The 61,757-nt window shown below is 32.2% G+C and overlaps 4 protein-coding genes across 4 annotated transcripts; 2 read left to right on the plus strand and 2 right to left on the minus strand.

Annotated features, from left to right (window-relative positions):
* Nucleotides 1-688: 688 nt before the first annotated feature.
* On the plus strand, nt 689-6,726 carry LOC105803928 (nicotinate phosphoribosyltransferase 2). The gene is made up of 15 exons (XM_052624423.1): nt 689-1,179; nt 1,511-1,658; nt 1,769-1,888; nt 2,006-2,140; nt 2,222-2,283; nt 2,504-2,579; nt 3,374-3,475; nt 3,922-4,038; nt 4,146-4,204; nt 4,756-4,930; nt 5,050-5,184; nt 5,287-5,385; nt 5,881-5,989; nt 6,228-6,340; nt 6,458-6,726. Exons 1-15 carry the CDS (start codon nt 1,028-1,030, stop codon nt 6,533-6,535), a joined length of 1,680 nt encoding a protein of 559 aa, XP_052480383.1. The 5' UTR covers nt 689-1,027; the 3' UTR covers nt 6,536-6,726.
* Nucleotides 6,727-10,691: 3,965 nt separating this feature from the next.
* On the minus strand, nt 10,692-22,147 carry LOC105803927 (DNA polymerase alpha catalytic subunit). Its single transcript, XM_012636371.2, has 30 exons — nt 20,957-22,147; nt 20,627-20,797; nt 20,428-20,511; nt 20,229-20,303; nt 19,936-20,000; nt 19,029-19,119; nt 18,735-18,923; nt 18,055-18,218; nt 17,822-17,936; nt 17,198-17,377; nt 16,992-17,105; nt 16,442-16,561; nt 16,043-16,363; nt 15,812-15,904; nt 14,988-15,106; nt 14,446-14,518; nt 14,272-14,328; nt 14,069-14,161; nt 13,522-13,644; nt 13,346-13,443; nt 13,183-13,228; nt 12,852-12,965; nt 12,649-12,732; nt 12,315-12,518; nt 12,146-12,222; nt 11,677-11,893; nt 11,510-11,563; nt 11,291-11,410; nt 11,122-11,196; nt 10,692-11,021 (listed from the first exon to the last, which is right to left on the minus strand). The coding sequence occupies exons 1-30, from the start codon at nt 22,067-22,069 to the stop codon at nt 10,875-10,877; spliced, it is 4,596 nt and encodes a 1,531-aa protein (XP_012491825.1). The 5' UTR covers nt 22,070-22,147; the 3' UTR covers nt 10,692-10,874.
* A 12,234-nt stretch (nt 22,148-34,381) lies between these two features.
* Nucleotides 34,382-37,320, plus strand: LOC105803925 (probable serine/threonine-protein kinase At1g01540). The gene is made up of 7 exons (XM_012636369.2): nt 34,382-35,227; nt 35,317-35,421; nt 35,514-35,636; nt 35,732-35,902; nt 35,982-36,111; nt 36,250-36,459; nt 36,966-37,320. The coding sequence occupies exons 1-7, from the start codon at nt 34,617-34,619 to the stop codon at nt 37,092-37,094; spliced, it is 1,479 nt and encodes a 492-aa protein (XP_012491823.1). The 5' UTR covers nt 34,382-34,616; the 3' UTR covers nt 37,095-37,320.
* Nucleotides 37,321-37,915: 595 nt separating this feature from the next.
* LOC105803926 (PI-PLC X domain-containing protein At5g67130) lies at nt 37,916-41,607 on the minus strand. The gene is made up of 9 exons (XM_012636370.2): nt 41,439-41,607; nt 41,267-41,356; nt 41,044-41,175; nt 40,787-40,924; nt 39,928-40,026; nt 39,523-39,826; nt 39,138-39,361; nt 38,946-39,032; nt 37,916-38,280 (listed from the first exon to the last, which is right to left on the minus strand). Exons 1-9 carry the CDS (start codon nt 41,442-41,444, stop codon nt 38,089-38,091), a joined length of 1,272 nt encoding a protein of 423 aa, XP_012491824.1. The 5' UTR covers nt 41,445-41,607; the 3' UTR covers nt 37,916-38,088.
* Nucleotides 41,608-61,757: the final 20,150 nt, after the last annotated feature.

A 61,757-nucleotide genomic window follows, 5' to 3' on the forward strand; every position in this document is an offset into this window, starting at 1 on the left:
ATTTTATATTTACGAAGATTACAAGGACTTATGACATATTTTAACCTAGTATAAAAATATGAATATTTTAATTATATAAATATGAGTATTTATTTAAATCATGCTTAGCTTCATGCCTTATGACTCTAATGTGTTAATATGTATGTACTCTAGTATATGTAACATATGTAATTTAATTAAGTTTTAATTAAGCATTATCTATTATTAAGTTTATATATAACATTGATTATTACAAAATATTTTCTTACTATAAAATAAATTTCAATTATTAAAAGGAAATTACACTATAATATTTTATAACAAGTATATTTATGTTGGGTTTATTTTACAAAGAACAATATAAAATATAAATTTATAAATATAAAACAAACTCAATTAAACAATAAAAAGATAAGAAAATCTCAGAGGTATATTTGCTTTATTAAAAATAGCTTTTATGAAATATTTTTAAAAATCAGTAAATATTTTACATAAATACATCCGAATGTATTAATTTTCTTAAAAAATAAATCATTTTTTAAAAATTATTTTTTAAATTATTTTAAGTCAAACAAACCAAGAATAAAATTTAAGGAAATGACAAAGTGGAATCAAAATCAGAATATATATAATAAAAAACAAGTGAATAAAAGGAAAAAGTGTCGGATGAAAAACAGTGATTTTTTATACGGTCCACAAAAAGGCAGTGACGGTTCAAAACCATGAGGGAGGACCTAATTCCGGTTTGTACACGTCATGATTCTTTGAAGGTTGACTGCGCTAAGCCAACCCCCCTTAACACTCTCCGTGTTGCTATTTTCCAGTTTTGGATGGAATTCAATTTGAACTCCTAATTTCATTTTTCTAATTTTCCTTCTGAAGTACGAAAAAAAAAGAGTACGAAATACGCTTCAATTTCGACGATCTCTCCAAATTTCTTTCTTGTTTTCCTGATCCATACGCTATGTTTTCCTCCACTATATAAAAGCAGACGGGTTTTGAACTGGGAAGTGAGAAGTTGGTAATAATAGGCCAGGAACGATTGAAAATGGAAGCGAAAACGAACGGACCGAGTGTGAATGCGGGTCGGGTTATGGACGGGCCGACGAATCCGATGGTCACTCCTCTTTTAACCGATCTTTATCAGTTCACCATGGCTTACGCTTATTGGAAAGCTGGCAAACACAACGACCGAGCCGTGTAACTTTCAAATTTTTCCCTTTTATACCTTTAATTTCATTCCGTTATGAATAATTTTTATGTTTCTCTTTCATATCTAATCCGTTGTTTGGCTACTACGAAAATCGGATTGAAAATAGAGTTTTGATGATTCGTAGTTACTGTTTTCAGTAGAGTTCTTTTTCCTTCGAACTTTACTTTTTTTGAAGTTCAAGAAAGTTAGTTATTTAACTAATAATCATTTGGTTACCTGTTAGTTTAAGAAATGAAAAATGAGAAATTACAAGTGTTTCCCAGTGTGAAAGATTGAATATTTCGAGCTTCGGATTAGCGTTTTATAATATGCTTTCAGGTTCGATCTATATTTTCGAAAGAATCCATTTGGTGGTGAATTTACAGTGTTTGCTGGTTTGGAAGAATGCATAAAGCTCATTGCTAATTTCAAGTTAACCGAGGAAGAGATTTCCTTCATCTGTGAAACCTTGCCTGGTTCATGTGAGGTAAGCTAACTACTTCGCAGATGATTCAAGTTATGATATTCTGGGTTCTGTTTGTTTTACTGTGCTTGTAATTGGATGTTTAACTTATTCATTGTTTCTGCAAACAACAGGAAGGCTTTGTCAAGTATCTAAGAAATATTGACTGTTCTGATGTTGAAGTTTATGCTATTTCGGAGGGAACAGTTGTTTTCCCAAAGGTGCCCCTGCTTCGAGTTGAAGGACCAGTTGCTGTGAGTGCTATCAAACTTTTTTTTTTTGCCACATCTGTTTGTCTTGAATTTGGTTCTTTTTTTCAGCTCCTTTGTTTTCATCTTATTTTTTCTTGATTCGTGAATTTTTGTTTTTAGGTGGTTCAATTGTTGGAGACTCCAGTTCTGAATCTTGTAAATTTTGCGTCCTTGGTGGCTACAAATGCGGCTAGACACAGACTTGTTGCTGGAAAATCTAAAATGTTGCTTGAGTTCGGGCTTCGACGAGCTCAGGTTGATGAGTTTTTTCTTTTTTATTTTCTTATTGTAAATGTTAATAATTGAGTTTCATTCTGTTAGACATTTTAATTGCAGGGACCTGATGGCGCTATTTCAGCATCAAAGTATTGTTATATTGGAGGCTTTGATGCTACAAGGTGGTTTTCTAAAATATTCATATCCTGTTCGACACTGCTTTTATGGCTTCCTATATCATGTTATTCAACTGGATGGAAATGCAGTTAATTTGTCCTCAGCTTTATCGTGAAGCTATTCAGACAATGCTTGTGGTTCTTCTCTATTCTTCACTAATGTAGATTCTTTATCTAAGCTAATGTTTGTATTGCTTGTTTCTGTTTTATGCTGTGTGTTGGCCAGCAATGTTGCTGCTGGGAGGTTATTCGGGATACCTCTTCGTGGGACACATTCCCATGCTTTTGTTAGCTCATTTATGGTCAGTAATTTTTTTCTGGAAACTTTCAAGCTCTATAGCAATTATCGTAAGACTTTATTATATATTTTCTGCATGTAATTCGGTTCATATCTATATGGTAGACTATAACCTTGTATGTTGCAGCAGTGTTCTTGGTCAGAAAGTATGTTTTGTTCCTGCTGAATCTCTCCCCTCATCTCTATATGTTCTCCTAAATCGGGAATCTTTGTATTTGACTGGATTTATTTTGAGGTCAAACTAGTTGAGTGATAGCAAGCCTGATTAAATTTTACCTTTTTCGTTGATCCTGTTTGTTTTTGTTTATCACATTAATGGCACACTAATAAATATAACGTAATACTTTCATAAACATGTACGACATGAATGAGGTGACTGCCAGATACTTGATTTCAGTGGAAAATATTACTTCAATCCATATATAACTGTTTTTATAGAAGTATTTAACTTTTAATTTGACAATTAGAGTTATTAGTTTCTTTTAACATGCTTGAGTTTAACTTTACTATTGGCTCTCTTTGTTTTATATCTAAAATGGCTTTTCATTGACACTTCATTTTCTTAGTGATTCTCATCTCTTAGTGAATTGGTTCATGCTCCATAAATTTTAACGTGTAGAAACAAGCTTGGATTTCACACTAGCCTTCAAAATTGCTTACTATTTTCTATCAGTTTTCTGTATGCTGTTCTATCAACCTTTTTCTTATGTTATTTTCATGCATTGGATATTATGGATGGCTTCCTGGAACTTTTTTGTTTCTTTGAATTTATTAGGTTATTCAAATTTTAATTTGCAGAGCCCTGATGAGATCCTAGAGAGATCACTGCATAGGTCTGATGGTTCAAGTACTTGTGAGGACTTTGTCAGTCTTGTTCAGTCATGGTTAAGCAAAATACAGGTGTTCTGCATTGGCCATTTTCATTGTTGTCAACAATTATTTAATTTTTTTTTGTCTAGAAATATACTTATGTCCAAATACATCAAACTGAAACCCACTGGTGCAACTTGTGCATGTTCATCAAACTCGGATATTAAAACTTGCATTTCTTCTCTTCCAAGAACCCCAATGGCCAAATGTTGCAATCTTAGATCCTAAAGATCACCATCACCCCATTTAAAAACGAAGTTTTACAATAGAAAGCTCAATGCATTATTGCAGGATTTTGTTCCATTTAGTTCTCAAAACCCATGTTAATCTAAATATATAGATTATGATATATAAGGAGTTTGGAAGAGAGAGACCAATGCTTTTTCCATCTATTCTCTTCTCTGCAATATTGCTACTAGTAGATTACTGAATGCTTCATCTACTTTTAACTTATTTAATTGGTGCATATTTTCTAGTGGGCAAAGGCACTTGGTAACACTGTTGGTGAGACCAATCAGAGTGAATTAGCAGCTTTCACCTCATATGCCTTGGCGTTTCCTAACAACTTCCTTGCTCTTGTAGATACATATGATGTAAGTACAACTTCCTTGAGTGTTAGCTTTAGAACAAGTTTGGGGAAGCCTATTTTATCATAACATATATCAGCACTAACGTTGCAGTTGTGGCATCCGTTTTATAGGTAATGAGGAGTGGAGTCCCCAACTTTTGTGCAGTTGCTTTGGCACTTAATGACTTGGGGTATGTCTCAAAGGCTTATAGATATGGCAGTTCATTTTCTTATAAGAACGGTTTGTTGCATGCTCAAAACTGGGTTAAAAGAATTTCTGTTGTTCCCTTTTGATTCTTTGTATGTACTTATATTCAATTCAGTAATTTGTTATCATCTTTCCAGTGGTTTTCAAAGGCGAATTTATGTTCACAAGCTGATTAATTGTATTAGTAACATTCTTAGTTTGAACTGAAAATGAATTAATGTATGATTAAGTCTTCATATTTCATATGGCTATACTTAAATTGAAATCGAAGGCATATGAAGAAAGGCATGAAGTAACACCTTTATGTGCCATGCATCAGCTGATACTGCCCCTGCTTCTGCCTTCTTTTCCATTTTATGCAAATCATTATCAAAGGGTTTTTTATTGGGCTTCTCCATTTATCACAGATCATATAGGTTATAGGTCTTCTTTTTGTTTACATAACATCTGACAGCATTACTGTGGATTTCATCTGTGCAAGTAAGTATTCAGTCGTGCTCAATTTCAGTGATAAGTTAAATATGTAAAATGCAGTTATAAATCAGTTGGCATTAGATTGGACTCTGGTGACCTAGCATACTTGTCTGGTGAAGCCCGAAAGATCTTTCAAATAATTGAAAAAGAATTTGGGCTGCCCAGTTTTGGAAAGACAAGCATTACTGCTAGTAATGATTTGAATGAGGAAACTCTTGACGCACTAAACAAGCAGGTTCTCAGTCTAACTAAAATTTCTTTGAATAATTTATTTGACTCTATCAGGTTGACAATGCCTCCTTGATTCATTCTTGAGCACATCTATTCATGAGAGATAACACTTTTTCTTCACAGGGTCATGAGGTGGATTGTTATGGAATAGGAACCTATTTGGTCACTTGCTATGCTCAAGCAGCTTTAGGTTGTGTTTTCAAGCTTGTTGAGATCAATAATCAGCCACGCATCAAACTTTCAGAGGATGTATCCAAGGTTTGACCTGGCAGCCAAGAAGTTTTAACAGCATGCTTCTTCATTATATAACACATTTCCTCTTTCTTTCTCTCATCTTTTTATTTACTTTTTAAATGCTAGGTCTCTATACCATGCAAAAAACGATGTTACAGGTTATATGGAAGGGAAGGATATTCGCTGGTGGATATAATGACAGGGGAAAATGAACCATGTCCAAAGGTAGTTCCCATTACTCTTGCTGTATAGACTCCAAAGTTTTTAGTTTTCAGTAATTAGCAACCAACATCATCTTCCTCTTTTTCCTTTTAAAAAAAATGCGGGGCATCATGAATGTGTATTTAAGAGCATCATAAATGCTTTAGATCTAATTTTAACTTGGCAACATAAGAATTCAGTCTAGAATGATACTATTATTTAATCTTTTAAACTTACATAAATGCTTAACTTTTTTGCATCTTTATATAGATACCAAAGTCTAGCACACCCACCAGTTCGTTTTGTACATGTAATCAATTATCTTATAGGTTACCCCCGTCCTAAAATCCGCTGGTTCATTTTGATTTTGATATACATTAACTTGGAATTTTTATAATTCCTCTGTTATGCACCAACAACTAATAGCAGCATACACGGCAACAATATATAGACTTAACTTCATAGATGCTACAATGGTAAGGCCGATAGGCCTCATGTTTACCCTCTTCAAATTCGTAGGTGGGAGAACGTATTCTATGTCGCCACCCTTTTAATGAATCCAAAAGAGCATATGTGGTACCACAGCGTGTGGAAGAGCTTCTGAAGTGTTACTGGCCTGGGAAGTCAGGTAAAAGCTCAGAATATATGTAAAACTAAATCAGCAGCTACCATAAAGGAGCAGAACTGATAACCTTATTTTACTTAAGTGGTCTTCTTTATTCCTTAGTAACTTTCAATTTTTTAAGCAGTGTCTTTAATCTCAACTTTTTAGTAACTTGCTGTTGAACAGAAGAAAGGCTCATCAGCAATTTGTGCATCTTTTTCCATTTTTCTGACACAAGCTTTTCTTTTGGCCCCTCCTGAAGGTAAAGTAAGAGAAGAGTTACCAGCTCTCAAGGATATTAGGGACCATTGCATCAAACAGCTTGAGCAAATGAGGCCTGATCACATTAGGAGATTAAACCCCACACCATACAAGGTATTGCAGCAGCCTAACCTCTTCTCCCCCCTCTCCCCAACAACAAAAAGAAACTATTCTTTTAGTTCTTGTTAAACTTGTTAACATAAAATAAATGGTATATTTATCCATAAACAGGTGAGTGTAAGTGCAAAACTGTATGATTTCATCCATTTTCTATGGCTGAATGAGGCACCTGTTGGGGAGCTGCAGTGAGAATCCGAGACAAAGGAAAAGAGGCGTTGAATAGTGTACAAATAATGATTTGAATGGAGTTTTGGAGGAACTTCTTAAACATAGATTTTCATGCATTGAATTATTGTCTTAAACCTTGATGACTAATAATAATCCGTTGTATTCTCACAATGCATAGTGAAATGAATCATTGCGTTTCTCTGCTTTGCAAATTCCGGCTGTCGTGTCAGCGCTTTAGTTGTGCCTCGATCAATTCTTTTCTATTTGGCTTTGCGATTTGGGTTACGTGAAGAGTGATATTTTATAGATTTATTCAATTTCTTTGACTTGTTATTGCTATTTTGAACATTCCTATCATTTTGGTGCCTATATGGCTTTTACATACGCCTTAAATTTATTTGAACATGCTTGTTCTTGTCCAATGAATGTGGATGGTCAACGTAAAGGTTATGGAGGGTTAATTTCTTTTTCAAAATTTAGAATAATTTTTCTCCATTTGACGTTTTATATGTTTGATTCTGATAATATATTCTTTAAAGGAAGAAAATTGATGCACTCATTGACCAGATTTTTTAATTGATTTATTTATTTATTTTGTGCCATTTTATCATGTGTTTAAGACCCAAATTTACTACATGTGCTTATGGCATTTGAGTTATTTTATCTTCGTTATTTATTCTGCAGTGTATGTGAATGTGCAGTGTTTTATTACACAAAATAATATTCTTTTTTGGTCTCGCCGTCAAGTAGTGAAGATAAGCCGCCTTTATAGATGCACTTGACGTATATTGGTGGGGAATGGGGATGTTGTTGTATGGGATATTGAGCATGACACGGTTTCATATTGGTGTGATACGGTTAGAGAAGCAATGTATGGACCTTTAAGGGTTTCTATTATTTGACGCCAGGGTTTACATTTGAGGATGGGTTATTGTATTGTTATGACAATGCAGCATGATTTTGATGTTCTCGAGGATTTAATTGGACTATGATATCATGAAAATACAAACGTGGATGGAAAACAATGTAAAAACCACTTCAAACGTAATAACGTGCTTGGTTCCCCCATAGCAATAATGGTGAAGATGGAAGTCGCTTCGTAAATCTTTAATTTTCCTAATTAACCAAAATTTTATTTTAATTTATTCTATACTTTTTAATTTTATCTTGTATACTTTATTACTTCAATTGTATATATTGATGATATTGTTGAGTTGGTGTTACAAATTAATCGACACAAATTAAAGATTGATTACAACACTATGATAAAACAATTGTAGTCTATTTAATATTCTTAATATGATATATTTATATGTTTAAATTTAATTTTTATCAAATTTTTTTCATTTTGATATCGTACATATTTCATGTATTATTATTAATCAATTTCAAACCATACATTTCATTGTTTTTAAACATATTTTATATTTTAAATTCAGAATTTTTACATATATATACATCTACATGTGATAGGATTTTGAATATAAAATAAACAATTTCGAAAATTTAAGCCGATTTTTTTTGTGGCAAGATAAAAAACTTCAATTACAAGCTAACAATAGTATCTAGGTTGGATAACATAACTCGTCTATTTGCAATTAATCATCAACCTACGAAGGGCAACATGATATATTCTCGAGCCTATAAAAAAAACATTTCATCAATCTAACTAAAATATCAACAACTAAATTCACCACTCTTAATACTTATTTAGAAAGTACTAGCATAATGAGATAAGTTGTCTCTTGGATAAAAATTGGAAGCAAGCAATTTTTTTTCCTTTTACTCTTCTTTTTATAAAAAGCAAGCAATTAATTATATAAAATAAATACATTATAATTTTTATGTTATATAATGATCTGATAAATATATATTTATTATCATAAATATACTTTAACTATTATATAACATAAAATAAGTTTAATATTTAATATAAATATATTATAAACTAAATATATAAAGAAAAGCTATATAATAATTTATTTCATTCATTATATAATAATTTAATAAATATATAATTTTTAGTATAAAATTTATATTAATTAATTATAAATAAGTCGATATGGTACTTATAAAATTAAATATGAATATAAATAACCAAATTTAATTATTTATTCATAAAATTATTATTTAACATAAATATAAATTTAGTATATATTTTATTTATTTAATATGCAATATGATTATTTATTTGACATATATAATTAAATTTAGGCTTAATTCACGATTTGGCCGTTAAAGTATACCCGCTTTTCTCATTTTGGTACTTAAATTTTTTGTCCCAATTTGATTCATAAAATACATGTAAATTCCCAATTTGGTACCTCAAGTATGCCTTTGATATATTTTTTAGTCCATTTTTATAAATGTTAAAAAAATTCTCATAGCCAATAAAAAGTGCCACGTGACGTCTTTATGTAAAAAAACAATTATTTTTATTAAATATTATACATTTAAAATCAAAATAAATATATAAAAAATCAGAAATATATATAATCTAGAAAAAAACATATAAATTATAAAAATATATATAAATAAAGTTTACAAAAATATGATAATTGAAAAGAATTTAGTTGAAATCAATAATTTTATTAAAATAATGTAAAAATTGTAAAAATTATAATAGAAATTAAAAAGATTTAAAAATATGTTTTATAAAATTCTAAAAAGTTATTTAAGTTTCAAGTTTTTTTTTTTTGCAATTACTTAAAATTTAAGTACTTTTTATAATATTTTTCAATTTTTATATATTATTTTGACTTTTTAAAATTTATAATTATATATTTTAGAATATTATAAAAAAAACTAGTTTTAAACTTTTTTTTTAGTTTTATATATTATATATAATTTTTTTTATATTTTTAATCAAGATAATATATATAATACTAAAAAGTAAAAAGGACACAGCGTTTTCTAATAGCTCCACGTGGCCAGTCAACGTCGATCAATGCTCAGTCACAATCGGTCAAAGTCAAGTGTTTTAATATTTAAATATTTAATATTATGTTTTCTATTTTTTAATTTAAATTTAATATTTTTATTTTAAATAAAATTAATTGCCTGGTGGTTTTTATTATTAGCTAAAACATGTCACGTGGCACTTTTTCGTTGGCTAAAGCTGCCTAATAGGTTTTTGTTAACGTTTATTACAAAATGGACCAAAGATAGAGGAAATTGATACTTTAGATACCCAATTAGAACAAAAAAAGTTTAAGTATCAATACCACTACAGTAATTAATTTCATTGTTGCCTCTGTATTTAATCTCACCGGATACAATCTCACCACCCATCCAAAAAAAGTCTTAAGGAGAGAAAAAATAAAATGTAATGTTAAAAAATTAATTCAAACATCAAATCGATCCAATATCAAGTTGTTCGTTTAACGATTTAATTAAAATATATTTTATTTTTATACATAGGTATCAATTTGAGAAAAAAGTTGTTTATATCAAAATTTAAACATCAATTTATAAGTTAAGCATAAAGAATTTAAATTTCAGTATAAATAAACGAGAAGTAAAAGCTTGAAAGAATTGAAGGGTGATTGGTTGCTTCAAAATTCTGAAAATTTAAATTAAAGATATATAAAATGAAAAGGAAAATAGAAATTACAACTGTGATCGAAGATTATCTTATAAAATAAAATAAAAAGTAAGAAAAGATATCAAGGAGTGGTGATCGAAAATTTCTTTAGAATAAAAACAAAAGACATTAACCAGAGGATGAAAAGACTCGGTACTAAATAGCTTTAGAAAAATAGCTAAAATAGTGGATTTCTTTTTCTTTTTTTTATTAGGTTTTCAAGAACTGATTAAACTATCAACTTGTTGAATTTAAATGATTAAATTATTAAAATTAGAAGTATATATTAAAACAAAGGAAACCATTTTAATTGTTGATTCAATCAATTTGATTAAATTAATTCATTCAACCTCTTATTCGAATCAATATCCCAACTAATTTTTAATCCAACCAGCCAACACAATCTAGTTTTAAAACAATTTTTTATTGCTTATTATAATTATATTTTATTTTATTTCAAAATATTCCCATAATTCTTGTATTTATTAAGATTTATATCAAGAATCAACTTAGATCAACCTAATAAAAATATACTTGCATATTTTACCATTTATATACAAAATGATTAAATAGCTCAAGCTTACATAAAACTCATTTATGGATTCAATAGTTAAATAAATTATTTATAAATATAATCTGAATAATATTAATTTTTCCAATCACTGGTTAAGACAAAATCTGATTATAGTGAATGTATGCTAACAATTAAAAACAAAAGGAAGGTAATTTGGTAGTGGCCACTACATGATAATTACAAGGCAGGAGAAAAAGAAAGATTCAAAACGTGACAATGAGGTCATTTATCTGCACCCAACCAAAGGCACATCGGTCTCTAATTCTTTTAACTGTGGATGCTGCCAAATCAACCACTGGCCGAACCTTAGCCAACTCTTTCTCTACTGCTATCCTCGCACTTGTATCCATCTACACCACCAACCAAAAAGCAAATCATTTAAATACCCTACCTACTGATTCCCCTAATTTGTTACAACGCAACAGATACTGTGAACCAAGAATGAACCACCTTTTCTATGCAGCGTGAGGTATCCAAGAGATAACAGAAATAAGCAAGTTGCTTGTATAGATCTGCTTCCGTGTACTAGAGATTTCAAGGAATCAATGTCAGCTTCTTTATAATAATAATAAGCTTGTTAAGGGAAAATACATATATGTATAAAAGATTGTCATGAAACCTTTCTCACTAGATGCCCATTACAGCGGGGGTAGTTTGGACAAACTGTTCCTTTCTCAGAATCACCAAACAGCCGCAGGTTGAGACTTCGTGTAGTGTGTTTGCAAGTTTCATCATCACACTGAAACCAAAGTTAAAACATTTTCTCAGATTTAATTGCTGCTAAACTCTGAAGTGTTTTACCTGTTGTACATACAAGATTTTGCAAGAGATCTATTACCGTCATTAAGCCTCTGTAGTACATTGAAATAAACCCATCCACTTGTCGTTTGACCTGGCACACAGGACAAAGCACACATATTTGATTTCCAAACATGTTAGGATGACCAGACAATCGATGTAAGCATGTCGTGTCAGAGCAAAGCAAGTAAAAAATTCAAGAAATACCTGGTTTGCTATCATCCCAGGAGACATTCTACCCATGTCACCTTCTTCTGGACATTGGGGGCAGCGCAACGTTCGCCAGAAATTGCTAGTAGATTCCTCTTGTTGCATTTTTTTTGGTTTCTCACCAATTGTATGAATGGAGCTGAATACAGCAGGACAGGTAAAAGTGGCTGAACAGCTCGGACACAACAATGTCAGTGGCTCACATCCCCGATATCTGCAACACAACCCAAGGCTTACATTATTTCATGGAAGAAATACATCCATTATGTCATTGAAGTAGATTCCGACAAGATTCTTTTTATACATAAACCTGGATTATGGTAAACTATATGAAAGTTATAATCAGAATCATTTGCGAAGGAATAATAAACATTATAGAATATTGCAAAATTTTGACAGAAGTAAAAACTATTAAAAAGTTCTTCGATATTACGAAGGAGAAAACAGCATAGAAGGAAATAGTTACCTCTCCTCATCATCTACGGCAAATAAGAGAGTATTAGCGGTGTCATTGCTGACAGCTACACTTGATTTACTTTGGAACTGGCAAAAAACAATAAGATACTAATATATCACTCCCGAACCCTGTGCAAAATAGAGCATTGAGGTCCTTCAAATTCAGGCATAGGGATCACCTTTGATGAGTCAAGTCCTAAACAATCAGCCAACCGCTCTGGGCTAGTCCCTTGTATTGAAGCACATAATCGAGATACAACTGGATGGATCTGCTGTGACAAGTAGTAATCAATGTCAATCATCCATTTCCCTTCATCTTTTTTCAACTCATCAGGATGCCTTGCACGGTAAGCTATCCCTGTTGAATTGCTTGAACTAGTCCCCTGTCCAAGACAGAACAAAAATGGGAAAAGAAAAATTGGATTAACAGATCGAGATGAAGTAAAATGGAGGTCTAAATGAAGCCTGCACCCAAAGTTCAGATATATTTCATGCAAAAACTGACGTACAAACCTGTTCACAGCAAATTATATATGGAATAGTATCACCAGCCGAGCAACCAGTAGAATAACCACTTTGCTTCATTCTGAGAGCCACCTATAAATTGATTCAAGTAAATATCCATTGAATGAATTAGATGCATGGTAAGGGAAATTATATTAAGATTAGATAGAGTCATAACACGTGCAAGGCCAGTTACTGTTTGTTGAACTCACCTGAACATGAGGTTGATTTTTGGCATCTGGGTAGGCTTCTGGTGGTTTAGTCAATGTCTTTGTAATAATGTACTTCTGAAGTTCTACTTGTCCGTTCCTCATTTCTTCTTGCACCTGTTACAAGTAAACAGGTCAATTCTATAATAGCAGTCGAAGCACACAACTTCACCTTGCAAAGAAGTTTAGACAAATGATGAGTGTAATAAACCATACACAGTAGCCCCTTGATGTATTCATGAATGATTCCTAGGAGCTAAGACATTCTGTCCGACACCAAATCCAACCAAAGAACAAAATAAAAACGGTACTAATATAAGCATTTTCTACTTACCTTCATGAGAGAGTTATGTATTGATTCAACGACATATTCACAAGACCTGTAAACATAGGCCCCAACAGTGACAAATGCTCAGTGAACAAGTTCTACTGGGATTTCCAAGTTGATATAAAAATCAATACAGCTTAAAATTAAAAACTAAGAGAATATCACATACCCTCCAGACAAGATTTGAGCAAGACAGAAGTCGCCCAATTCCTTTGATAGTAAGCTCCAGTCACGACGAACCATATCAAGACCTTTCCGCTCAATAACCTATAGCTAAAAGGTTATCTCTCCAATTCTTTTAAGACTCTGTAGGAAATGAAAATGTATTTGAGAAATCAACCGTACCTCATATGTCATCCCATCCTTGAATTGCACCTTCACAGCTGCATACTTTTTCTTCTTCAGAAGCAACATCCTCTTGTACAGACCATCAAGGTCAATTTCTAGGCACCTATATTTTTTGTTCACCTGGGAATAAAAAGACAAGTCATCTTGCATGAGGTACCTAAAAAAGAGTTTAGATTCAAAATGAAAATTTTATGGCACATTAAAGCCGGTTGTATAGTTTATAAATCTTCACTAAAGACCCCAAGGGAAATCCATACCTTTCAAATTAGGAAGTCAAATTCTAAGAAAAAGGACTACAGCAATACACCCTATACAGTAATAATTGGGAATTAATGGTGACTGTTTTCTTCTTTGTTAAAGGTTTGTCGTTTAAACAAACCCTTGCAGAAAGTCATATCAACCACATTCCTAGCTACAAACAATGTACTTGCATCACATTACAAGCACAGCACAGAAACATTGAAGCTTTTATGAATTTAATCATTTTTAGTACGCAAAAGGTAGCCTACACAAGTGAAAACAAATCACATCATCAGAGCCTTACCTCCTGGATGACTTTTCCTGCAATTGCTTTTGCTTTTGCAATATCATCCAATCCACTATAAACCATAATAGAATCTGTATCACCATAGATGACCTGCAATAAAAAATACTATCTTCAGGAGCATAATTCATTCAGTAACATAGACATGATATAGTCGCTATTCACAGCTTCTGAATATCAAGGCATAAGTCATAAGAGACTACCTCTAAATTTAAATTATTCTGAACAAGATCAACAGTACTTTGTAGAATCTCCCTTCCCTAGTCAACAGCAATATAACTTAGACCAAATCAAAAGAAAATGATCCGCATCAAACCAACATCTTTATACTTGAGACATCTCTGCATTTTTGTGTATGCTACATATTGCTCTCCTACCTGTTGTGTTATAAGCTCTGCAAGAGGTTTTGCGTAAAATCTCGAATTGGAAAATCCAAGGCATCCATACATACTGCACAGTAAACACTATCAGGTCATGTGCAAGAGGTGCCGTCTAAACTACAAATAAGAATTGTCAGTAAAATGTCACAAGCTGGATAGGAATTTTGAAATGGCCATCTATACGACAGGCTTTGGCAATCACTAAAAGTATTCAAAGAAATCAAGGACAGCACCAAGGAGGGGCCTTGGTCCCCCCAAAATGATAAAATTTTATTTTAATCCCTTTAAAATTCTGAAACTATAAGTTAATAAAATGATCAAATTCCACTTTGGCCCCCCAAAGATAATAAAATTTCAATTTAATCTTTAAAATTTAGGAAATAAGTTTACACAATGATAAAATTATCCTTTGCCCCCCCCCCCCAAAAAATAAATAAATAAATAAATTTCTGACTTCGTCCCTAAAGAAATTAAAAGACATGAAGCTTCAACCAAACGACCCCAAAACAATAGTAATAATAATTAAAATACACACAAACCTATTTGCAGTGAGCTTTAGTGCTTGCTGCTGAATATCAAGTTGCTGAACCTTGATACCAGATGCATTTTTCATCCATGACTTTACCATTCTCCTTCTCTGAACCAAATTTTTCAGCAACTACAGAAGGGTATGAAAAACAAATTATCTTTTAATATTTACATATGAAGAATTGGAACCTAACAGACAGTGTAAAGACACATCTTTGACGGAGCACTCTCATTTGAACATGCAGAACCATTCAAGACCCCCATAGCTCTTTAAAAGATGATCACGCATGCAGATTGCTCAAGTATCAATACACCATCCCAGATTTCTTTTATCATATATATTGATGACTCAAAATAATAACTAATAATCTGTGATTATAAATAGTTACTCATCTAATTGTCTTGCCAATAAAATTTCAAATCAAAACAAGTGATTATTTATTCAAATTCCTTCTCAGAGTTTATGTGTTGTCTTCTCAAGATACAACCCAAAACACTAGTCCATTTCTGAAGACCTCAAACATTTTAAAATCACTCTAAAAGAATAATAGATTCCTTAAATGTGGATGTTTCTATTGTACACTTTATAATAAACCATAAAATAAAAAAACATTAGTGCAATTAAAATATCTAAAGGGCAAAGGCAACAATCCTCATTAAACTTAGTGCACTTCTTCACACATCCTGACAGTTGGAGCGTCTACTTAAAGAAGAATTATATTGACAACTAAAAGACAAATAAATAGAATGAATAAAGTTCGAACAGAATTAGGCATATTCAGCTGTTCACAAGTAATCAGGAAAAATGGATTCAGAATGTTAGAGGCAATTATACCTCAGGTAGAACCCCAGCTGTTTTACTAGACGGCAAACGACGAATTAATCCATCAGGAAATCTTTCGACAGTTGTGAAGCATATATTGTATTCCTGTTGGACCAAATTAGCAGCTTGTACTAATTAAAAAAGTATATAACAGAAGTAACCACTACCTTGAACAAGAGGGAAAAGAAAGATAAAATTCAAATCTGATTGTGAATAGAAGAGGCATGATGTAGTTATTAGAACCTGAATAATGGAAGGGTAAAGGCTATTGAAATCCAGCAACAATACATATTTGTCATATAGTCCTCTTTTTGGCTCCAAAACCAGTCCACCTGCATAGGCAGGACCTTTTTTGCCTTTTCCACGTTCATTGTGAGTTTCCTCTTCAAAATTCATATCATTGTTATCCACCTCATCGCTATTTCCATTCTCAACACCATGATTAATTCTCCTTTTTGCAACTTTTGTTCCCTTCGTGTGAGATGAAAACTTGTCTGGGACAATGTACTTTTTTGCATGAAATGCATGCAACAAAAGATACTCTACTCTTTGTGCCCTAGCACCCTGAAAAGGAATGTGTGCTTTTATTAAGTCAATGAACAGATATTGAGATAAATGCACATAGAACCAAGCAGAACTCACCTGGAGGGTTTTTTCCCAGAGATTACCACTGATATTTGTCAGCTGGCGGGTAAGGGGAAGAACACTTAGATGAAACATTAGTTCCATAGATAACCATGCATCAGTCTCACCATATTCAATCTGAACACATCAAAAAAAATTTATTAGAAGCATGATAGCTCAGACCAGTAGCAAATTTCTAGTTACAGTTGTATAATTTGCCCTGTTCGACATTCCAAGTATTATTATCCTCAAGTTCAAACAGTAACGTCCACCATAATTTGTTGAAATGCACAAATACAGAACCTCTAAAAGCTCTTCGTCAGGAATTCAAGTCATTAATTCATTTACAACATAAACTGAACCAGTGCAAGAAAAACATCAAACAATCATCATGCAAGTTGGGTACTTGATATCAAATTACAGCTAAGATTTATATTTTTAATTACTTGTTTAACAATGATCTGTATAAATGTTATTAAAGTTTAGATGCCACCTAATTGAAATGTAATTAGACATTAAAAATAAAGAATTCAAATCAATACTACAAGTTATGGTTACCAGAACCTACAAGTTCCATGAGCAATTCAGATGTTTGGAACATTTGGGGAATATCTTGAGGAGTGATCTCCTTGCGGTCTTTGTTGAGCTGAGTCTTTGACAGTTGCGTCAAAGAATAGCTAACCTGAGAACCAAAATTGCATGTTTAATAAGCAAAGGTTTCCATCATCTAGGTTCACATATTGCATCAAGGGTGTAATGCACCAGTTTACATGCCTCTTTTAACAAGTCACGGGAACACAAATATGTATCACATAAAAGGCGACCAGCAATGCATGACATGATCCCAGGGCTGGCTCCAGACCCATAGATGGTGCTCCCTTTTGTTAACCTGGGCATCACAGAACGCTTCAGACGGCCAACTTTGGACCACATGCTGCTTGGCACTTTGCAAGCCTGCATAAGAGAAAATATTAGCACTATAGGGTTCATGGAAAATAATCATATGGGCATTTGATAGGTATAGAGGCAGATTGCATTTAAGGAATGGTAAGAGGAAAGTTAAAGTAACCTAAAGACAGTTATTGCCATCTAAAGATTTGATAATGAAGAAAAGTTGACGATTACATCAGGAAAATGAAATTTAACGGTAGGAAAATATTGAATGTTTTTAGGAGACTATTATGTGTATATAGACATTGATTAATAGTGATTCAATAGTCTTGCACCTACTAAATAGCATTTAGTTGTGATAAGACATTAATGAATGCCAACTTTTGCTTAAATATGCTCATGGGCAGCTGATTGAAGCCTGCCCGTGATCCTTTACCAGTGGCAGAGAATATGCAAAAGGTATCTATAAATTCCTTCTAGAGTAAAGCACTTTGTGGAGATTCCCACCTGGGCTCTATGCAGGAGAACATCCAAGTCAAAGCCAGATATATTATGCCCAACAAGAACATCACTGTCTAACTTGTATAACTCAATCACCAGCCGATTTAATAGAGCTCTTTCACTGCAATATTGTGTAAAAAGATACTTCAATAGCCCAATAACTATAATCATTCAAAGATATTATCACAATAGAGGCAACAGTCAAAAAGGTTTGATGGAAGACAGCATACACAACTTACCTGCTCTCAGAGACTAAAACATTTGATCCAGCTTTTGAGTTTCTATCTGTCACCTCTTTGGTAAACCCCATAGGAAAAATGCCTCCGTCAAGTTTGCGGACAACAGTAAAGTGGCTCAGTAAACCAGGTTTCTTCCATTCTGAAGCCAACATAGGAGTGTCTATCTGAAAGCCCAAACAGCATATAGTCCATTATTTTCTTAGGTCAACACAGCAACTTGTGTGATATCTAAGCCAGTATAGAACATGCTTAACTAATATTAATGAAGTTCGAGTATATCAACATGACATCTTTCTGCTACTTTGATTTAAGATGATTTCCTATAAAAAAGAATGTGCAGGTGTTTTCATAAATAGCTGAACCAGCCTAAAAGAAGATTAAAGTATACAAGCTATTAACTAAACACTGAAATGAATTACTGAAGCATTAAAGTGACTCAGCTAAGCTTCAAAGTTTAAAATGCGCTACTTCTCAGCTCCATATACCTCCATAATATGTAGGAAGGAATGCTTCATGTTATTTTTAAAGACCAGATCCCCCAGAATTAACATTTGAGGCAGCTTACCATACATGGGGGGCTAATTTAAATCAACCAAAACCTCTTAAAAAAATTCTTGACAAAATGTGCCTAGTTGACTATGTAGAACCATAACCAGAAAAAGCCTCAATAACACACAAACCTTAGCCCTGTGACAGCAAATAATGGATGCTGAGACTATTTCATTTACATTCTGCCTCTCATTGATGATAGTCTTCAAATTTATGGCTGAAACAACAATAGGAGGAATTTCCGTTGTTTTCTTAGATGAAGATGAAACCTTAATGTCTTTGGGAGAATCAACAATAATCTCATACTTGCACCAGCTGACCTGTCAGAATTTAACCAAACTGTTAACATAAGAACCGAAAACGTGCTTAAATTTGTAATTTTAGCTAAAACCACACCATTAGATGCTTAAGTTCAAGAATCTTACCCTCTGAGGAGCTGGACAAGCAGAAAATTTAGAAACTGACAGCCAAGAAGGCCCTTTCACCTTCCTTTTAACAAGGAAAAGCTCCAATGCACTGCAAGTGATAATACTAATCAGTAAGCTGTCCAATTTTTCAAGTAAAGAACCCATGGGTTATAGCATTGTCTAATCATGGAGAAATGCTTTGGTTAAAAAGAAACTCATCAAAGATGTGTTTTTAGGGAAAATAATTATTAAGTCAAATTGATTTAAAAAAAATAACTTTATAACATTGTCATTGCATTCCACAGAACAAATATTAAGATTATCACTAGCCAATCAATCAACTTCATATGAAATAACCATGTCAATCACCAAAAGCATGTTGATTCAACAGTTTCCCCATAAATAAAAAGGGCTTTCCAAAACTAAACACTAGAATAACATTAAACAGAAGGGAAATGCTTACAAAAGGTTCTGACAACTCATAAGACTGCATAAGAAGATTAGAATGAAATTTCTCCTCAAATGGAACCTCTAACAGACGGAAGCAATTATTTTTTTCCAAGAGGCTCATTGTATGAACCTCTAAAAATCCAGGTCAATGAACTTTACTCAGCATGGTACTAAACACAGACTGGCCAAGATTTATGTTGAAGATCCCATCATTGTCTGATTGAGAAGGACAGCCTCATGAATTTAAAGAACTGAAGTGCTTGGCTGAAAATGGGGGACAATAAAACAGGCAGATTACTTTGAAAAAGAGGACATATTTGACGCATCTGTGTCTGAACCAGCCATTGGGCCTTATCTCAAGTGATTACAGGATGGATGTGGTTGATCTAGGTGTTACCCTTAAATCTAAACAATCATATAGATATACAATCAAACAATTATTAAGATTTGAACATGCACATAAGACTAATTAAACCTGTTGTGAGTTCCAAGCAGAGCACAGAACTTTTCTCCCTTTAAATCTGATGGAAGTGGTGGATCCTGTTAAAAATGAGGACAAAGAGGTCATAATAGAGGATAGAGTAAGAAACTAGTTTATCTATTTGTGACAAAGGAATCATGGTGTGTGGACAAGTTTAAAAGAAGGCTTGTTAGTGTCTCTAAATTTACTTGAACTACAAAACAAAACATAGTTCACCAGCAAAATCCGTGAAAATAAACTCTAGACGAAACCATGTTATTGTTTTATATGCAGCTCTAGTGATATACCTTGAATGGGTAGTTAATTTTGAGGACATAATTCTCTCCAACAGGCACATCTGATCTCTCAAAAGCATATCGCCTCTGAAATTTGATCATCAATTCAATAGGCCAAGCAGAATAAGAACATGAGGAAATAGAAAAGATAGACAATATTAAGCAGGGCATAAACCAAATTCTAAAACTCAGATTGATTGAGTCTGCAAACCTTAACAGGCGCCATGGTAAAACCTGAAACATTAAGGTTTAATAAGTGGTTTGCAACTTCATTCTTCAACTCTGATGCCATATCCTTGAAGAAAAAAATAGAAGAGAAGCATCAAACGTTCTATCAGAATCCAAAAAGGTAAAAACAACAACAACCAAAAAACAAAGAGAGACAATGAAGACAAAGAAAATCAACTTACATGCAACTTCGATTGGAAACTAGAAAGTGAAATCTTTGATTCTTCTGCATCCTTCTCAAGTTTCACAATATCTTCATTGTGAAATATTGAACTGACCGGGATTGCATAAACACATCTCTGAATATTCTTTACAACCACACAACAACTTTGGTATCCACTCCGTACTTTGACCTAAATTCAATTCCCGTTTCAGACCACAAATGGCATTTCTCATATTAACATACAAACATAGAAAACGGAATTTAAACCCAAATTTAAAGCCACAACCAAACATGGCACCATAAAATTAATTCAAGAAAGCTATAGGTAAGTCAAGAAGAATACAATTACCTTGCCAAAGAGATAAAGAGTACCCATATTAGCACCATAAAACTCCTCGTGAGCATCAAGTATATAAAATGGCATCGAGCCATCCACATCAAGCTCAAACTCTGACTGCCCTTCACCAGTAAACCCATTGATACCTTCCACAGAGCCATTCACATTGCCATTCCCATCACCCTTCACTGCCTTCCATCCAGCCGTTGCACTCAAAGCCTCGTCCTTCTTCTCCTCTGAGATCTTCGCATTTAATTTAAGCACACTCCCCTCTTTCTCTTCTTTCTTCTCCTCCACAATCTCCACTTTCAATTCAACCTCAGGCTCCACTTTGTCAACCTCGATTTCACTAGATTCCACAACTGCTTCTTCATTGTTCGAAGGATACTTCTCAACAAGTTCATTCAATCCTTCAGAAACTAACTCACCTTCACTCTTAACAGAAGTTACCACCGAGGGAGCCACTTTGAAGGGCCTAACAGAAGTCAATTGACTGTTTTGGCCTCGTCTACGATGTTCCCTATCAGATTCATCAGGGGCAAACTGCTTGATCACATCATCAACAATACTTTCGCATTTTACCTTGTCAGTTTCTTTACCCTTCTTATTAAAGGCCGATGAAGTAAACATCGAAGAGACCCTCTGTTTCCCCATCATTGCCGCCGCCGCCGACAATGAAGCGCTACTTTTGCTTACTCTGCTACTATTATTGTTGTTATTTTCCTTCTTTTCCTTTTTCTCAACCTTTTTTTTCCTCGAGTATCTTCCGCCGTCGGACCCTTCATCATCGGACGACAGATAATGACTCGCCTGAGTCCAGTCAACTTCATTCCCGTCATCTCCATAGCCAAAGTCTCCATATTCATCGTCGTTCTCAATGAAATCTTCAGCCTCTTTTCGCCGCTTGTTCACGATCTCCTGGTAAGCATCTTCATCGCAGTTATCAAACACCGGTTCATCGAGCTTGACCAAGTAAGCAGGCACAGAGGCGTCAGAGCGACGCCCGCCCTGGCGTAAGGCTCTTAAGCGTTCTAGCGCTCCCGCACGCTTCTCCGCCTCCGCTCCTCGGCCACGGCGGCGACCTCCAGTGTCTGTAGGCTGATCAATCGGCCCATCAAAGTCCATTAATCTACTTGATTTTGTCTCCTTTTTATTTTTCTTTCGATGAAAGAGTTGCTGGATGCCTTTGATTTCGATGGGATTTTTTCCAGTGAAATTTGGAAATGAATTTGGGAATTTAACTATATATTATAATATTATAAATGGCGGGAAGATTTTAGGGTTTTGGCGCCACTTCCATTTGAGTTTGATGTCCTTTTGTTATAGGTCAAATTCTAAAGATGGTCCCTATACTTATCTAATTGTGTGAATTTAGTCCTTCTACTTTTATTTGCTTGATACTAATCCCTCTACTTTTCAAATAGTTTATTTTCAGTGCTTTTATTAACCTTTTTTTGTTGTCTTTATTTTAAAATTAGGTATGTATAACCACAAATCTAACTATTAATTTTTATAACTTTTATTAATTTAATTCCTAATTTTTTAATTATATCTTTACAAATTTCAAAGGATAATTCACAATGTTAAATATAATTACATGAAATTTTAAGATTGTATCACACAATAATCTAAAAATCAATATATATAAATTTATAAAATTATTAAAATTATAAAAAAACATTAAAATATATATATTGAATAAAGTACATCCATTTAGTTTTTTTTCTTCAAAGTAAAAAAAAATTACTCATTAACCAAAAAAAGTTATTTTTTTAGATCAAAAACTTTAAACCCATCCTATCTTCCTCAAGATAACTAATCATAATTCCTGTGAGAATGGAGCACATTTTATGGTCTAACGTTTATTTTTTTAAAGAGCACCCACGATAAGGGAATTAATCACTATTATCGACAGTGGATACCTTGATTATGACAATAAAAACCCAATTTGATTTCTAAAATAAATAAAGCTTTTGAAATTCCATTTTTTGGTGTTATTTGGACTATTTGCCTTCATTATTTGTAGTTGGTGCTCGTTTGCTCATTTCAATCTATTTGCCCAATTGGGGAGATATTTTGTCTTAATTATTGGAGTAAATGACTCCTAAAAGATAGATGCATGGATATGACTGATTGGACTGACTATACATCAAACAAAACCCAAGTAAAATAGATCCTAGATTCGTTTATAAATTTGTTCACTTGTGACATTTATAGTGTGACATACCTTAATCTTAAGTGGATGATGGACTATCCATGTGTGACTCGTGTACTTTGATGCAAGTAAAAGTCTGAGTTAAAATAGATAATGAACCAAAAGCTGGTGTGTTGAGTATACGATTTCTACAGTATGTAGCATCATTCACAATATTGAAATTCATAGTCCAACTAATGGGTAAATGATATTCTGTCATCGGCATTACATGATAGATGAAAAGTAAACATGGTTACAAGTCATTTGTCTTTGTGATAAATGACTTAATTACTAATTGATGGTAATTGACTTTTCATGAAGGAAGATGTAATGGTTAACATGAGATAAAATAGGATTATATTTGGCGAATAAATTTATCCTAAAGAGATTAAGGATATCCTATGAGGGAAATATATTGATGATAAGGTCATTGGATGAGAATTGGTTAAGAAGTTTTCGTAATGATATGTAATTAGGGAGAGCTCAATCACGACACTATAGTGGAATAATTTCATGTCTAAATAAGTTTATAATTAATAGGCAAAAAACTATAACTTAATTACAAATTATTTGAGCCCTAATAACATATGTTCAATCGATCCCTTTGCAACTCATTGAAACCAGAAATGATTTGCATGTAAAACCTAATGAATATAAATGAAGCTAGAGAAAGGTGTTGCATTCGTAAATGAATGTGTATTTTCACTGAGTATAGAAATGACCTAATAATTGATTTAAGTTTTTGAATTATTATTTAATTAATTATAATTAAAAATTAAAGTTCAAAAATGGAATTAAATTAATTAGTTATTATGAATCTATTGAACATGTAAATTAAATATATTTCATCATAGATTCTTTTACAATAATTTTGACATGACTTTAACAAAAATCAAATTGGGTTGAGAAAATTATTTAATTGAGAAATTATTTAATTTAATTTAATTTAATTAATAATATTTATTTTGGAAATATAAAACAAATATTAGGTTGGATTAAATTATAATGTTTTGGGTCAAAAGTCCAATAAGCACATATTATTTGACTCAATACGTGAGAGACCCAATTCCCTTACATGTGAAGGGCAAAAACCCTAGTGCTTTTATTTAGGCTGTGAGTGTGTTAGCTCTAGTTTTTTAATTATTTTGATATAACAAAAAGTATATTAATAGTTCCCTACTTAAATCTACAAAAATTGTTTATAAGTCATTAAAATTATTTTCAAAGTGTTGGACAAAATAAATTGTTAAAAAGCCTTGAATTAACTTATTTTTAACGAGTTTTTAAAATCTAAAAGACTTCTACTGATACTTAGGTGGACAAGTATCAGTAGAACTCAAGATGAAAAGAACTTGAAAAAGCTACAGAATTCTACCTGTAGAACTGAGATTCTATCCATACAACTCTGGGTTATACCGATACAACCCGGGCTTCTATCAGTATAATGCACTCCAGTGAGCAAGGTAGTTTTGGCCCGAGACTTCTATCGATACCCTGATCTATTCTACCAATACAACCAAAGTGCTACGGATACCTCAAGGACTTCTACCGAAACAAGTCAAGTCAATAGCCAAAGTTCAGCATCCCCTGCACTTCACCGATACTCTGATGGGTTCTACCAATACCAAATGAAACCCTTAAAGTTCTACCGGTACAAGAGAACTTGTATCGATAGAATGAGCCCAACGGTCATATTTTGGAAATACTTCTATCGATACAAGTTTCATTCTACCGATACGACGAAGCTACAGACTGCCTTTAATGCTTGTTTTTATGGCCACAACGACTCCATTTTGTTTCTAACCGCTACATAGGTCCACAAGGTTGTTAGAGGACTTAAATACAAGGTCAAGACACCCCAGTGAAGTTGTAACATCCCTAACTCGTATCCATTGTCGAAACAGGGTTACGGAGTATTACCGGAGTTTACAGATAAAATAAACAGACATTTCAAACATTTAATGTATTTCATGTAAATATTGGTAATAGTTCATATCGAACTCATATAATCTCGTAATAGAATTATGTTCGTTGAACCATTTAGAATATCGTTGGATACACAGGTAGTACACATGAAGTCTACTGAACTATAATTCGTCAACTCCTGTACATGTATGCTCATACGAGCATTGAATCGGTATGCTCTTACGAGCTGTAAACGGTAAGCTCCTTCGAGCTAAATAACAATAAGCTCATGCGAGCTAGGTATTGGTAACCCTAATGACATGTCATTTGTATCCTACGGATTCCTAAGGTTCAAACGGGGCTCGGTAATTTTTGAATATACAATCAGTATTCATTCATGGCAATTATACAATTCACAAACAAATAATTCAATTTAAAACATATAAATATACAATTTAATTACACGAACTTACCTCGACGAGTGTATGTAGATATGGAAGCGACTAATCTGATATTTTCTCTTTACCTCGATCTAACCCTGTACGAGGTCTGACAGGATCTATACAAATAAATTTAACTCATTTCAATATAATTCTCATTCAATTTAATCCAACATGGAATTTTGGAAAAATTACCATTTTGCCCTATATTTTTAATTCCTTTGTAATTTAGTCCCTAGGCTCAAAAAATGAAATTCATGCAATTTAATTCTTACCCAAGCCTAGCCGACTTTTATACAAATTAATAGCAGCCCATATATTTTACAAAATTCACAAACTTTACCATAAATTTATCACCTTTTTCAATTTAGCCTCTAATTGATAATTTTACCAAAAATCTCTTTACAAAATTTATTTATCTAACAACAGCCATTCATTTTCTATCATCAAACTTCAAAATTCAAGCATGTTCATCTATGGCAAAACCCTAATACTTTAACAGTTTTACAAATTAATCCCCAGGCTAGCTAGATTAAGCTACAACGATCCTAAAAACATAGAAATCATCAAAAACGGGACAAAAATTTATACCTAATCGAGCAAAATAAGCTTGCTGAAATTTCAAGCTTCCGTGGCTAGGTTTTCTCTTAAATTTCTGGTGGAAGATGATGATAATGGATGATAATAGTTTGTTTTATTTAATTTATCATTTATTACCTATTTACTAATTTAACCTTAAAAACTAATAAAAATTTCAATAATAACAAACCATACTTATCCACTAACAACCTTAATGACTAATTACTATATAAGGACCTCCACTTTAAAATTCTATAGCTATTTAATACCTTTAGCTATTAAAACACAACTTTTGCACTTTACATAATTTAGTTCTTTTATCAAATTAAGCATGTAAACAGTAAAATTTCTTAATTAAATTTTTATATGGTATTTCTGTCATACTGTAGACCATAAAATAATAATAAAATAAATTTTCTTTCAGATTTTTGGTCCAGAAACCATTGTTCTGATTTCACTGAAAACAGGTTGTTATAACTTTCCCCCTAAATAGATTTTTGTCCTAAAAAATCTTATTAGAAAAGAGGTTCGAATATTGCATTCTCATAGCTTCCTCGGGTTCCCAAGTAGCTTCTTCTATTCTATGTCGCTGCCAGAGAACTTTTACTAAGGCTATGTTTTTATTTCTCAACTCTTTCACCTCTTGTGCAGAATTCTGATCGATTCTTTATTGTATGTCATATCAGGCTGAATTTCAACATTCATCTGAGAGATAATATGTGAAGGGTCAGATTGATACCGCAGTAACATAGACACGTGGAAGACATTGTGGATTGGTGAATCAAACCTTTATTTGTAAAAACAAGATACATGAAAACATAGTCAAGAAACAGAGTCTTACCTTGCTTGGTGAAGAAAAACGAACCGAAGATTGAATTTTGTGACAATCCAATAGAAAAAATAATGAAGAAATTGGTGACATTTTTTATAGTTTTCGTAAAAATTGAGAGAGATTTTGGTGTTTGGGAGAAAGGAAAATCAGATTGAAGAGTTTGATTTGAGAGTAAATAGAGAGTTTTGGTGTTTGCAAAATTTTCAAATAACAAACAAGGAAGAGGGAAGAACAGTGGCTCATGCGTAAAAATTCTGCCAAATCCCAACTCTTTTAATTGTTGGTCAAATTATTTGTGGGCAACTCCCAACTTTGCCCCATTTTCAAATTAGTCCTTTTTAATTAAAAGCTTTTTCCTTGTTTCATTTTAAATTTTATTTTTTATTTTGAAAACCATTTTAAGGAAAATATTCCCTGGTTACTTAATTCTGAATTCTTGAACCTAATTTTAGATCTAATTTTTGAGAACTAATCTCTCCCCAAATCGACAAAACCCAGTTCACTAACCTGAAACTACAAGGTCGAATTTTGGGATGTGACAAAATGACTGAAAATGGAAATTAGATTATGAATTGAAAATGAAATGGTATTGACGAAATTTGATATATAGATTGCTAAGTGATTATGTTTTAAATGTTGGTGGTATTATGATTTGAGGTTGTATCTAACGTTTTCAATTTGAAATGTTGTTACATGTATAGATATATACTCAAGTGCTAAGGAAAGACAATTTGATAGCTTATTGAATAATTGTTATGTTTAATTGATCAAAATAAGTTTTAGTTTCTATATGAACTTACTAAGCATCGTATATGCTTACCTTGTTGTCTTCCTTTTTTTTTTTTTTTGTAGATCACCTTGTGGAACAAGTCAAGCTGGATCGACATTGAAACTTACACTATCCCATTTTTTAACCGGTAGCTTTTTGATCGTTTTAAGTCTGGAGTTGTGGCATGTATTTAGGTGTCTTGAAGTGTATGTATCTATATGTGAATATGTATACTTGTGTAAACTTGTTTTACCAGTATCTAGTATGTTTGAATTGAAGTTTAAATGTTACATTTGATATATGGTTCAAATGTATGATTTGACAATGGTTGGTGCCTATTTGAAATGGCATACTTTTTGTTGATATGTTTGAGAAATGTATGGTGTTTGAAATGACATCTTTTGATATGGTGTAGCATTGGTAATGCTTGGAGTTTTATAGCCAATTTGTTAGATGAAATGATATCGAATTGTGTAGGTTTGAATGGTGAGTAATGTGATGATTCACTTGTTAAGGATATGAACAATGATGCTTGAATTATTAGGCATGTTTGAATATGAATTTGGCATAGATAAGTTTGGTATTGGTTGGTTTGGAAGACATTTATATGTTGTAATAGTTGAACTCATTTTGAATTGGTAAATGACATGTTTTAGTAGGAAATGTATGTATTTGGCATGTTCTTGAGTGATCAAATGAAATGTTCTTTAATAGGTTTAGTTGTGAGTTTTGAAATAGGTACCAAATAATTCATTTCTACCAAATACAAAGTCTACGTCCCAACGAGCAACATTCTTCGTCGTAAGGTCGGTCGATAGTGAGTCATGTCATGACGTCAAGTGTTCTGAGGTCACGACATGACAAACTGTTTGGCGACATCACGATGTGGAGGAGGTGACGTCACGACGTTGACCCTTAACATTCAAAACTTTACAATTTGGTCCTATTTCATACTCAATTCAATAAATGAGCTTTTATAAGCCCGGTTAATGTAACAACTTATTTTTAGTGGTGTCAAAAATAGTGGTTTCAAGACCACAATTCCGACTAGTGAATTAGTAAATATTATTTATTTAATATTTTCGAGGTCATTAGAGTGTCATATTAAAAATTAGTCTAATAATTTTGGTGTTTGAATAGTTAATTGAGTAAAATGACTAAATCATAAAAGTTGAAAATGTTAATTGCTATTAGTTTATATGTGTCTAATGGTTATAAAAAACATGAAGTGGGGTTTTAAAAGGTAATTAAACCTTAATTAATTTAAGTGGACGGTTATTAATTGATTTTTACATAAAATTATAAGTTAATTTATATTAAAATAATGTTAATATGTAATAAGATTAAAATAAGGTTTAATAGCCATTTTATTTTCATCTTCTTTAACCTTTTACCACCATTTTCTCAATTGATAAAGAACACTAGGTTTCGGCCAAGCTTTTACATCTTGCATGGTATGTTTTTCAAGCACGTTTTTAGTAATTTTTATATTTTTGAGATCGTTATAACTTAATCTAGCTAACCGAGGGACTATTTTGTAAAATTGTTAAAGGTTTTGAAAAATTTCATCAAGGGTTTTTAGATGTTTATGAAGTTGAATGACAAATCTAAGAGTTTGATTTCTAAATAGGACTATTTGTAAATAAATTTTAGTTAGTTTTGAGCTCAAGTACTAAATTGATAAATATTTAATTTAACAAGTAATTATTGTAAAATTTAATTATGTATAAGCTGTTAAGGGACTATATAGAATTCGACACAAGAGTTTTGGGCTTAATTTTAATAAATGTGTAAGTTTTGGTTTTAGGGACTAAATTGAATAAAAGGCAAACATTTAGGGTAATAATGTAGAATGTTGTTAAAGGGTCAAATATATGAATTTGGATATTTTAAAGTATTTGAATTGGTTAATTGCACTAAATTATTATATATAGATCAAGAAACGGATCAATTGGTCGATAGCCGCGAAAAAAGGACAGTTGTCGAGTAATCCCTGGTGTGGTTTCTATTGTTGTTTTGTTTAGGTAAGTTCGTATTAGGTTTATTAGGTTATTGATTGTTTGAATTAAAATTTCATATGTGAATGTACATATATTTGACATGGTGTTTTGAGGTAAGTAATGAAAATGGAAAATGAAGGATTGATTTGTAAAGCATAGTAAATGTATATGTATGTATTGAATTGTATAAACATATGAAGTGTATATAATTAAGTTGAACATGGTATTATGTTATAAAGATGGAAAGATTATGATATATGAGTTAAGGCCTGTGTGATCTTAGTGAATGATTATGATACAAATGACATGTTATTAGGAAATTTCAAACATTATGTGCTCGTGATTATAGTTATCAGGTACTTTGTACCAATGTTACAGTTATCATACACTTTGTGTCAGTGTAATTTTATCAAGCACTATGTACCGGTGGTGGATACCATACCGATGCTAGAATCTAGCATTTGTTGCATATTCTTAATAGCTTGTGTGAGCAACATCGAAATGAAATCTTATAGTATGAAAGGTTATATTCCTATTGGTGGTTATTTGTAGAGGTGCTCATGGGCCGGGCGACCCGGCCCGACGGCTCGCCCGAAATATGGGAAGGTTTGGGTAAAAATATAGGCCCGAAATATGGGCTTGGACAAAAAACGAGGCTGTTTAGAAAGCGGGCAGCCTCGAGCACCACTTTTTGGCCGGCCCGACCGATATAATAAATATATTTATTTTTAATTTTTTTTCAATTTTAAAATATTTTTAAAATATTTTTTTTATTTTTTTAATTTTAAAATATTTTTAATTTTAAAATTTTTTTTAAATTTTTTTAAAATAATTTTTTTTAATTTTAAAATAAATTTTTGGTATTTATTAAAAAAATTGGCCGGGCCCGGGCTTATGATTTTTTCCTGGGCCAGGCCTGGGCAAAATTTCAGGCCCATATTTCGGGCTAGGCCGGGCTTAGGACCCGGGCTGAAATTTTTTTATGGGCCCGACCCAGCCCATGAGCACCTCTAGTTATTTGGCATGTGAGTGATGCTAGCTTAAGATCTTGATGATGTTATATGTTCATATCTAACCATTTGATATGGTAGGAAATGTGAAACAAGGAATACTAGCTATATGTAAATTTTAAACTGTATGCCTTAGATGACAGGTATGTGATGTTTAGTTTTATGAACTTACTAAGCTTTAAGTAAGCTTACCTCTTTTCGTTTTCTTCCATGTAGATTGTCGGATTCGAGCTATCGATTGAATCGTCTTTGGAGATCATACGATTCACCAACTATTTTGGTAGCTATTTACTTATTTTTGGCCCAATTATAAGTGGCATATAAATAGGGTTTTGGAAATGTATATTTGTAAGTACTTGTTTATGTTTTGTGCCATTTGGTATATGAGCTAAGTGTACAAGTTTGTAAGTTATAATGATTATTTTGGTAGCTTGTGTTGGTATAAGCCTATTTGGTATCTATACTTGGTTATGAATTGTTACTTATGTATTTGGATAATAGGTGATCTTTGTTTGATGAATGTGGTCATGAGAGAGTGACGTTGATTTGATGATTTAATAAGCATGAAATGTTAGGCATGTTTATGCTTGATTGGTCAATGAAAATGTTTGAATTGTGGTGCCAATGATGGTATATTGGTTAGGAACTTAGGTTGGATGTTTCTTGTATATTATTTAGTATATTTTGGCAGGTCCTTGGTGCATTTGAATAGGTTAGAAGGGTTGGTATTGCATGACTTATGGCATAAGTGAACCTAGGTGTGATTGCTTAGTTTAGAAGGCATGTTTAGGTGCACATGGTCTGTGACACGGCCTACCACAGGGCCGCGTGCCATACATGGGTGTAGTGCACGACCATATAGTCTGTTGAATTTAGGTGCAGGTTGATCCACATGGCCACAGTCTGTTACACGACCTGGTGACATGACCATGTGACTCAGGATTACACGGCATTAGTCTATTACACGGTTTGGCAACACGACCATGTCATAGTACCACACGGTCTAGCCACATGACTATGTGACCTTTGTTTTCACTTTTTACGTATCTTTTCATAAAATTTTTAGATTAGTCCAAATCTGTTCCCAGGTTGGTTTAAGAGTTTTGTAATCTCGATTAAGGCTCGATCTTTTCTTGAAAATGATATATTACTTGTATTATTAATGTTTTATGATGTGGTTGATTATTTATGCCGATTTATTATATGCTAATGATGCTTAACAATTGTAATACCTTATAGCTCGAGTCAGGTGACCAGACTGGGTATAAGGTGTTACAATTAAGGTTTAAATTTAACTGTGTATCATAATGTGAACGTGTTTATGATATGATTGAATGTTTGAATGATTTATTTACGGTGTGTTTGACGGTAGTTTATTCAACAATGAATGTGACATCCTGTAGTTCGGACTCGACGGTCATGTCGAGTAAGGGGTGTTACAAGAATGTTTAATATTATAAATATCACAAGCCAAATCAGTTTTGAAAATTTTTAAACTTCCATTGAAACAATAAACCATTTTCATAATCGGATTTTCCAACATAATTAGCATCATTTGTGGGAATTGAGTAAAAATGATAACTCAACCACCTCAACATGTCAAGCTCTAGCTAGAACTTTTAAAATATTTCAATAAACTTAAGTTATGGTTTTTTATTTTTGCCACAATGATATTCACCTTCATGGATGCCTTATAATATTTTGAGCCAAAAGTCTCAAATTAAATGCAACAGGAAATCTTGTAACTTACTCAAGCTTAAGCATAACCAATCAAGTAACTAGTTCATAATCCTTCTTTGCACGAATAAAGCTTTGGATCCATACATGAAAACAAACTAAACAACTAAGAACAATTGTCTCATGATCCTATATTATAACAAGAAAGCTTTGGTTTTATACAAGAAAACCAACAAAAGTAGCGACTAACTCACAGTCCTGCTTTACAATAAGAAAGTTTTTTATTTCGTACCAAAAAACTAACCAAAAGTAGCAACCATCTGACAATCCCACTTCATAACAATAAAGCTTTCGCTTCATACTACAAATCCAACAAAACAACCATCTCAGAATCTTAACCATGTGAAACAGATTGAATAATAACAAAAATTATTTTTGCTTGCTTTTGTAAGGATTTGAACTTAAGACCAAAGGGCAAGCTAGTACCTTATCACTAACAAGCTCATTTTATCACAAGTTGAAGGAAAATAATATTTAAGCCGAATAAACAAAGGTAAAACTAGGAGCAAAAATAACTGAATTTTCTCAAAAGATAGATTTAAACCCAAGACCTCTAACACACAATCTAGGCACTTAACCACTAAATAGACAATTATGACAAAATTTAACAAACCAAATATTCAAATTTTTTAGGTGTTACACAAAATTAAGCTAAACGCACCACACTCAACCGCTCATCCAAACCCACCCATAGTCTAATTTTCAAAAAAATCTAGAAATCTATTCCCCATTATTTGGTTGCCCTTTTTCACAAAAAATTAAAATTTGAATAATCCAACCAAAATCTATGAAGATTTCCCTCTTTTTCTATCTGTGTTTCTTTCATCTACAAGATCCACATGACCGTCGATTGTAATAACACCATACGAGAGTTTGTGTTTTGAGGAACATGCATGTTTTTGAGATGTTTGCATGCTTGTGTTTTGAAGAGCATGGTAATTTTTATGATCTTTTTGGGGGTTTAAAACTTTTATTATTATTATTATTGTTTTCTCCTGTGAATTTTGTCTCCAATGTCAGAGTCAGCCTCTCTTCTCTTCTTCATCCTTTTCTCTATCTTTTTTTGTTGGGTCATTCCATAGAATGAATCTCATTCCAACCAAACATTGGTTTTACTGTACTCCTATTCAGGTGAACCAAACTGTTGCAAATATTTGCGATTGGGTTTGGACAATAGCCCTACTACGAGCTAAGATGACTGGCTTTAGTTGGAAGCTTTGGGCTAAGCTTAAGTTGCGTTGGGTGTATTGAATTGTTTGATGATTGCCAAAAATAGTAGCATAGTAAATAGAGATTCCGCCGAAAGGGCGTGAAAAACAACAGACGAGATCTTAAATGGTAAGATTCTATTAGTAGCAGAAATAAGATAAAGATCCAAGATTATGGCTCCAAAATCATCTTACTATTGGAGAAGCAGGTTCCTTCTTAGTATCTTGATTACTGATGGGATGGCTGGACAACCCATGGAGCACAGTTCCACAAGTCTCAGACAATGCTGTGCTAGTGAAGTGTGTCCAAAATCTAACCACCCACACCATCATTTCAACCAATATTTAATGTTGTTGGATAGTAACCTGACATGGTAATCTTTTGCTTTCCTAAACCAATAGATTTAAACTACTATATTACAACATAATCTAGACACTTATTTGGATTATAGATGTTAAAGTTTCACCTTAGCTCGCATATGAATACTATGGATAAGTACTATCTAAATTTAAATTAGACAAATACATAATTTTCTTTTATTGGATAAAAAATTCTTAGAAAGCAATAAAACTGACCTTCATTCCTAAATTTAACCCGCATTGATTTGAAACTGATGTATTATTAGTAGAGCGTTTGCAAAGATTGAGAAAAAGCGAAAATCTTAATGTACAAAATTATTACTTAAACGCGTTGTTCATCTGGAGGGTTTAGTCTCCTTTTTGGATTACCACTTGTAGTAGTAGTTCCTAGTTCTAACACAAACTTAAAATCAACCTCATCCCAAAATTTATTTACCTATATAACCGGCTCCTTTTTCATTTTATTCGATTCCACCATGTAAAAGGTTCCATCATGCCAGCTGCTACTAATCTTTTTCATCCCCTTTACTCTCTCTCTCTCCCTCTGTAGCCACTTTGCTATAGCCCCTATAAGTGACTTTAACATGCATCGGATTTGTTTGCAACATTTGTTCTCTTGAACGTAGGATCAGACTCAGATGTCTGATCGGAAAACTGGGTTTATGGCCGACCAACTATCCAAGACAACCTCGATTTTCGGTTTACGATTATGGGTAGTTCTTGGTGTCTGTGTAGGAGCAGCTTTTGTTCTCTTCCTTTTCCTAATTTCACTTTGGCTTGCTTCTAAACGAACTAAACGTAAGCCTTGTTCGAAACCAGGAATCCCAGTTGTTTCCAAAGAGATCCAGGAGATCAAAATCGACCCACCCAAGCCTCACAGGACTCAAATTCAAGCCGACCCTGACCCAAGTACGGGTATTGAGAGACAGGCCTTGCTTCTGCCTCTTGAAGAGGAGAGTCCAACTGGTTATCATGGAATTCACATTGAGATTGGAAAAGATCATAGAATTTCCTACCCAGGTTTATCTCCACAGACAAGTGGCGAGGCACGTGCTGATTACGTGGCAGGAGCGGCGCCTGAAGTTTCACATTTGGGATGGGGACATTGGTATACCCTGAGAGAGCTTGAGGTTTCAACAAATGGGTTTGCAGATGAGAAAGTGATAGGTGAGGGTGGGTATGGGATTGTTTACCATGGTATTTTGGAGGATAACACTCAGGTTGCTGTCAAGAACTTGCTCAACAACAGGTGATTTTATTTAATCAATTGTTTGTATCCCTACGTATTGGAGAAATTAGTGGCATTGTTAGTGAAATGAAGCATGTGGTAATGTGCAGGGGACAAGCTGAGAAGGAGTTTAAAGTTGAAGTAGAGGCAATTGGACGAGTTAGGCATAAGAATTTAGTCAGGTTGCTAGGTTACTGTGCTGAAGGAGCTCACAGGTAAGCCTGTTTTTGCCTATCAGCGCTTTGGCATCCCTTTCTATAACTCTGTAACTAAATGGCATTTACTTGTTTGTTTGCCTTATTATTAGGATGCTGGTATACGAGTATGTAAATAATGGAAATTTAGAGCAGTGGCTTCATGGGGACGTAGGACCTTGCAGCCCTCTTACTTGGGACATTCGGATGAATATCATCCTGGGAACAGCGAAAGGGTTTGATCGAGATCTAATGAAACTTTCATTTCCGCTTTATTTATGCTGTTTTCTTCTTACATTGTTTAATTTCTTCTGACTGAATTGTTGATTAGGTTAGCTTACCTTCATGAGGGACTTGAGCCTAAAGTTGTTCACCGTGATATTAAATCAAGCAACATCCTACTCGACAAGCGTTGGAACCCCAAGGTTTCAGACTTTGGCCTAGCCAAGCTCTTGGGCTCTGAGAGCAGCTACATTACAACTCGAGTCATGGGAACATTTGGGTTCGTAAAATGCTTCCCTTTCATTCTGCCTGCTGGTGTGATTTTTGTGTATTTGGTCACATAGTTTCGGTTTTTGTAGCTATGTAGCTCCTGAATATGCTAGCACCGGCATGCTGAACGAAAGAAGTGATGTGTATAGCTTTGGGATTCTTATTATGGAAATAATTACCGGGAGGAACCCAGTTGATTACAGCCGGCCTCCAGAAGAGGTTTGTACCATGTATCCGATATCATTTTGTTGGTTGAATATGCAAAAGATGATTGTTTTATCAGACAAAAGAAATGCTATTTAGGCTTCCTTCTTGCTTTCCCATGTTGCTTTTTGATTGAAAGTCAAGAATTTCCAGGTGAACTTAATTGAATGGCTTAAGAAGATGGTTGCTAACAGGAATCCAGAGGGAGTATTGGATCCCAAGCTACCTGAGAAACCCACTTCTAGAGCATTGAAGCGAGCTCTACTTGTAGCTTTACGTTGTGTAGATGCAAATGCGCAAAAGCGACCAAAGATGGGCCATATCATACATATGCTCGAAGCTGAAGAATCCCCCTTCAAAGATGTAAGTGCACAATAACTGCAAATAAGTTTCAAGCAAGTTCAGTGTAGCACTTTCTGCATATAAGGAATGCAGTCGTAACAAATTTAATGAATTTAGTCGCATCTTAAAAGTTTTAAAATATAGCGAATGTGGTTATTTCCATAAAAGAATTTTGAGCAAAATGCATGTGTAGTAAATTGTTGAAGAAGTCTTCTCTAAAATTCACAATATGAGTAATACAAACATCAAAGGTGGCTGCAGAGTTCACGTCAAATCGGCTTTGGAAGTGCAGAATGTATGTTTAGTGAACAGTTGCTCCTTTTTCCTTTGCTATGGATATATTTTATAATTTCCCTCTTCATACAGCTTATATTTTCTGGTCTGCGATCATGAACTATAATGCATTTTTTCATGACTCTGAAAGTTGTGACCGTTAGATGTAGAGAGGAACATGGTCACCTGATTCAAATCGAATTTTGAAGCTAAAGGAACCCTTTTGATTCATTTGTCTAAGCAACTTATTTCAGGATAGTAGAGCCGGAAGGGATGCAGGACAGGCACATTGTAACAGTACGAAGAATGAATCCACCGAGAAAAAGGTGGCCGACTCAGATGGCCATGAAGATGCAGTACATCCTAACAGTGCACAATCATGAGTTCGTAGCATTCGGAATGTAAAGAAGAAAAGCCCTGAATATAATCTGAAACTGTTTCAGGTGAATTGCAGATTCTAAGTTGCTTGTTTTATATATTGAAATGGCAATTACATGATCCATTTTGTTTTTTGGTAATTTGCTCTTCTATGTTTCTTGCCCTGTCAATGGCTTCCGTGCTATAACCGATATTAAATTGAAGGATGTCCAAATCAATCATTTTGATCAAGTTTGTTTTGTAGGAGGGGCAGTGAACATTAAGTTTAAGCATGTGATTCAGAATCAAATTGCTGTTGAACGATTGAATTTTCAACAATACAAATTAAATTCTGGATGATTATTATCAGCAACCATCTACCAAATCATTACTGCCATTTTGTTAGCTATTTGAGCCCATTTATGAAGTATGCCCATAGGCTTTGCACATTGAGTGGCAGTCGTTGGATGGTCCTATCATTAATACAACTAAGGTCCCTACATTAACACATCTTATTACTCCAATCTTCATGAATAGAGGGGTTATGCTCAAACCTAAGAAAACTGTAGCCTATAGCAGGACCACCTATTAGCTCAGGCGATCCTATAGGTGTTATTGTCCCATGCCATAATAGCGTTTAAAGTATTGTTTATATTCATATATACAGCCAAAAATGCAGCATTGCCTTATAATGGTGGGACAAAACATTATAATGGTTTCATATATCTGCTTCTCAGACAGTCCACATGTTTACAAGCCTGAATTTCTTTCTACAGCTGGACCCTGTATCTTTTGGTCGCATTGTTGGTATGGTGAATTAAGAAGTCAAACAAAGCTAATATAAATGTCAAATGAAATTGGAGCAATATATTAATATTATTTTATATAACAAATGAGAAGCAGAGGTGCATTGACAACAAGAACCTAAAGAAGACGCTCAGGAGTTGCTCTGTGAAACAACAGCCGTGTGACTCGAATCTTACAAACTAAAAATAAATTTTAAACAGGCAAACTGGTGATTTACCATAACTGTAACAATAGGAGTTTGATCAAAATTGTGGCCAATAACCACCGCAATTGTAGAGGTCTGGCATCCGTGTTAGCAATGTTGGAGTTAGACGCTACAGGATTTTCTGTGGTGGTTTGAGTGGCGGCAGCCGGTGGAGGAGGTGACATTGGAGGGACTTCACAGGTGCCGGATGTAGCATTGTCCTGCCAAATACAACAATCAATGGTCTAAGTGCATGATAAAAAGGGTTGATAAAGGAACAAAGAGTGTATTCAGAATCATCAGTTAAGCTGCATTTATGCTGTCTAGGGTGCCGGGCGAACTCGAAGCATTAGGACCTTTATATAACCGGAGGCGCAAGGTGCAAAAGAACACTTGCCCGAGTAAGCCAAGGCGCAAGTGTGTATATATATATACACAAAAACACATGTAACTAATAAGTATTAATTAATTAGTAAAAAGGGATGAATTTTAATATAGTTCAATTTATAAATTCAAAACATTGTTCAATAGTTTAAGTTTAATAATTTACTTAATGTAATGTAAAATGAAACAGTATAAGAAGGCTTTGTTTGTTTGCAAGGTTATATTGAAAAGTTTTTAGAATTAACTAGGTTTTTATATAATAAAATTAGATCAATAATTAATGAAAAAAGCAATTTATTATAATTTTCTTTTAAAAGTCGCAATATACAGGAGAATAGAACGACTCTTTAGTGAAGTGCGCTTTCCTTGCGCTTGGCTTTGCAGCAAAGGCGCCCAAAAAGCCTGATTGAAGTCACCTTGCCTAAGGTGATTGAAGCAGTAATGGCTTTTTGCGCTGCCTAGGCACTCACCTTGACATCGCTTTATTAAATTGTTTACATACCTTGCAATAGGCTATATTGTCACAGCCACAAGTGAGATGACCATTGGCGACATCTAAAGCTTCCGAGGCTCCTCCACCATCACTCCTCTGCAACAAAATCAATGAAGTTTCTAAACCCGGTTTCGATGACAGATACAACTTACTGAATCATTAGTAAAAAGGTTGTAAAAGATTCGGTTTCAGTTGAAGAACCTGGTAAAAATCAACAGCAATGAAGTTTGGCCAGCGATCACCAGCTGCTTTATGACAAGTGTCCAGCATCTTTACCAGTGGAGCTGAATTTTCTGCGCAAGCTGCTGTCTCATTCGGATTAGAAGGAAAATAGTTTTGAAGAATCAATGATCTTGATTTTGTATTCATAGGAGATGACTCAGCACGGTTTGGGCAGGAACCAGCCTTCATCCCATCATCTCCATCTGCAATTTCACATCAAAACGACATTTTACATCTAATCACAACGTAAAATTTGCTAAGATTCGAACCTAAACTTGCTGAATGTCAGCTCTTATGAGTACCTGCATGAACCAACTGAACTAAATTCTGATTCAGTAAAAGTGAAAATAGAAATGGAACTCACATCGGTTTTCTACAATATATCTCCATTCATAAGCAATCCCCTCAGAAGCCTCTTTAGCTGATTTGGAAGTGAAAACTACAAGTCGTTGGTTCTGCTTGACCATATCGTCTACTGTGGGCCAATCTTCACCATTCTTAGGCATCTTTGAAACAGGGAACCAGTACTGCCTCAAACCAGATGCATTGAAAACCTTTGTTAAGCCTTGTGGGGATACCACATAATCCTCAATAAATATGGTGATAATCTCAGATGGATTTGCCTCTAGAAACGCCTGTATCTCTTTGAGCACATTAATGGCGGGTTGCTGAAGGTAACAAAAAACAAATCATTGACAATCAACTAAAAAAGTTAAAACTATTTTTTTTCTAGAAATATATAAGAAATTTAAGCACCAAACGAACTTACAAATGCTGTGGCATTGAAGCATTGGCCACCAAAGGAATGACATAACCATATATCACCGTTGAAGTCATACATATCCAGCATAAGTCCACGAACCCCATTCTAGAAGAAGATCCATTTCTTAGTAAATTAAACCAATTCAATCCAATCTTTAATCAAATAAAAGCAACGCTAGAAAAGGGTACCAAAATCTAAGTTAAATCTTCTTGGACTTTCAAATCAAGTCTATTAGAAAACAAATTGATGATTCAGTCCAAAGAAATAAAACTAAATAAATTTAAAATAAAAAAGCAAAATAATCTGTCGTGATGTGATGGTGGGGAATTTTATGCTCTGGGGTCTTTACTAATCATAGTGCATGTTAAATGTGAAATGCAGGGGGAAGGATTTAGCTGGAAAGCTTATATTTTAATCAAAAGACATTTAACAACTCATCAATCTTATAAAATTATGCTTAATTTTCAATCAAGGCACAGGCACAGCTGGGTCTGCACTTTACACTGCCACGACACAAATTAACCAGTGCGTAAAAATTGGCATAATACATCATCAATATATCATTCATATATTAAATTTATATTTACACGAATAGTCATTCTATTTCTTTTTCCTATCTTTCTGTTGCTGTCTACACTAAGAGACTAAAATACCCTTATAAACACAGTTCAAAGTAATTAAACCAAAGAGCAATAATCTATTATTATCAAGGGCATTTCAGTCATTTAATAAAATAACCGAACGAAAGTAACCTATGAACCAATGCAATATGACACATTTATTTTCATTTAAAAAAACTGATGTTTCGAAACAAGGAGAAAATCATGAAAAGAAAATAAAAAATAAATGATTTACTAAGTCTTACCTTAAGTTGATTGGTGATGGTGTCTTCCTGGTTAGTGGGTGCAATAATAGAAGATCCAGTTTCAGACTTTACCCCTTTGAGTGCAAAAGAGTTGTGAGTTGTGAGCCAAGAATATTTGTTAAATGGCAAACCTTTTACCTAACCATTTACCAAATCCAAATAAATGCAAAAACTCAATAAAATTGAACTTTAAAAAAAAGAAAGAAAAAGAGAGAGAGAGGAACAAGTCATAACACGAAATTAAGGGCTGCCTTTACCTTTGATGTAGGGCTGAGTGGTTGAATCCGAGTGCATCTGGGTCGGGTATTTCCATTTGCGGCGCAAGTTTGACATGTTAAGCCGGAGTCGCATGAACTACTACTACCAGAAGAAGAACATGTTTCCCCGATCTGTTTAAAGTTCATAAACAAAATGTTAAAATTCATGGTTTATGAAGATAAAAAAAGAAAAATGTTAAATCAAAGTATTTGATTTGATTACCTTGAGACTGAAAGACAATGAGGCGAAATAAACTGTGATAATAAAAAAATGGAGGAGGAAGACACATAAATTATTTGAAGGACTCAAACTCTGCAAATAAGATTGAAAAAAGAGAGGAAGACCATCAGCTAAAAAAGGGTTTATGCAAAAGAAGGGTATTAGAACTACGTACCTTCATTTCTGTCGTTTGAAAGAAAAAGAAAAAAGTGATTGAGCTTTGAGGGAGAGTTTGGCAATGGAGAAACCGGAATACAAGAAGAAACAGTAAAGGACGTTGGAGGAAGTTTATTGAATGATGCCTACAGCAGTAGGCGGGGGGTCTTTTTATTTGTCAATGTATCTCCTTCTGTTTCTTTTCTATTGCAATTTAAGCTAATGTTTTTTAAAAAATAGTAAAAAAAAAAACCTTCCTAATGTTCTGGAACATTTAACATTTAACATTTAAGTTTTTTAGTTATAAAACTATTTCAATCCAGATGATTATTTTATACATAAATTGATTTTTATTAAGGAAATTACAAGTAATTTTATTATTTTATACATCAACTTTTGATTTCACTTAATTCTAAAAATTATTAACACATTTATTTATATAATATTATTTTATGTTTATATAATGTATACGTAAAATAAAAATAAATTAATATATTTATTTACTTAAATGTGTATAATTGAATTAAATTAAAGTTTTATTTATACATTTAAATCACATTCAAAGTTTCATGTATATAATTATATCAAATTAAAATTATACATTGAACCAAAACTAATTTATAATTTTGAAATTTGTCCATTAATAAAAGGCGTAATAACATTTTTGTCCTCCAAAGTCATTTTAACTCTTTTTAATTTTTAAATCATCAAAAGTAATGAAAAAATAATATTATTTTTAATTAATTTGGAATTCCATTTATTCAACCTTTCTAGAAAGCATAGAAAATTCCCATGGAAACGTTCTCTACAAAACTTCTGTATTCCATTGGGAGTTTTAGGTTTTTTAAAATTGAAATACTGTTGGTAAGTTTTAGATTTTATAAATAAAGTTTGAGATCGACAAGTGTGATATTGAAGTTAGTATAGTAAAATATTAAAAAATAATAAAAACATATTATAGTTTTTAAATGAATACTAATCTTTTAATTATTTATTAAATGAGGAATAAGGCAAGATAAAATTGTTTAACAAATGTGTTGACATTCAATTTTGGCTATTTGGGCAGTTTTGTTTGAAAAGTTAATTTTATTGTGCAACTTTTGAAAAGTTTGTGTTAAAAAATAGGAATATTTCAAATTCAATTTTCAAAAACTGGAAATTAATTCATTCATGTGCCTACTTCTTTGGTTAACAAAAACCTATTCCTTTTTCTGAAACATCCAGTTACTTTATTGATCATTTATAAGAATTCTAAAAGTATAAAAAATTAAATCATAAAAATTCAATAAAAATTATATATATAAATCTAAAACTAATAAATTAAAAATCTTCAAAATGTTATAGCTTATTTTAAAAATAAAACTGATTAAAAATTCCAAATTTTCGCAAAAATACAAAAAATTGAAAATGATCTTCAAATTTTATATAAAAAAGTTATAATCATAAAATAAAAATATCCAAAATTATATTGAATTATAAAATTTCAAAACACTTTCCAAAGTTTTTCGATAATGATTTCTTATACGGTCCTGTATTGTTTTTAAATTCTAATAGTTTTATTAAAAAATTGGAAAATAGTATAAAAACTAAAATATCGTAAAAGAATAGAATGAGAAAGGGGCTTTTTATTTTTATACAAAATAATATTTAAAAATTAACAAAATATAAGAATGGGATGGGAGAACAAATTAATTACAAAAATAGGGTGTTTGCTCCCACCTCACACATTAGCAGCACCACCCACACCCAACCTTTTCTCCAATCATGCTGCTATCATAACATTTTTAATAAATAATAACTTTTTATTGCTGCGGCCGCCACTATATCAGGTAACACCGATATGTATTTTTAAAAGTACTTATATTTTTAGGGTGGGAAAAAAAATTATTGGTGCTGCTAGTGCGTCAGTCGGCACTGTTTTAAATTTTTTTAAATGGCCTGCCAAAAAAAAGTTGTCGATGTCAGAAGGTGTTGTCGATGTGTCAGGCAGCACCGATTTAAAAATTTGGGTCCCGCTACACTGTTAGGTGGCACCAACCGCTTATATAATGTTGCAACCCTGACTAAAATACTATTTTCGTCTATTTAAGAGAAAAAAAAGAGAAATAAAATTGTGTTTTAGCAAAATGAGAGATAACATAAAAATAGAGAGAAAAAAAATTGTTTAGCAATACGGGAGAGAAAAATTGATTTAACAAAAAGATTAAGAAAAAAAGAGCTCTTAAAATCAAAATTGAAAGTCAACATATTTGCTTTTCAGATTTTAAAATCAAGTTTGAATTTGTAAGGTTAGTTTGTAATTATTTTTATATAATTTTATTTTATATTGATAATTAATAATATGAGATGCAAGTTATATTGTTTCATAACAAAAATATATATTTTTTGCTTTAAATGGTATGAATTGTTTTAATAGGAACTAATATTTAGCCTTTTAATTTGATTTAATTTTTTAATGCCACATTAACCACCATTAGGCCACACCATCTCATTAATAATAAAGTTAATGTGTAGGGACTAAAATATTAGCTTTCCAGATGTACATGGACTAAAGTGTTCCTTTTTATAATATAAGGACTAAAATGAACTTTATGATATAATACAAGGACTTGTAGTAAACTTTAACCTTTAGGAACACGTATGCTATTGTAGTATGTTTTGGCATGTGGAGCATGTATTAAGAAATATGCTTTTGGAAAGGCATAATAACTTGTTTGACCTTCCAGCTTTATAAAAAAGTTATTTTATTCATTCATTTAATTTTTCGCTTATTTTAGCCTTTAAACTGGGAAGGTTGTTTGTCAAATCACTCCAAAATAGATGGAAAATTTAACATTTGTTAACTTTACTGACATGGAATATGGATTGCCAATTAATTAATTTTATAAAATTTAAAAATTCAAAAAAATATAAAAATAATTTTATAAATTATAAATTATTTTTAATATTTTTTATTTTTTAAAAATTAGTTAATTGCTAACGAGGAATACATGTCATACATGTGGGCCACCACATTGGATGCCACGTTAGTAAAGTTAATATACGTTAACTTTTCCCTTCATTTTGGGGGTGATTTGACAAACAATGCAAATCCAAAAGCAAAAGCAAAAAGAGGAGAAAAATTAAATGGAGGGCTAAAATAACTCTTTTTTTTTTTTTTTAAAGTTGGAGGGCCAAACAAGTCATTATGTCTTTTTAAGATATATTTTGTATGTAGAATATGTTTCGTATAAGTTAAGACACATGTAATCTTTCTGTTTTTTGAAATTTTCTCTTGATATGCTATGCTCTGGTCCTGCAAGTGGAGGTTAAATGATGGTCATGTTAATATACATTCCATTTTTAGAAATCTGTTTTAACCGTACCACCAATTTAGAACAGTTGTATAATTTCGACCCATACCATTAGGGTAATTGTGGTTTTCGACCTTTGTCACCGAGGTAAAGGTGACCATAGCTTGTAAAAGAAGTTGTATCACATATAATTATGTATATACTCTTAGAAAATTTGTTTTTGCATATACATGTTTATGATATGAAATTTAATTTTTGAATTATGATAGATTCTCGAAGATATTTTCATACATGCTTTTAATGAAACATTGTTGCCTAAATACTTTTATGCCAATTTAACCCAATCGAATGGAATATCACTTACTTACTTAGTTGTTTGTACTCATTCTTTTTGTCACACCCTCACTCATCTCCGTTGCTGGAAACGGATTACGAGATGCTATAGTAAACAACAGAACAAGAACTAGAGATTTTTACATCAAACTTTTTTTATAATCATTAATTCTCATACATCATATAAATTATGCATTTCCAATAAGATCGAGACTAAATCGAGCTTACAAAAGCTCTAAAATCAATCTGAAAACAATTGAGGATTGAATTTAAATATTTCTGCAAAGAAAGGGTAAAATTGAGAAATAGGGGTCACACGCTCATATGACAGGCTGAAGCCGTGTAGCATTGAGTCAATCGTGTGGTTAGGTCATGTAACTTACTAAGACCGTGTGGGTCAAAGTATAAACAACCAACATAAGTCACACAACCATGTGAATGGGCCGTGTAACCAACTGTGACCATGTAACCTAATTACAACCTATTTTCCAGTGGCACACGGTCGTGTCTTCAATCATGTGAACCCAAAACATGTCATTTATAAGCTTAATTCTAACCTACCATTAATGTAACTTTAAATGCATTGTAAATTCAAGACCCAGAACTTAAAAGAGAATACATTTTGAAATTAAAATCCTCATTAAAAGATAAACCAGAAAAAGAAAAAGAAATTATTTCTAGTCAATCACAAATGTATAATATACAAGATATAATATTAATAAATATGAAAAAATAAAACCAAGACAAATTACAAATTCTGAATTACGGTTGGAAATAAAACAAATTAAATTAGAACTTTCTCAGCTTAAAATGGAACAACAAGAAATGAAAGAACAAATGCAGACCTTAAAACACGAAACCTCAGAAAAAAGTTTGTTAGAAACTGAACCTGAACTTGAAGAAAATACACAGAAATATATGATGGTTCTAACTGAAGTATCTATTCAGAGATATTTAGTAAAAATAAATATTGTCATAAACAATGAATTTCAATTAGAAACAATAGCCTTTTTTGATACAGGAGCGGACCAAAACTGCATTAGAGAAGGGATAATTCCAACAAAATATTATAACAAAACATCAGAATCTCTTAAAGCTGCAAATGGTAAAAAACTAAAAATTACTTACAAAATTCTCAATGCAGAAATATCTAACAAAGGTATAAAATATCAAACATGTTTTTTAATGGTCCGCTCCTGTATCAAAAAACAAATAATTCTATCTCCACCAAAGTTTTAAACACTAAAGTAGAATTTACTTTTGTAGAAAAACCAAAAATAAGAAATCTCAACTTATTAAAATCTTTATCCATCCATAATGGGCAAATTAATAATTTAATTAATCAAAATGAAGCAAATCTCTTTTCTAAAAGAAGAAATATGTTTTAAAAAATTGTCTGAATAATTAGGAAGAAGAGAAGTACAAAAAAGGATAAATCAAATCAAAGAAGAAATAGAATCAACAATTTGTTCTGACATTCCTAATGCCTTTTGGAATAGGAAAAAGCACGAAGTAACATTACCATATGAAAATAATTTTGATGAAAGACAAATACCCACAAAAGCAAGACCCATACAAATGAACAAATAAATGGAAGAATTTTGTAAAAAAGAAATATAAGACCTTCTTAATAAAAATTTAATTAGGAAAAGCAGTTCTCCTTGGAGTTATTCAGCATTTTATGTAATAAAAAATGCAGAACTTGAAAGAGGAACGCCAAGATTAGTAATTAATTACAAACCTCTCATTCAAGCCTTAAAATGGATTAGATACCCAATACCAAATAAGAAAGATTTGCTACAGAAACTTTGTAATGCAAATATTTTCTCAAAATTTGACATGAAATCTAGATTTTGGCAAATCCAAATAAAAGAAGAAGAAAGATATAAAACGGCATTTACTGTACCATTTGGACAATATGAATGGAATGTAATACCTTTTGGGTTAAAAAATGCTCCATCTGAGTTTCAAAGAATAATGAATGATATTTTTTTACCAATATTCTCACTTCACAATAGTATACATCGATGATGTATTAGTGTTTTCAGAAAATTTAGAAAAACACTTCAAACATTTATCGATCTTTATAAAAGTCATAAAAAATAATGGTTTAGTAGTTTCTAAATCCAAGATAAGTTTGTTCCAAACCAAAGTAAGGTTTTTAGGTCATTACATTACCCAAGGAACCATTACCCCAATAGAACGGTCTATAGAGTTTGCTAGCAAATTCCCAGACTAAATCCTTGATAAAGTCCAATTACAAAGATTCTTAGGAAGCCTCAATTATGTCAGACTTTTATCTAGGTCTTAACAAATTATGTAAATCGTTATATGATAGGCTCAAAAAGAATCCACAACCTTGGACAAATAACCATACCAATATTATCACCCAAATCAAAAAACAAATCACTAAGCTTCCTTGTTTATATTTACCCGATCCAAATGCCCCCAAGATTGTAAAAACAGATGCTTCTGAAATAGGATACGGTGGGATCCTAAAACAAGTTAAAGGAGGAAAAGAGCAAATAGTCCAGTTTACTTCTAGACACTGGAATTCTACTCAGCAAAATTATAGTACTATTAAAAAAGAAATTTTATCAATTGTTTTGTGCATTACAAAATTCCAAAGTGATTTATTAAATCAAAAATTTCTTTTACGAATCGATTGCAAATCAGCAAAAGAAGTTTTACAAAAAGATGTTCAAAATATTGCCTCAAAATAGATTTTGGCAAGATGGCAAGCAATTTTGAGCATATTTGATTTTGATGTTGAATACATCAAAGGAGAAATTAATTCTTTGCCTGATTTTCTCACCAGAGAGTTTCTTCAAAAATGCCACCCAAACTCCGAGACAAAGGAAAAGGGAAAATAGGAGAGTCATCCAAAACCCAAATTTCTTCAAAACCAATTAAGTCATGGTATGAAATTTGTCATGAAGAACAAAATGAGAAATCATCATCATCATCAAAATCCTCCAAAAATACAATAATTCAAGATGCATAAGATCCAAATGAAATTGGTTCTCAAATCAAAAAATGGATTGAGTCCCTTTCTCAATCCCTAGAAGTAGCATTGGCCTTTTCACAAATGAAAGAAGAAACTCCTCTCAAACAAATTGTTGCTGAAGCAGCAAAGATTTCAAAAAATAAAAAGATTGTTTTACACAAACCAAAATCTCTCAAAAATATTTTAAAAGAGGCTTCTCTCCAATATGTTTTTCCAAAAGAGATAGCAGTGTCTTCACAGACTGCTACACAAAAATCTTCACAATATTTTCCAAACAAATATTTTGAAAAAATTCTTGTTATGGAGGAAGAATTTTCAGAAAAACCTCCACATATACTTGCAAAAGAACTTTTCAATGGATGGCATTTCAAACCATTGGATTCTCAAAAAACCCCAACAATATTATGAAAACATACTGGTTCAAACTGGATCAGTATTGTTCAAACATTACACAAACCCAAAAGATCCAAATTTCATTATCCATTCAACAGCCCAAATACTAAAAATTCTTCGACCAAGAGATTGGAGTGAAAACCCAAATTCTCCAAAGAAATTCCCAGCCAAATTTACCACCAAAATAGACCACTACCCATATTTTACATATTGGGATTACCAAATGGCATGGTACAATGCCTTCTTAATGAACAACCAACACATGAGACATTCTTGGCTCATATATTTCAAATACGGTACCCAATTCAAATTCCCAAACTGGTTCCAAGAATGGTGGAATTGGTATGGACCATCATCCTTTGAGATACTACCAGAAAAAATTCAAAACTTATGGCCCAAATTCTTTGACAAATTTCAGCCTGAACCAGACCAAAAACACATTTACAGGACAATCCATTTTTTTCTCAAAACTGTGCATTTCTTGGATTTTTTCATGGAATTATTCTTATGAGCAAGATCAATATACTGGAATTCCATTACTAGTTCGGAACTACAGGACTAAATGGTGGGACAAATTTAATGATGAGAAATATGATTCAAAATATTTGGATAATTTTTTCAACAAGAATTCAAGATTATGTAAGTTCGTAGCCCCGGATCTAACCACAGCAAAATTCCTTCAAGCAAAGTTGACAGCTAGTGCGATGTTAGCTCAAGCCAAGACTAAAAAGGAATACAAAAAAATCATGGCTGAAATGCTCAGCTCATTGGATTCTGAATCCAAAGATGAGAAATCTTCAGCATCCTTAATCAAGATGGTGGATTTTGTAGATGATACCACTTCAGTGACCATCACCAGGACCAAAGAAAATATGATGCAAGAAAAGACAAGTGAACAGGAAATATTCCCTGACGAAAACAGTAAATATTCCCTGCAAGAAAAGATGCATGATTAGTAAATATTCTCTGTAATTTGTATTTTTGTAATCAGAGAATATATTCTCTGAAAAGTTTTAATCAAAGTCTCAAATATGTAATGATGAAAGGGAAAATTTCCCGGTTCAAATGATGTAAAGAGATGATAGCCCTCTATAAAAGGCTATCAGATTCAGAATGAAGAACATGACTTGAAATACCTATTTCAAAAATCAAAACTCGTTTCTCAAAAGTTTTAAAGTTTCTCCAAATTTTTAGGTTTTCAAAATTTAAGTTTTAAAATTTTTATTACAAATTTCAAATTACGGTTATCAAATTCCAAACTCGATCCTCAGATCCTCGGGACAGTATTTACGGAGTGTTATTAAGGTCATATTACAGTTTTCTTAAGAGACTTTATCATTTAAATAGTTAATTAATGAAAAAGAACTAAATCGTAAAGATTGCAAAAGTAAATTTTATTAATTAAAAATGTGTTAATTGGTAAATTATTAATGTTACAAGAGTTTATGTGACAATTAAGCCATAATTATATGGTAAGTGCGGTTGGCTTTTGATTTTAAATTTAAAATATGTTTATTTAATTAAAGTAAAAGGTAAAAGTTGCATATTATAGATTTCTCTTAACTAAATAAATTAGATAATTAAATTTGGGAGATTTATGTTGCAATTAGACCATAATAATGAATTATGGCCATTAGTGGATGTAGGAATTGAAAAAAAAACTTATAATTTAATATATGTTTATTAATTAAACAGAAGTTAAAGTAATAAAATAAAAACAACCAAAAGCATCCATCATCTTCTTTCTTTTATTTCCTTAACCGAACACCATTGAAGGAAGGAGAGAGCTTTGCTTTTTCTATTTTTCTTTGCATGCAAGTATTTCTTGACTTGTTTTTCATGAATTTTGTGTATTTGTGATGGTCGTTTTGATATTTAGCTAAATTAAGGATTAATTTGTGAAACCATCAAACATTTAGAAATTTACCATTGATGATTTTGAATGCCTTTGATGCTAATTGGTTTTTGTTGGAAGCTTTATTGTTAGATATGCTTATTTTGTAAAGTGATTTTTAATGATTTTAATGTTTAAGGATTAATTTATTAAAATAGTAAAACTTCATGTAAATATTGGGAATTGATAATGGATATGGGCTCATTATAAATCATATGAAATTGGGCTAGCTAGTGTTTTGATTAAATGTAGATAATTCATGAATTTCGAGATTTAGGATTAAATTGTAAAAAGGTTAAAATATTGAGGGTAATTTAGTAAATTCATAAATATAAGAGTTATAAACTTGAATTAATTATTTTTAAATACTGGAATGAGATTAATTAAATAAAAACATTTATCTAGATCAAGAAACAACTTGAACGGGCACAAATCGCGAAAAAGCCAAAGTAGTGGAATAGTAGTCGGTTCATGTTAAAAGTCATTTTTGAGTTCAGGTAAGTTCGTAGTCCTTAAACTCGAACTTTATTTATTTAATTAGTTTGATTATTAGTTAATTTGATGGTCAATTATATGTATTCAAATGATTAGTATTTTAAATGTAATGTTATGGAAATATATATATGAAAATGGTTATGGACTGGATTATAGAAATTTAATATAGAAGATCAATGTAAAGGATTTAAATTATGAATTGAAGAATTGTGGAATGATGTAATTGCGTATGTATTAGTTGGTTTATCCAACTAGCATTGGGTGCAAATCATTGTCGGTTTATCTGACTAGTGCAGGGCAAACCTATCGTCGGTTTATCTGACTAGCGCTAGGTGCAAAACTTTGTTATGATTTATTCGTCAGGCACCGGTTGCCAATAACAGATTGATCCGTGTTGATGATGCATAAATGATTCATTAAAGAAGGTTGAAAAGGATATAAATGAAAAGGTCGAAAAGGATATCAACGAAAAGGTCAGTATCTCATCCTTCGATCGTTCACTATTCAGTTAACATGTTTCGTGTGAGATATGTATCACAAGTAGGAATATTAGATCAATATTTGACTAGTATAGTTTGGTGATGAATATAAATACATTGTTGTAATTATATGTTTCATGAGTTTTAAATATGTTAATTAGTTATGTTTGTGGTGGGTTTAGAGAGTAAAATGCATATATAAGTATTTTCTAATTATTTGATGTTATTTCATTAGGTACATAGGGTAATCAAAGATTAATGGAATGAATACAAATATATGTATGGAAGGTTACATGGTTATAATTTGTAAATTAAAAATTAATGTTGTGAAGAATTGATATAGAATTTGATGATGGTGAATTAAGTGTTGAATGGAATTTGGAAGGCAAAGGTTATCACGCACGTTCAAGATTGGTTGTATTTATATGTCTTACTGATTCATTTACTAATCTTTGAAACGTGTGTGTATAGAAATGGTATAGAAATGACAGATGTACAATTGGCATATAAATGAATTCATGTTTGAATGGTTTAAATTTTGTATGTTTGGTAAGACTAAGTTCATGTTATACGAGCTTACTAAGCTTAATGTTTATGTTAGGTATTTCATTTCTTTGTAGGTCATCGAAAAGCTCAATCAGTTGGGAACATCGTCGGAGCATGATCACACTATCCATCGACCCGTTTTGGTGGTTTTTGAATGTTTTAACCTATGGTTATAAATGGTATGTATAAGGTTGTATGTTAAATTGGTATGCTTTAGGTTGTGTCAAGCTTTGGTATGTTTTAATATCTTTTGTTACTGATTGGGCATGGTCTTTTGAAATTAGGAAAGAAATGGTTGATTGATATGTGTTTAGTTCATTGAAGTGATTAAATGATATGTGTGCTTTGGCATGTAATAAGTGCTTATTTAGTTTGATCATATGGTGTATTTTGGCTCTTCTTGTCTCTAGTATATATATATATATATATATATATATAGTTTGATTTGGCTTGTATATGTTTAAACTTTTATGGATATGGTCATTTTAATTTTACCTATCTAAAGTGGTAAGTTTTTATGGTAAAATTTGAAAAGAAATGGTCTTTTGGTATTCATGATTTATGATTGAGATATGATATTGTAATTTAGTTCATGAATGGTTTTGGAGTGTGAATTTGAGAGTCTATTGATGACATATTGGTTAGTCATAGGTTGGATGAGAATTTGACATGTTTTTTGATTCTTTGAATGTACTTTTAACCATGTGAAATATGTTAGATATGGTGTGTATTGGTATACAAGTAATTGAGTTTGAAATGGCTTGTTTAAGGGGCACTTTTTGCTGCACATAGACAGTCACACGACTGTGTGTCATATTAATTTAGGTGCATGTTTCACATAGTTTGGCACACGACCGTGTGACCTAAGTTAGTGAGTTACACGGTTTGATACACGGGCTAGGACATGACCATGTGTCCCATAGTTCGAATGTCCACACGGCCTGAGCTATGTCACATGGCTGTGTGACCCTTATTTTGAAAATTCTCAAGTTGGCCTGAAATTTATGATTTGTTATAGGCCCGAAAAAGTAATTGTGCTATAATTTAATTATGTTATCAAATGTTAATATATAAATTGCATGTTAATTATATTTCGATGTTAAATATTCTGTTTTGTACAGTAATGCTTCGTAACCCTAATCTGATGACGGAGACGGGTCAAGGGTGTTAAACATGTTATCACAACACTTCCAATGCTAAAACATGTTTTAAATTCATCTCAATATCATACAATACTCTACACAAAGTTTAGTTATCTCATACATATCTAAATACCTTTCATTTAAGTTCAAACTCAACTTCTATATCAATGTCATTTCATTCAAGATTCATTATGTATATATATAAGTATTTATAACACAATTAATTAACATATATAATGATTAAAACTGTATGAACTTACCAAGGATAAACAACAAAAGTAGAAGTGCAGGGACTAATTTGTAATTTTACCTTTTCTTCGATTATCTATCGATTCTTGATCTATACAATAATGTATTTCCAATTATTAGTTTCAAACACTTTAAATTATCTCTTTTCATGAATATGACATCTTTTATTCATTTTCACAATTTCTCTAAAGTTTTACTTTTGTTCAATTTAGTCCCTAAAATCGAAATAAGCATATAATTTATTTTGAATCCCTAAACTTTAAATCCAGCTTCAAACACATCCTTATACATCTCTCCAACATCTATATTAAAGATTTAATGTCAATTTCAACATATTCTAATTTTAGTCCCTAAACTCAAAACTAACAAAAATCACTTTATAAAATAGCCTTATTTTCCACCCAAGCTCTAAACTCAACCATATAACATAAAAAACCTCAAAATTCAACAATGGTAACTTTTCAAAATTTTAACAATTTTACGATTTAGTACCCGAACTAGTTATATTAAACTACAATGATCTCAAAAATATAAAAATTACGAAAAACATAACTCAATTACACTACATGCAAAGACCAAAAGCTTGGAAGAATTTTGGACCTTCCAAATTCCCCTTCAATGGCTTTGAACGGTGGAAGATGAGAATGAATACAACATTCTTTTTCCACTCACCTTTTTTTAACTAAATATTAACTTTTTTTTTAATTTAACAAAGTTGAAAACATGCACTAATCCTACGTACACATATAGGTTTAAGGGTGCAAAAAAACCCTCAAATTTTTTCACAAAAAAGTAATTAAACCCCTTTTTTTTGCACTCATTTGGTTACTTGAACTTTCAAAATGCATCAAAAAGGCTCTCAAATCTTTTCAAAAAAAGTAATTAAGCCCCTTTTTTTTTGCACTCAATTGGGTACTTGAACTTTCAAAGGACATCAAAAATACCCTCAAACTTTTTCAAGAAAAGCAATTAAGCCCTTGCTTTTATTAAAAATTAGAAAAAAAATTATAAAAAATTAAAATCAATAAAAGCTATAACTATTATTAAATTTTAATAAAAATTTAAAATATAAAAATTTTATTAAAAATTAGAAAAATATAATAATCAAAAAATATAAAAATATAAAATCTTAAAAATTATAAAATATATAGAAATATATGAAATATATAAAATTTTATATAGTCGTAAGAAAATTATACATATGTAAAGAAATATAAATTTCGTAAAAAAATTTATAAAAATTATCGTACAAAAAGAAGCATTTTATAATTTTTCTATAACTTTTATTGATTTTTATTTTTATCATTTTCGCCACATGTCACACTATGTTGCAGGAAATCTTTTGATAACATGGATTCTTATTTTTCAATGATATCCCACGATCAAGACAATTGGCTGAATCCCCTGAAACCTTTTCATAGAAGTTCATTGATATCTTTTTTTATAAAGTAAATCGACTTCGATTATTCAATAATCCACATCACTTCTGCTTCTATTGTAACAAAAGATTCCTTTTTTATGTGGAAAAGGCCCGTATCAATAATTATGATTTTATGTATGGACAATTCCTCAATATCTTGTTCATTCGCAACAAAATATTTTCTTTGTGCGTTGGTAAAAAAAAACATATTTTTTTGGGAAGAGATATTATTTCACCTTCACCAATCAAGTCGCAGGTATCTAAAATATTCATATCTAATGATTTTCCACAAAGTGGTGACGAAAGGTATAACTTGTACAAATCTTTCCAGCTTGCAATTCGATCCGATCCATTAGTTCGGAAAGCTATTTACTCGATTGTAAACATTTCTGGAACACCTCTAACAGAGGGACAAATAGTCAATTTTGAAAGAACTTATTGTCAACCTCTTTCAGATATGAATCCATCTGATTCATAAGAGAAGAACTTGCATCAGTATTTCAACACATGATGACTTTAATTGAAAAAAATTAGGGTCATTAAATTTTTTTATGATTTTTATAAAATTTTACAATTTTTATTTTTACGATTTTTATAAAAATATAAATTTTAATAAAATTCTATTTTTTTTAATTTTTATTAAAATTATTATTTTTATATTTTTGTTAAAATTTAATAATTTTTCTAAAATTTATTATTTTTTATATTTTTTTTCTAATTTTTAATAAGAGCAAGGGCTTAATTGCTTTTTTGAAAAATTTTGAGGGTCTTTTTGATGCATTTTGAAAGTTCAAGTACCCAATTGAGTGAAAAAAAGTAGGGGCTTAATTGCTTTTTTCAAAGAAGTTTGAGGGCCTTTTTGATGCATTTTGAAAGTTCAAGTACCCAATTAAGTGAAAAAAGAAGCAGGGGCTTAATTGCTTTTTTTGAAGAAGTTTGAGGGCCTTTTTGATGCATTTTGAAAGTTCAAGTGCTCAATTGAGTGCAAAAAAAGAAAAGAAAAGAATGGGCTTAATTGTTTTTTTTTTTTAAGTTTGAGGGTTTTTTACACCCTTAAGCTTACATATATATATTATGACATTTAATTAATAAAAATCAATAATGATTAACTTTTGTGGTTGTTGCGGTTTAATCCTTATACCTTAATTAATCATTCACTCACTAAAATTTTCGGACCACAATTAAAAATACCTATATGATAACTCCATAAATATTTAATAAAAAATATTTATGGGCTCGGTTTATGGAAACGAGGTCCCGATACCTCATTTTTCAAAACCATTAACTTTAGGGTCAAACCACTTGTACTTTAATTAACTAGCAAATTAACAAAAATTATCAAATCAAAATTCACTATAACATTCTATTTGACTCAAAAATATTAAATAATAATATTTACAGACTCATTCGTCAAAATTGTGATCTTGAAACTACTGTTTCTGACACCACTGAAAAACGAGCTGTTACACATTTTTCTATTTTACAGGTTCAAATTTTAATTGTGAACATGAAATATCTGGGGATTGACATTCTTAAAATGCATTGTCTTAAAAAGTTTCTACATAATAATACTTGTTAGATTTTCAAGATTAATGGATATTGCTACTTAAGGTTTAACTTTTGATTTGAACTCTTAGTTTACTTTGTTTATCCTGAAATTTACTTTTGGATTCTCAAACTCTACTAATGTTCATAAATTGTAATTGGACATTTTTATAGAAAAAATGTGTTTAACTTTTTTTTTAGTTTATTTACTTGAAGCCTAGCATATGCGGTGTATGTTACCGGTGTGTCAGGTGGCATCCGTTTGAAAATTTGGGTCCCGCTACATTGTTAGATGGCACCAACCCTTTATATAATGTTGCAACCCTGACCAAAATACTGTTTTCATCTATTTAAGAGAAAAAAAAAAGAGAAATGAAATTGTGTTTAGCAAAACAAGAGATAATAGAAAAATAGAGAGAAAAAATTTGTTTAGCAATACGGGAGAGAAAAAAAATGGTTTAACAAAAAGATTAAGAAAAAAAGGGCTCTTAGAAATCAAAATTGAAGATCAACATATTTGCTTTTCATTTTCATTTTAAAAATCAAATTTGAATTTATAAGGTTAGTTTGTGATTAATTTTATATTAATTTTATTTTATATTGATAATTAGTAATATGAGATGCAAGGTATATTGTTTGATAATTTTTTTTTTGCTTTAAATGGTATGAATTGTTTTAATAGGAACTAATATTTAGCTTTTAATTTGATTTAATTTTTTAATGCCACATTAATCACCATTAAGCAACACCATCCCATTAATAATAAAGTTAATGTGTAGGGACTAAAATATTAGCTTTCCGGATGTACATGGACTAAAGTGTTCCTTTTTTATAATATAAGGACTAAAATGAACTTTATGTATAGTATAGGGACTTGTAGTAAAATTTAACCTTTAGGAACACAAATGCTATTGTAGTATGATTTGGCATGTGGAACATGTTTTAAGAAATATGTTTTTGGTAAGGCATAATGACTAATGACTTGTTTGACCTTCCACTTTACAAAAAGTCATTTTATTCATCCATTAATTTTTTTATTTTAACCTTTAAATTAGAGATTTTTGTCAAATTACTCCAAAATAGATGAAAAAATAATGTTTGTTAACTTTCTTGACATGGAATAAATATGGATATAAAATTTAAAAATTAAAAAATATTTTTAAAATTATAAATTGTTAAAAAATAAAAATATATTTTTAAATTAATTAATTACTAACGAGGAATACATGTCATACATGTGGGATACCACATTACGTTAACTTTTCTCTTCATTTTGGGGGTGATTTGACAAACAATGTAAATCCAAAAGCTAAAAGAGATGAAAAATTAAATGGAGGGCTAAAATAATTTCTTTTTTTTTTTTGTAAAGTAAGAGTGTCGAACAAGTCATTATGTCTTTTGAAAAAATGTTTTGTATGTAGAATATGTTTCATATAAGTAAAGACACATGTAATCTTTCTGTATTTTGAGATTTTCTCTTAGTATGCTATGCTCTAGTCCTGCAAGTGGAGGTTAAACGATGGTCATGTCAACATGCATTCCATTTTTAGAAATTGGTTTCAACCGTACCACCAATTTAGAACAGTTGTATAATTTCGACCCATGCCATTAGGGTAATTGTGGTTTTCGACCTTTGTCACCGAGGTAAAGGTGACCATAGCTTGTAAAAGAAGTTGTATCACATATAATTATGTATATACTTTTAGAAATTTTGTTTTTGCTTATACATGTTTATGATATGAAATTTAATTTTTGAATTATGATAGATTCTCGAAGATATTTTCATACATGCTTTTAATGAAACAATGTTGCCTAAATAATTTTGTGCCTGTTTAACCCAACTGATTGGAATATCAATCACTTAGTAGTTTGTACTCATTTTTTTGTAACACCCCTCACTCATCTCCGTCGCCTGAAACGGATTACGAGATGTTATAGTAAACAACAGAACAAGAACCAGAGATTTTTACATCAAACTTTTCTTTATAATCATTAATTCTCATACATCATATAAATTATGCATTTCAAACAAGGTTGAGACTAAATCGAGCTTACGAAAGCTCTAGAATCAATCTGAAAACAATTGAGGACTGAATTGAAATATTTCTGAAAAAAAGGGCAAAATTGTGAAACATGGGTCATATGCCTGTGTGACAGGCTGAAGCCGTGTAGCATTAAGTCACACGATCGTGTGGTTCACTAAGATCGTGTGGATCAAAGTATAAAAATCCAACAAAAGTCACGTAACCATGCGAATGGGTTGTGCAACCAACTGTGACCATGTAACCTAATTACAACCTATTTTCCAATGGCACACGATCGTGTCTTCAATCGTGTGAACCAAAAGCATGCCATTTATAAGCTTAATTCTAACCTAAAATTAATCTAACTTCAAATGCATTGTAAACATTTGCAACCATATTCAAAACACCACAATGCTACAACCAAAACATATCACAAAAGCTTTCTAATAGTGCCTAACCAATATGCCATTTTGTCACCATCACAACCAAGTTGTAAAACATTTCCAAACATCATTTCAATTACAAAACATATTACTTATAATTCAATCTCACATAACATCAAAGAAAACTTGCCAATGTTTACCATTACACAAACCAAAATTGACCATTTAGGCCTCAAGCATACAACTACCTTTAAACATGCCAAAACTTACCATATCACAAAACCAACTTGACCTAATAGATCCAAACATTTCAACTATCATTTAGCACATATGTTTCAAGCTATCATCCAAATGTTACCAATTGCCAAAGTTATACCTAATTAAAGATTGAACATATATCAAATAAATTTACCAACACCATCTACAACAACAACTAGACATACATACATCATTTATTTCAACCAAGTATACCATATGCACTTTCAAAACCAACATTTTCATAATAACCATTTCTTAACCTTTGTAACATCATCACTTGAACTCAAAACATATGATCGCAACCAAGCCTATATACATGCCACATAACCGAAATAAAAATGATCCCAAAATCTACATAGATTGAAGCTTGATAGTGTGAGCTCTGGAGTTGATCTGATAGCCTCGTTCCGTAAAATGTCAACTACAAGAATCAAGAAACAAAACCGAGTAAGCTTTACGAAAGCTTAGTAAGTTCATATAATAACATGTACATTAACTTACCTTATCAACGAAAAATATAGTTATATAACTATATGTATATGACATTTTCAATCATGATATTTCATTTCACAAGAAATATGTGAGTCTTTCATATACTCACGTAACAGGATAGTTGATAACATATTTTAATCAAATTAATCCAAGTATTCAATACATATTCAAGTCGTCAAGTTATTCACTTCTTTTATTAATCAAGACAACTCGAAGAACAACAGTAAAAGAGTTTGGATACATGGTGTAATAGGCCAATTTTGGCCTGGGCCCAAATCACAATTATAAAACACAAAATAAACCAAAATAATAGTCCACAGTCCATTTACCACATATGCAGCCTAATATGCATTAAACCCAAAATCCCAATTTACAAACCCAAACACTAAAAAACCCTAGACGACCTTAGTGGCCCACTATCCTAACATTTTGAGAAAAAAAACCTAACCCTAGCCCCCTTTTCAGTTGCTGCCGCAGCACTTTTCCCACGCACGCCTCCGTACCGCCACGTCGACCTCCGTACACTGCTGGCCCTTGTGCTTGCAAAACAAACACCAGACACAGGAAAAAAAGGAGGATACCGTTGTATATTTTTTCAGCTATAAAAAGCCTCAAAAGACAGTGATGTAAGACCTTTTTTTACGAAAACAATTAATACAAAAAGGAAAAAATTTCTTAGAGGTAGTCTTTGATTCTGTTTATTTTTTTATTTTAGTTTGTTTGATTTCCTTATTTTTTAAAGGAAAAAAAATAAAAAACGAAGAAGAAAACTTACCTTTTGTTTCGTTTTTGCGTCGCCGTGAGGTTCATCGTTTCCAATGAAAAATGACTTTTTTAGGCTAAGGGAGTTGAAAAGCCCAAAAAATGGGCTTCTTTCAATTTTTCGACCATTATGAATGGCGGCGCCGTCGCCGGCGACCGATGGCCGACACGATGGCCGGTGACCGGAGCCTGGGTCAGCGTTTGGAGAGGCTGAGAGAGTGAGAGAGGATTCTCAGATTTTTTTTAAAAAAAAAAAACAAGGGATAGAATGTTTTTTTAAAAAAATCTTAGCTTTTATAGGCCCTGTAATATGGCGCCATTTAGGGCTGATTTCAATAGTCCTAAAACGACATCGTTTTGGTCTTGGCCCCCTTTAGCCGCGCATTGACTCGACTTGCAGGGATGATCCACATGTTTTTATGGAAGGGTCTATTTGCGCGTTAGGCCCTTCCGTATTTTTTAATTGTTTTAATTCAATCCTTTTTTATTTTTTATTTTCTAATTTGTACTGGGTCTTTCTACTTGGGATTTGGAGAGCTGTCGGGTATGCTCATTTGCTCGTATTAAGACAGTACATGTCAAGACAGTTCATACCTGCAACATAAGGCTTGGCTCAGTGCGAGTTCTCATATAAGGGCGATAATTACAAGAAAAAGATTTGAGAAATGTCCAACATTTAGAACCAAACCCGCCGGATGAAAAGATTGGCTGTAGGACCAATGACGACCCCCGAATACAACGAATTGTGGAGTAAAAGAATCAATGATAATATCCCCAGGTTGAATCAAGAAGGAAGTCGATCGATGGAGGAACACCTGCGAGTAGTTCCGTCCGAGCTAGAGATCATAAAGTAGGATTTTGAAAAGAGAAATTTGGAGCTAAAAAAAAGGATAGGACAGTTGGAGGAAAAAAAAATGCATTTGAGATTAGATGTCGATGTCTCGAAGCTTGAGGCTAAAAAGTTAAAAAAAATGAAAGAATAAAGCCGAAGAAGATTTGGACAGTTTGAAAACGGATTACAAGAAGCTGCGTACGTCAATAAGAACTGCTGGTTTGGGTAAAACGTCTGAGCAATGGCTGTAAGAAATCCAAGAAGAATAGAATAAAGTCGATTAGTGGGAAAAGAAGTTCCATGATACTCGAGTACGAGAAGACGCTTTAAAAAAGAACTTGTTGGAAAGCCAAAGTGAAAAAGAGAGGTTAAGAGCTCGAGTGGCAGAATTGGAAAAGTCACTGTAGCAATATCGTAGTCGCCATTCCGTAATCGAATTAAGGGTAGTTTAAGAAAGATTGAAGAGCTAAAAGGCAGGACAAAAGAACTGGAAACTGCACTGCAAAATTGTGAGCTCTGGGTTGAACTGCTGGAAACAAATAATGAGCGGTGGAAAGAGCAGCTTCATCGATCTCAAGACCAGCTCAGAGAAAGGGATTATGTTATGGGCGAAGCTTTGACCCAAGTGCAAGAGGTGGCTGATTGCTTACAAACTTTGGAGGCCCAGGCTGACGAACTAAGTGTGAAATATGAGTTAGATTCAGATCAAGGCCGAGAGTTAGATTGGCTTCTTAAGCAAGTCAAGGCCTTAGGCATTAGGGCAAAGCCATATATGTAATCCATTTTGTGTA

The sequence above is a fragment of the Gossypium raimondii genome, chromosome 11, assembly GCF_025698545.1.
Source record: "Gossypium raimondii isolate GPD5lz chromosome 11, ASM2569854v1, whole genome shotgun sequence".
NCBI lineage: Eukaryota > Viridiplantae > Streptophyta > Magnoliopsida > Malvales > Malvaceae > Gossypium > Gossypium raimondii.

What these genes read in the sequence shown, in the direction of transcription:
- LOC105803928 (XM_052624423.1), top strand. Translation starts at nt 1,028, where the DNA reads ATGGAAGCGAAAACGAACGGACCGAGTGTGAATGCGGGTCGGGTTATG. An exon ending in CTTTTGTTAGCTCATTTATG is followed by an intron (nt 2,580 to 3,373) that starts GTCAGTAATTTT and finishes TTTAATTTGCAG; the next exon opens with AGCCCTGATGAGATCCTAGA. An exon ending in TTTCAGAGGATGTATCCAAG is followed by an intron (nt 5,185 to 5,286) that starts GTTTGACCTGGC and finishes TTTAAATGCTAG; the next exon opens with GTCTCTATACCATGCAAAAA.
- LOC105803927 (XM_012636371.2), bottom strand. Translation starts at nt 22,069, where the DNA reads ATGGACTTTGATGGGCCGATTGATCAGCCTACAGACACTGGAGGTCGC. An exon ending in CTGAATTGCTCATGGAACTT is followed by an intron (nt 16,562 to 16,991) that starts GTAGGTTCTGGT and finishes TGATGTGTTCAG; the next exon opens with ATTGAATATGGTGAGACTGA. An exon ending in CTGGGATGATAGCAAACCAG is followed by an intron (nt 11,564 to 11,676) that starts GTATTTCTTGAA and finishes CCTGTGTGCCAG; the next exon opens with GTCAAACGACAAGTGGATGG.
- LOC105803925 (XM_012636369.2), top strand. Translation starts at nt 34,617, where the DNA reads ATGTCTGATCGGAAAACTGGGTTTATGGCCGACCAACTATCCAAGACA. An exon ending in CGAGTCATGGGAACATTTGG is followed by an intron (nt 35,903 to 35,981) that starts GTTCGTAAAATG and finishes CGGTTTTTGTAG; the next exon opens with CTATGTAGCTCCTGAATATG. An exon ending in ACAGCCGGCCTCCAGAAGAG is followed by an intron (nt 36,112 to 36,249) that starts GTTTGTACCATG and finishes AAGAATTTCCAG; the next exon opens with GTGAACTTAATTGAATGGCT.
- LOC105803926 (XM_012636370.2), bottom strand. An exon ending in CATTGTCTTTCAGTCTCAAG is followed by an intron (nt 41,176 to 41,266) that starts GTAATCAAATCA and finishes AACTTTAAACAG; the next exon opens with ATCGGGGAAACATGTTCTTC. An exon ending in CACTCAGCCCTACATCAAAG is followed by an intron (nt 40,925 to 41,043) that starts GTAAAGGCAGCC and finishes GTAAATGGTTAG; the next exon opens with GTAAAAGGTTTGCCATTTAA.